The following is a 68,034-nucleotide window of genomic DNA, read 5'->3' on the forward strand; positions in this document are numbered from 1 at the left end:
CGCGGCTCCCCGCGGAGAAAGCAGCGGGGGCAACCCGAGGCGGCCCCGCTTGTCTGGGCGCCCTCCGCGCCCGGGGCGGGTGCGGCGCTGCGAGAGGCTGAACTGAGGTGTCCCACACCCACTAGATCCGTCGGGAGCTGCCTGGAATCCTGTCCGAGAAGTACAAGAAAAAGGCAAATTACATAACTCGGAGAAGGTTGCAAACGCTCCCTCAAAATCTATGTTCTTGGCCCCAGCTGGCTGTAAATTGTGTGAAAGCTGTGCTTTGACTACAGCATTTCTCTTACCAAACCACGGGGAGAATGGGTGCTCGCAGGGCTCCGGGATGGGCCGTGCTGTGGCGGTGGGCACAGCATTCCCCCATCCCCAGTGGGCTGTGCACCCCGAGGCTGCTCCTCTTCAATGCCCATCGCAGATCTGCTCATGTCCCAGTGCCCCCGGGCTTACAGTGCCTTCCTTCATAACTAACCATGCCAACAGTCACATCCAGCCACCTCAAACCCACAGCCAGAATAACTGAAGTGGCTTTTTGCGCCCCTCAAGTGCCTGTGTTGAACTTCAGAGTTCAGGGACTGTACTGAAATGGCACGTAGGCTCTTTTCTTTACCTCCTTTCCCGCTCTTAGCCCAGTCTGACCTACAGAAACTGTCACTGCAAAACCACATTGAAAGAAAAAGATCTTGTAAAGTTCAGTGGAAATACATCTCTCACATTTCAGTCAGCCTAGAGGAAAGCAAGCAGGGTCTATGCTGTTTGCAAGAGAATTGTTTTGTTGTGATTAGTGTGTAATGGCTGTATCAACACAGATGTCTTTCTGTTCAGCTCAGAGGAAATTACTTACCGAGCCTTTGTTTTCCCTTGAGGGATTTCCTCCAACTTACTTTGGCAGTGTGGCCATGTCTCCCATGCCTGTCACACTACTGCTGAGACCTGGGAGTCACAGGGCTGAATGCCTGGTGTGTGGGGCCTCTCTGTTTTAAATACACGGGCAGTCTCCTTGCGGCCACTTTATGATGACTAGTACCACCAGCCCATGTCACCACTGCCACTTCCCTCCACATCCACGCAGTTGTCGTAGCACACACTCAGGCTTCCATTCAGACACCCTTACCTACTGCCACTGACACGGTCAGTTTTGCAAACAGGCAACTGTTGCTTCACTTTTCAAGCGATGGCAGCTAAGTTTTCCTCACCCCCTCTGCTGCTGCTGTGGCACAGGGAAAGGGCAATAAAACCAAACAGTTGCTTAAAGGAGGAACTTGAAACAGCTTTGCCCTATATGGTGCCCTTTTTGAGCTCTAGAAAGAAGTGGCATCTAGCAGAGAACTAGATTATGTGTTATGCTGCACTGTGACTTAACCAGCAGCAGCTACATTACTCCTGAGGCTTCACTCCAGAGCTGCAGCAGAAGCAAAGGGACAGCAGGGCACATCTCTGTGGTTCAAAGCATGTGGCCATTGCCGTGCTGAAGTTGTTCTTCTTACAACTATTGATCAAGGGTTAACTACTTTGATGTTGATCAGCCAAGAGACAGAGCATTTGTGGTAGATGTGTGGAGCACAAACTTGCTTGCAAACTTTGTGGAGTTTGCAGTGCTCAGTTCCCTTCCCGTGTTTTTCTACCGCAATGGCTGACAAAGGACGTCATCAGGATGGTGGAATCAAAGCAACTACAGGATGCCACTGCTTCTCAGGATTTTGCTGTACTACTAAGGAAAGACTAGTGGTGAAGAGTCCTTGCGGCAAAGTCTCCAGGAGGAAATCTGACTTTGGGAAAGAGTGAGACTTATGAAATTTCAGGCTCACATAAAGTGCCAAAGAGAGAAAGACAAATACATAAGCTAGATGGCAACTTTAGTAGACCACATTTTCCAGCAGTTTTTCACTTTTGATGCTTCATCATCTCATGGTTCATGCCCATTTTCTCTTTGAAGCCAGTGTTGTTCTTTTGGGTGTGCTCTTGGGTTCAAAAAGCCACTCCGTAACATTTTTGGTCAGAGAGAGGCATGTCTACCAGTCCTTCAGTCACAGAGAGGCTCTTTTTCCTTTACATGCCTGTCAATTCCTCTTTGTCCCTTCATTTCTCAGAGGATTCTGCCAATTTAGTCACTGAGCATTTTCTTTGTTTATTTCTCTTCCCTCACTTGCTGTGGGCAGAGATAACACTCTTAAGAGGGAACCCTGTGAATGAGAGAAAAATTGCAGTCATTCTTCATTATCTGGTTTTCCTATCAGCAAATGTGTTGGTTTTCCTTTCTCCATAGCTTTGGCCCAGTTTTGAGAGATTTTGGGAGTGATAATTCCATTGTACCACTGAAAGTAACTAAACAGTGGAGTGTAATAGAGACCTACCATAAAATACTCTTTCTTGCAGTAAATATTGTTGTCTTGAAGGTGAAGGCCAGTTCAATGTCAGCCACTGGGTTGTGTTTTGTTGCAGTAAATGTGAGGATGTTTCCTAGCCGTGCCACAGTTTTGAGGAGACCTTGTGTCAAGAAGCAAAAGCACCATATCAACATAGCAACAGGTTTGGACACTGGTGCAGGGTACTATCAGCTATGTCATGTCTGTTATAGACAAATGCCACCCTAGGGAAAGGTGCTTGCCCAGTGGGGTTATGGAACAGATCATGTTGAGTGTGATCACAAGGCACATACAGGACAACCAGGGGATCAGGCCCAGCCAGCACAGGTTTAGGAAGGGCAGGTCCTGCCTGACCAACCTGATCTCCCATTTATGACCAGGTGACCCATCAGGTGGATGGGAAGGGCTGTGGATGTAGTCTGCCTGGACTTCAGCAAAGCCTTTGATACTGTCTCCCATGGCATCCTCCAGGAAAAGTAGGCAGCTGATGGCTTGGATGGGTGCACTCTTTGTCAAAAACTGTATGGACAGCTGGGCCCAGAGAGTGAATGGTGTCACATCCAGCTGGTGGCAGTCCTTAGTGGTGTTTGCCAGGGCTCAGTACTGGGCCCAGTCCTGTTCCATATCTTTATCAGTTATCTGGATGAGGGATTCAAGTGCACCCTCAGCAAATCATGGATTACACCAGGCTAGGTGGCAGTTGATCAGCTGGACGGCAGGAAGGCTCTGCAGAGGGATCTGGACAGGCTGGATCAATGGGCTAAGAACAGCAGTGTGAGGTTCAACAAGACCAAGTGGTGGGTGCAGCACCTTGGTCACAACAACAGTGACCCCTGCAGTGCTACAGGCTGGGGGAAGAGTGTCAGGAAAGCTGCCCAGCAGAAAAGGACCTGGGGGTGCTGGTCAGCAGCAGCTGAACATGAGCCACATGTGCCCAGGTGGCCAAGAATGTCAATGGCATCCTGGCCTGTGTAAGTGATAGTGTGGCCAGCAGGACCAGGGCAGTGATTGTCCCCTGTACTGGTGAGGCTGCATCTCAAATCCTGTGTCCAGTTCTGAGCCCCTCATGAGAAGGACATTGAGGTGCTGCAGCGAGTCCAGAGAAGGGCAATGGAGCTGGTGAAGGGTCTGGAGAACAAGTCCTATGAGGAGTGGCTGAGGGAGCTGGGGGTGTTTAGCCTGGAGAAAAGGAGGCTTGGGGTGGACCTTATTGCCCCCCACAACTCCCTGGAAGGAAGCAGTAGTTGGGTAGGGATTGATTTTTTCTCCCAGGTAACAAGTGGCAGGATGAGAGGACATAGCCTCAAGTTATGCCAGAAGAGGTTCAGGCTGGACATTAGGAGGAATTTTGTCAATGAAAGGGTGTCAGTTATTGGAATGGGCTGTCCATGTAGGAGGTGGAGTCATCATCCCTGGAGGTGCTCAAGAAATGACTGTTTGTGGCACCTGATGCCATGGTCTAGTCAACAAGGTGGTGACTGGTCAAAGATTGAACTTTATGATCTCAGAGGTGTTTTCCAACCTAAATGATTCTGTGATTCTTTGATTTACAAGATATTGTAGTCTCAACAGGAAGGTACAGTCAAAATACCAAGCAGTTTTGAAAGCACTCTAGAATACAGGGAATCTGGGGTTTTACCCACAGCTTTAGAATATTATAGCAATTTTCATTATAAACATTGCCCAGCACAACATGAAATATCTGTGCACAAGCTATGTGCACAAACAAAACATATAACCACGTAACAAAACATTTGTTTTGTTACGTTGTTATAATCTAGATTTATGGAACAGCAATTATCTATATGTATCACTTGTCCTTTCCTTGATCACCATCTCCTCTGAAAAGTCCCATCTAGGAACTTCCCTTTCTGGACTAGGAAGCCAGTGTTTCCAAGTGGGAGGATATAGCTTTTACTGCTGGGTGGCTGGGAAGGGCCAGGCCCTGACCTACCATGGTTATAACCTTCGCTGGTCTAGCTTGGATTAATCTTCTTGGGGATGCAGGGTGATTTCCACCATGGTAACTTTTTATCCTTTCAGTGTGAACTGTTGTCAGTTGATGCCAGATTTTCCTTTGGCATGCAGCTGTGTCACCCGACATTTTGGGATTTTCATATCCACAGTCTAGCAGGAGTCACAAATGAATGCTAACTCCATGTAGGAAAAAGAAACGGGGGAAATAGTTTATCAAACACTCAGGTTATTGATATGCCAGGAGTAAAACCCACAAGATTTTGCAAGGAACACTAATATAAGTTACTGATTTAACAAAAGGTAAAAGAAGTGTGTATCAGGCTAAATTAGCCTTCAAAAATCCATAGACCTCTCTAAAGCTACCAGACCTATAAACTTGCAAAGAGTTTGCAAGATTTCTTTAGTAAGTGGTGGGCCTGCTTGACCACAATGTTTGGTAAAATCATATAACCACACACATTTGTCAAACCTTTCTTTCCTCTTTCTCTATGCTATGGTGTACTGCTGCAGTGCAACTTGCCACAAACAAAGGAGTTAGTTATTAAAAACAGGGCCCTGTTCAGCACAGTGCAGCCTGATTTGAGTGGCGGCTTGATGTGCTAATGTAATAACATGACAGGAAAGTAACGTGAACATATAACATGGAAGAGAACATAAAGAGTCTTCATTTAGTTGCACATTTTACCTGGCATCCAGGGTCAGAACAGTAGTGCTAAGGAGTACACCGAAATTCTTTGCCAGTCCTGGTACAAAGAACAGCTGTCTAAAAAGACAAGGATGTGGATTAGTATGCTGAGATGTTCAGATCTGGTGATTGTCAGTTTGTGCTCTCCGAGTCTCTAGATACTTCTCAGAGGACCCCTAGGAAGTAACCAAGAAGGACCACAGTAGGATTCACTCTCTAAGGATCTTTAGATCTGAAAACTACTGCCCTGCCAGCTAACGTAGTCAGTGTGGACTGTCTGAAGCATGCAGCTACCAGGAGCTGTGGGCAAAGACTGTCTAGGTGACACTGCAGGGCAGCCTCAGACACTGTGATAACATCATATGTGGCTTAGCATATGCTGCTGCTAAGGAAACAGTAAGTCTGCTTGAAGAGCCAACTCAGATTTCAAAAGCAAGTTTAGCCTTTAGATATGGGTGGCAAAGCAAAATTTAACCAATTAATATGGGTGATCAGTGAACAGAATCTGAGCTCAGCAAAACTGGGATTTCACATCTGACTTTAGTGGCGTTACACCAAGTTTACAGGGAAAATGCTGAAAGGAAATGTTGTGTCAAGATGTGATCTGTTGAACTGGAATATATTATGGAAAAGTAGGTGTCAATGCATAATTTTAGCTTGTATATAAAGTATTATGTAAGACTGAGTAAGGTTAGAAAGCAAAGCAAAAATGCAAACAACTTTTCTCTCTCAAGAAACCTCCATTTCTGAGAGGGTTGTATTACTGTATATATAACCATGTTACACTGATTTAATTATAAGAAGCAGCTGAACCACATTGATTAGAAGGCTATCACGCAAAATCCCCAAGAGAAGGTCAGATTCTGATTGTGATATTATCATAGCTGTGTTCCTAGTTAAATTATTCTGAATTTACAGGTAGGTCAGACTATGGTTTTACTTATGGAGCTTTAGTGTATTTGGCATTCCCTAACACAATTCCAAAATAAAATATACCATGCATCCAGTTGACAATAAAAGTTCACTTCAACAAATAGAATCAGTAGTATGGCAGTAGCCTTCAGTCCAAGCATGACTCTAATTTCTGCCCTTATCAGGCTGGCATCCCAGTAATGACAATTCAGAGTAAATCCACTGTGATAATCTCATACATGACCTTACTACTATTTTAGAGTGAATTTGACATTCTACACTCCCTCTAAAACCCATTTTCCAGCCTTCATTGACAGACACTAATGTTACAAACTTTCAAAACAGTTGCAGCAAGTAACATTTGTTTTGTTATTAAAGAATTTGCAACTTCATGTTAGAAAGTTTTATTTAACTGATGATCACTTTTCAAGTTATATTTACTGATTAAATGAAGTAGGGACATAAAATATAATTTTTTTTCCTAATTCAACCCCTGTGAATGTGCATTGCTGTGAATAAAGCTGAGTGAAGATAAATGTTGCATCCTTCACAATGTCATGTCTACAGCTATGGTCTTGCTGAAAAAATTGCCTTCATTGTTCCTAAAAGGCGTTAATATTGAAGTATAGAAAGAGTTAGGGACCCTCAAGTGTCATAAAGAGGGAATTTCCACTTCATTGCTGTTTCCTTGCAACCTCCTGAAGGTACAGTCCAATATTCCAGCAATTTTTCAAGTCCAACATGGTCTGCAGATATGGTGTTTAACAGGTGTATGTGTATGTGCATGTATAAACACAGAGATAAACACACGGGCATGGTTGCTCACACACACACACTATTAGCAAATACACCTAAAGAAAGACAAGTTAAAACAACACAATATGGTTCATCACTTTGAAATATGGCAATATGAACAGACCATAACCCTAGTCTTCCCAAATCAACACTCCTCTCTGCTTCATTGGACATTGTCATAAATCCAATATTTTCAGAGAACTATTTAGCTATTTACTTATTTCTTTGGAAAAAAAACATTAATTGTCAAGAGCACTAAAAGCTTTGGGTTTTTTTTAATAATAATTAGATTCCTTGGACAAACCCTAATGTTTTTCTCAAAATTTTCTTGCCAAAATGCTTTTGAGAAAGGAAGAAGTCTTTAGGTCTCTTGCCTCGTGTGTTTCTTTGTTCTAATAGCCAGGCCTGCCACTAGCAGGAGATGCCTGTGCCATGACTGTGAGTGGGCTGACACATTGCTATCTACCCTCACATTTGGCTTGCAAACAATACCAGGAACTGAGCCCATAGAAAATATCTCACTCTCACCAGCCTGCCACATTGTTTGAGCTGGGAAATTGAGACAAACTGCTACATTCTCAGTTAAAAATAAGAGACCTTTGAATTTTCCCTGTACTCTGATCTTTCCACTAAGGGTTGACTTTTGTCATTTTGGCACATCTCCTGAGGTCTGAATAGAGCTTAGCTTTTATGTAGGGCTTTCTGTACTTAAAGAATTGTGCAGCAGTGGAACAGGTTCAGACCTGTTAACAGAGGAAGTGCAAAATATATTTTATTGAACCAGACACCAGCATCCTACTGTGCCCTAATGTGCAGCTTTGGTTGTGATGGGGGAAGATGTCTTAGCCCAAGACAGTTCCCTTCTCCTGGAGAAAGCCTAAATGTGGCTCATATTTAGCCCTAGAGCGCCACTGACTTCAGCCACACTTGGGCTGAATCTGTTCCATGTATTCTTTTGATTTTGCATCCTCCATCAATCCCTCATGACAAGTGACTCAGCCTTTCCACCAAGGAACAAAGGCATTTAGAAGGTTACAGCTCATTCCAAAGATTGTTTCAAGATGAAAATGATAAAATCAGTTAAACTGCATGTGTACAAAGTACAATACTGCAAGGAGCCAGGGATTTTTACAGAGAAGGATACATACAGAAGGTAACTTCTAATAAAATGTACATGTTCTGCTGTGCTTATTATTGTCAAGCCCTCAATAAACAGATTTTTATGATGGTAACTACATATTCAGCTATTATATCTCCTTTTTAATTTTGGGAGAGAAATATAATTGTTTAAAAGTATTAAAAATTTGATATTCTACCTGGCACCAAGGTAGAATATTTCTATTGCTATTTTACTTATCATATTCTAATACCTCAGCTTAACATTTTGATTGAAGTCAAATACATACACACACACAGAGAAATACATGTCAGTGAACACTTGCAACATGGTATGTGTACTGACACTCATAATTATTACATGCATTAACAAAACCCAACACTAAATCTTGTAATTTTGCAACTTACCTGAATTACAAAGGCACCCAAGGGATACTGATGCTACAAGTTTTTAATTCCCACTGATAATAGGAATAAATAGGGAGTATAAGATCAGGTTTTGGTTATAGTAAACCATCAATGCATGGCTTATTCATGTATTGTTTGCACTGGGAATGTTCAGACTGTGTAGAACTGCAACTTGAATGTGGAGGAAGCTGGAAAACCTGCTCATGGGGCACTGTTCTTTGACTTGCATAGTTCTTCCTCCCCAGTGTTTACCCTTGTTGCTGTCTAAAATCACATCTGGTTTCATCTGGGTGAGCCAAACAAGACACCTCCTGACCTATACTTAAGGTATCACTATTTCCTTGGCCATTTTAAGGTTCTGTCTCCTAAACTTCTCTGAGTGTATTTTAATGTTTCTTCACTGTGACATGTTCTGAGTAATCTCCATAAGGTCTCAGCTTAAACAGTTTCAAAAATATTTCGAGCCAGGCTTTTCTCTTCATTTTTATTCAGCAGCTCATAAACCTGTAGTTACTGAAGAAATTCCTCCTACTCTTTTAAGTACCTTGCCTTTGTTGCCTTAGACTTCTGTTAATTAAGACTTTGTTTTATGGCAGTTCAGTCCAGATATTTTATTTTGGTCACAAGTGTATTTCATTAATTAGTTCTTGTCTTTGGACATAACCATTAACAGAAATAATAAATGCACCAGTCCCTAATCCAGTTACATAAACCATCCACTATAGCCAGGGCAGTTTCCTTGAAGTACAGTAATTGCTGTTGCTCATTGGCTGGTTTCTTTCCTCTGATTTTCCTGCATCATCACACTGATTTCCATATAACACCATGTCAGTCACTTTACTGAAATCAATATGGATTTGCTTTATTGCAGTTGTCTAAAAACATTGTGTATTTTAGCAAATAAAAATACAAGTTGATCTGTCACAATCTATCTTTGGCAACTGTTTCCAATTTTTATCTGCTTTCATAGCTGTTTTTTTCACAAAAACGTTGAGTCTTTACAGACAACTGAAATCATCACAATGCACTTTGGTGCATCACTTTTTTTCCCTTAAATACTACTACTTCACTTTTTAGTCTTTTAATCATACGGCATTGTTTTCTGTTTCAGTAAAACCCTTACTGCTGGATTTATTATCTCTGCTACTGAGCCTCCTTGACAGGCAAGCTCTCTTCCCTTCATTTTCACCTCACACATAATTTCTTTCCACACCCATTCTCATGAACTTCTTTGGGTTTAGCTCTGTGCACTTCAGCATTATCATTACTCATGCTGAGCCAAATAATCAAGTAGTTTGGGGTGGGACCTTAATTATCTTTAATTGTAACCACATCCATGATTTATAAGGCATCCACTCCTTCTTTGTTGTTTATATGGCCAAGGTACCTTTTACTATTTGCTTAAATTTCTTTTGCAGCCTCTTCCTAAGCTTGACTTTTGACATTTTCACATGCCTTTTGTCTGGCAAGACATTTTTTCATTTTCTGTTCCTTGTAGACTCACTCTTTACATTATAAAGTTCAGGGTTTCCCAGTTAATTGTGAATGGAGCTATTTCCATATTTTTTTCCCTTTGGGATACACGCTGAAGATAATTTCTGGAGCGCTTGGGCTTAAAGGAATTCCAGTTGCCTTCCACAGTTATCTGACTGAGCCATTCTGGCTTCAAATCAGCTGAGTAGCACAAATATTTTTAAATTAATAATTCAGCTAGTTATATTCTGCAGAGCTTGACTTACCCTTGAGTAGTTCTATTAGGTGTACTAGAGAAAAACAAAGCACGTAAAAAAAACAGAAGTTGGAGCAAAACTGCTCCAAACTAAGATCTTAAAATCTAAACGGAATAATAACAGAAACAGAAGAAATACAAATACATTATACATGCAGGAGCATGAATAATGACACAGACCATTTTATCAGGCTGGTTTTTCTAATTTTTAGTAGTCTCTAAAATGTCTGTAAAGTAAAGCAAAACCAGAGGAAAATAAATAAGATTTGTGGTACTGTATACCTTAAAGGATGATCTTGCTGTTGTAGTCATTACTGAAATAGAAAAAAATCCCAGTCTGCTTGGTGAATGTTGTGATAATATTAGAAGGGAAGCAAATAATTCAGTAGGGAAATAATGGAATACATTTGTCCTGATTTTTTTTTACATCAAATTGTTTATCAAGATCCACCTGCAGTTGAGCAGCTGAATCTCTGTATCAAGCCTACGGACTTATGGTGAGTGACCTGTCATATCAAGACCAGACTACTTTCCTTTGACTTTGCTGAGAGCCACGATGAGAGGGCCATTTGTCTGCAAGCCCTTCCAAGGAGTCTCCTGCCCCCCTTCCTGGACAGCCTGCTCTTGTATTCCAGTGTGATTTATAAACAATATTTTCCCAATTTGCTTCTCATTTACAAACCCTATAATATTCTTGCAGTGGGAAATGTAATGATAGTCCTTCTTGTGGACTTCAGCAAAAAGGTATGCATTTAATTAGGCCCTGGAAAACATGCTTTGGGAAACAAATTAATTTTAATTTTCTTTTCGTTTCCCTGCAGGGTCTTTCCTTTCACTTGTCCTTGCTGATAGAGGGCACAGTGACTAACTCAGCTCCTCACTGAGGTTAGCTCATTTACTTGAGCAGCAGGGACCACAGAGGGAATGTTTTAGCCAGTCCTATGAATTATTTGTTATTTTACCCCTGCTGGGTAAAATCAGCCCTCATTTGATATATAAAAAAAATTACCATACAAGAATCGAAAAGAAAACGTCATGACACTGCATTAAATAATACAGGTCTTGAAGAAAAGAAGATCAGTAAGTGCTGGGACTGATTACGCCATAGGATTTCCTTCATGGCATCCTGCAAATACAGGGAACTCCTTCCACTGTGGAATGTGCAGGGTGTCCTCTCCAAGTGCTCCCAAAATGAGGGCAGGAAAATGTCAGTGCAGAGGCCAGGGCACACACACACACCTGTGCTACCTCCTCACTGCACAGGGACGGCAAGAGCCGTCCCACGAGAAACTCTCCGCACACATTTGTCCCCTCTCTGAGCCACCTCCTCAGGAGTGAGCCCTGGGCCACCAAAGCCATGACCGAGGTGTCTTGCCCTCAAGACCTCTGAGAGAGGGTGGCAGGAGTCCCGGGGCACCAGCTTCTCCCTGGGAACGCTCCGGTTACAGGCTCAGACTCAGGCACAACGTGGTGTCACTAGATGGCGATGGATACCTTCGATACTGTGCAAAATAGCCAAAAGCTTTCTCAAAAGAGAACAGGGAAGAGAAAAAAAGATCAGAAGTTGCATTATACAGTGATATGCCACATCTCAAATAACATATTCTCGTTTTCTCTCCAGACTCAAGTACCAACGTAGTATCTTAGGCTTCTTTGGTAATTCTTTTGTTTGCATACAGTATCTTGGTTACTTATGGTCACACATTTTCCTTTCTTGATTGCAAACCTCAATTACTTTTGTCAGCATTAGCATACTGTTTTCAGACAGAGGCAGAGCCTTGTTAAATACAAGCCATTAATAAATCGAGCATAAACGTAATTTAATTGCAAAGTTTTGTCTATGCAATGTGAATACCCTCTCTCTCTCCTATTCAATAACATTTTTTTCTGCAAATCTAAGCAAAAAGACATTTAAAACATACTACCTTTTCCCGCATGCAGCATTTCAAACTTTCAACACATTTGAAGGTTCCTGACTTTCCAAGTACTTTGCATTCTGAAGATTTGGTGCTTTATCACGCTAAAAAGTGCAGAGGGAAAACTGTTCTAAAAACTTCTTGAGTGCAATGAAGTCTTCTTCCTTCCAGCCTTGGCCTGTTAATAAAGCCATGTTGGGAGAGCAAATTTAGGAACTTTTCTTTGAATGACAGAACAGAAGATTGCTTCATATGGGTGGAGACATGTAAGGTTTCACTCACTGTTACCCAAGCGATTAAAATCACTGCACTCGCAACTGAACATCAATCATGAATCTTCTTGACAACAAAAAATCCTTTCCCAATGTTCTGAGTCACCACAATGTCAATTCAATTTCCATGTCACCACAGCATTTAAAGTGTGTTGAACTCAGCAGTTTTTTAAAGAGCAACTAAGCTATTTCCAAGTGATTGATAAACATGAAATACTGGTAGCTAATGCCATGACAAAACTGAATTCCTTTCCTTTCCTTTCCTTTCCTTTCCTTTCCTTTCCTTTCCTTTCCTTTCCTTTCCTTTCCTTTCCTTTCCTTTCCTTCCCTTCCCTTCCCTTCCCTTTCCTTTCCTTTCCTTTCCTTTCCTTTCCTTTCCTTTCCTTTCCTTTCCTTTCCTTTCCTTTCCTTTCCTTTCCTTTCCTTTCCTTTCCTTTCCTTTCCTTTCCTTTCCTTTCCTTTCCTTTCCTTTCCCTTCCCTTCCTTTCCCTTCCTTCCTTCCTTCCTTCCTTCCTTCCTTCCTTCCTTCCTTCCTTCTCTTTCTTCTCCTCAAATTATATTGTAAGCAGACTAAAAAATTCCAATCAATGCCTTAGCAAGTATCTTGTTCTGTCTAAATAATTTCAATTTGGCTAGGTTTAAGCTTGCTCAGCTAAATTTTGTTATGTGCCTTGTAACTTGATAAGGAGAACAACGTACTGATCATGGGTCTATCATCCACGATACTGTCAGCAGAAAACACTTTAAAAAAATTATTTATAAAGACTTTTGAAGTGTATTTATGCAGAGCTCACTGCTAAAGTTTTTAGGGGATGGGTACTGCAGATGTGTGCAGAGACACTGACTACATTCTTTAGTTTCCAAACTCCAATCTAAAGGGCTAAACATTGTTGGTGCTGTCTCACCACTGACGAGCCTGATGTACTCAGAGGTGTCTTTTATAAATAACTGAAGTTACAATGTCGGTTCTTTTTGTGGAACCAGAGTAACAGTTCTGACTTTAATTCTGAAAGGAACATATTATGACAGGAACATGCTTCTTCCACTCTGTATTCAATGTCTGCACGTGCTATATAGTGTAATGATAAACAATACTTTATATTTTGTCAAAGGTTTAGCTAAACACTGCCTAACACACACATGTGTGGGCCTGCTGAACACCTCCTTTTAGAAGTCTGGCAGGCAACAACCCTTCTGCAGGAGAATAAACAAAGCGGCTTAAAAATCAGTCCAATTTTCCAGATATCAAGTTAAATATTTACAACAAATGTTAACTTCCCACCATGCATCTGCCCATCTTCATGTACTATTCCCCATGAGGGACTGTCCTCCCAGGTGACAAGTGAAATCAAGGTTTCAAAGTCAGATTCTAACAGTTTTGACAGATATAAAGACAAAAATTCAGCAAATCACCACTGTGAGAAACTAACCATAGGGCTGTCCATGCTAGAGAGCTTAAAGATCAGCAAAACAAGGCTCCTGGTGGCCTTTTTCTAGGATCCACTTGTCAGAAGGATGTGTATTGAATTATTTGAGTGACATGAGAGCCTTGCTCAGAGTTCCTTTCCTTTGAGAGACTGCTCCTCATTTCCTCTCATCTCGTGAGTTTAGAACCTGCCCCAAGTCAGACAAGAGAAGCACCCATGCATGTCCTGAGATCTGGAAATAGTGCTGTGGAAAGGCTGCTTTTCCTCCCTCTCTGTGAAAAGGGAAAACACAGCGTGGGTGCAATCACAGCTGTTCACAAAAAACTCTGCAACAGATCCAATTTCACACACAGAGGAATTTCTCTTGCTCTTGTGACACAGTGGAAAGGTTTCATTTTTGTGGCATTACTATCAATTAATACTATTTCTGTATAATCACCCAGGGGCCTCTGCTTGGGTGTGGTCTCACATCTGGCCAGAGCAAGCCTGGAATATGAGGAACAAGAAGGTCATGGAAACCTATTATTGCCCTGGTATTTCATAGGAAGCTTATGGACCAAGCCCTGCTGCTCTTCAGTTCCCAGCACATGAGAAGGGCACTCACAGCACAGGAATGAATGAGAAAGCAGAATCATGGCTCTTGCTATTCATAGCACAGTCTATGGTGACTGTTAAGCAGTGACTCCCTTTGTTCATTTAATTTCTGCCCTTACTCTTTGTAATAATAGCAGATGATTCAGCAGTTCTGAAGCTTTTTTCTGGGACTTTTTTCTCACTTTCCTCTCCCTTTGTCCACACACACCTGCAGGGAGTGTATCTTGTGGGGAGAAAAAATTGCTACAGCTGCTGGCAGCAAAGTAATGGTGTCAGCAGGGGACAGAAGGTTGGAGTAGGAAATCTGGGGGACAGACAGACCATAAAATGAACTGGGGGAAGAGGAAGGGAGAAGGAAGAGGAAGCAGAGGAGAGGCAGGATGCAGGCAGTGCACTGACCACTAAAGAGCTCTCAGAGGTGCCCCATCACCTATCAGAGGAGGCCCCTAAACATGACAGAATCACCAGGAACAGCTGCAGTTTTGGCAGCAGCTCCCAGGAGCCTGGATCTCTCTGTGGTCCTGGTCCTCCTCTGCACTGCCTGTCTGCATCTCCTGGCAGAGCCCTTTGTCACAGCCCCACTTCACACTCTTGTCACACTCCCAGTTCCAGCCCCGAGTCCCATCCTGATCTCAGTAGTTGCACTATAGAAAGGATTAAACTCCTCCTGTTGCTACCACAAAAGCATGATTAATTCAAATGACTGAGGGTTTCTCATGTCACTGATGTTTGGCCTGAGGATAGTTATAGAAGAAGAAAGAAGTTATATTGCATGGTCCTGCTATAAATGCTCTGATTTGGAATAAAGTTCCCTGCATCGTTTAAGACCCACCAACTACTGAATCATCAGCAGTGTCACTCTAAGTATCAGAGTCATGGAAGAAGATCCTTAATGTAAAAAACCTTTCTATTATAGTTTTCTTGGCCTTTTGGTAGGACTGTAAATTCTGTTGATAAGTAACTGTTCTCACAGAATATATCTGATTTCCTTAAGGCACTTGACTTTGTACCACATCATACAGACGCAGAGAACGAGCTGGATTTACAAACTGATTTACAGACCAGTCTCTAAGGAATTATGATAGTCATTAATGTAGTGCCAGTGAGCAGAGTGCCAAAGGTCTCAGCTCATGGGCCAAAACCGTTTAGTAGTTCTATAGCTGTGAGAATTATACAAAATCTGTGGCAAAATCTGCTGCTGATAAGAAGTTTGCTTCATTTGCAGATAATGAAGACATTACCATAAGAGTAATTAAATTGCTTTGTTGAAAGATACCAGCCCTGATGTATTTTGATGCAGTTAAACACTTAAGGTGGTAATTGTTTTGGGAAAACAATGACATAAATTGCATGTATGGATCAAAGGCCTGGATTCTGGTGAGAAGCTAACAGTTAACAGTGCAAAACACCTCAGAATAAACCCTGAAATATTGCTATACATACAGGGAATGCAATCTTTGAATGTATATGGGGAGAGTGTTGTGTAAGGCAAGGAAGTGACCCAGTCCTGTAAGGATGCTGTAAACTCATGCCTGGCAGCCTCAACATGCCAACAGTCCATGCACCATACCTAACACAACCCAGATTGTGTGGCATTAAATGCCCCTAAACTTTGCAACTTCTCAGCACATCCCACAGGTCTGAGCACCTCCATCTTATTTTCCTTCTTCCCTTCTTGAGCCTGGTAAAAACTGCTCACAGCAGTGCCATCCACTGCAGACTCCAGCCATCCTCTCGCAGGCTTGCTGCAGTTCCTCCTCTCCCCAGCAAAAGCAGGCTCCAAAATGAAGGTGGTGAGTGGATGGCACTTGGGAAGAGGAAAAAATTGTGAAGGGGTGGCACTAAGGACACCGTCTCTCAGTGGTTCAGGGAAGGGGGACACAAAGCATCCCCACAACGCCAGCTGATGAAATTTGGAGACAATTCGTCACAAGACACAACACATCCCAAGAAACAGGACAGGAGGCAATGGGCAGAAAGTAATGCACAGGAAGTTCCACCTGACTATTAAGAACTTCCTTACTGCAACACATTGCCCAGTAAACACAATCCTGTGCCCTCTAGGATGACCCTGGCTTGAGCAGGGAGGTTGGACCAGATCAACAACTGTGGTCCCTTCCTACATCATCCATTCTGTGATTCTGTGACAAATCCCCAAGCACCACTAATTCCTTAAACCTAAAGGTGTAAGTTTTGCTATGGAAGGCAAAATCACCACAACCTTTAAAAGAACATGAATCTATTTATACAAAATGTAGACTCGAAGGCTGTTCAGTTCACACGTCCTTCATATACAGTAGGCCCAACACTTTCACCTAGGCCTTGGACCATGGGCAGCCTTGTATTCTCCAGAGGTTCTGAACGGTTTTGGAAGATATTCCGGGGCTTCCCATACAACTCCTGTCTGGGACCTGCGGTGCCCAAGACACGGGAGGCCAGGCCAGGCCAGGCCAGGCCAGGCCAGGCCAGGCCAGTGAAGAACGGCTGGGCCGGGCTGGGCCAGGCCAGGCCAGGCCAGGATGCTCCGTGCAGGTGAAGAAGGGCTGGGATGCAGCCTGGGCATGGGGCTGGATGGACCCTGAGAGCTGCAGGAGCAGGGATGAATTTCCCAGGCTGACTGTAGGGGTCATCAGCCCTCAGCTTTTACAAGCAGGGCCTGTCAGCTCCATCCTGCAGCCCTGGGGATGCTGCTGTCCCCACGGGCCACCCAGCACCCAGACAGACAGACAGAGGATAAACAAACCCGGGTTTGGCTGAAGGACACAAGCTCCAACCCAGGGCTTCCAGGCAGGAAGGGTTTCCCCCACAGCTGCATGGGGCAGGCTGGGGCAGCAGGAAAGCACCCAGCGCTTCTGCTCAGGGGACAGAAAGCAGCTCTGAGAGAAGGCAGTGGGGCAGGAGTGGGAGCAGAGCCTGTCTCTGGGGATGGGGACACTGTCTTGGGAGCTGGGAGGGGTGGATGGCCATGTGCCAGCCTTCCTCAGATGGGTCAGAATCGCTGAATCCCAGAATCACAGAATGCCAGAATCACAGAATCACTGATTCACTGAATCCCAGAGCCACAGAGTCACAGAATCACTGAATCACTGAATCCCAGAATCACACAATCCCAGAATCACTGATTCAGTGAATCCCAGAGTCACAGAATCACTGAATCTTAGAATCCCTGAATCCCAGAATCCCAGAATCCCAGAATCACAGAATCACTGAATCACTGAATCCCAGAATCACAGAGACGTACCGGAGCCTGCTGGGGAAGGGTGTTTCTCTTTCTGCACACGGCGGTGGAGCTCCCTGGAGGCCGCGGCTCTGCCCCGCTTGCTGCTCGGCCGCGGGGGGAGCGTTACTTGGGGGCACTCGGACACCGAGCGGGCTCCGGTGCTGCCGCAGAACGAGCCGTCAGTGTTTTCGGGAGTGCAGGCGATGGGGAGGCATTGAGAAACTTGTGGGAAATTGCTGGGTATTAGAATTGGCCCACAGGTACTGTTAGACTTCAGACATGCATCGAGCATCTTTAATGCCTCGATTTCTTTCAGCTGTAAAGGCGGCAAATGTAGCACTTTTTCATCTCATAAACGTGTTGCCCTTAGGCGTTCTAATGTATTGCTAATGATGTAGGATCACGGTTTCCCTTAGGTGGTTCCTCGTTATAAATGGACGGCTTACCCTGCTGCTCCAGCAGAAACAGCTGCATGTGGCTGTTTGCCTTGTCATTATTACACTTGAATGAGCTTCCACTGAGAATCAAGAAGACTTGGCTCTCTCCAAACATCACACTGGCTCCAGCTGTCGTTTTGAAGTTTCCTGTGACAGTTGTTGAGGGGCAGCCTCAGAGCTGCAGGAGGAATAGTGGGGAGAAGCACCGTGTCAGCACCATGTCAACAGAGAAATGCAAGGGAAGCGTGTACAGGGACAAAAAGTGCAAACTTTTGTTTAAACAGACATGCAAACTGTCTTGCAACAGAACTGATTGTGGGTCCATCTACAAAGGTCTCTGGAAGCAAACGTGCAGACAAATCTACAAAACAAACAAAACTGTCTTGCAGAGTTAGGAACGCCTTTAAAAATGCTGGAATGACTCCATGCATGAGCAATGTTTTAGTTGCTCAGGGAGGAGACAGTGTGTGTGCTTCCTTGGAGAAATCATTTGCCTGACATTCAGCCTGATCCCCTGGAGAAGTATGAGAGCATAAGTTTATTCTCATCCAACACTAAATTAACACAAGGCATCATTTCCCAGAAGATGAGTCTATGCAGGGCAGCTACTCTTATTTCTCACTGTATGCCTGGTAATCTACAAGGGCCTACAGCCCTTGATGGACATAGAATCTAGTAAATTTGCACAGCAAGTTTGGAGTGGCATGGCCAAATTTCTAAATGTCGTGAATTCTAGTGACAATAGATCTTACTGTTTTATACATTCATTCTAAATCAGGGGTAACACAATGAGTCTCTTAAGTGAAAGTGAATGTCCCGACAGAGTGTATGGTGACAGTGGTGGCATTAGTGCTGTGTTGTTGTTGACGTGGTTCTGGGCACTCACGGGGCAGCCGCATGGTTCGCTGAGCACTGCCCTTGCTGGTGTCAGGTGTTTGGCTGCCAGTTTCTGTGGCACCCTCATGTTGCTGTGCAAGTTCTGGTGCTCAAAAGACAGCAAAACTTACAGGCAGTCTTTTGCACATCTTCATTCCTTTACTAATATTTGGCAACTATAATGCTGAAGTGTTTTAGCTACTAATTTTCAATCTCAGGCATGAGACACTGACTGAGACACAAATGCATGAAACAAAAAAAGCAATTGTAAAAATTTACTAATTGTCACACATATCACAAAATATGGATATGTAGTTATTTTTTAAAGAGTGTTTTCCTGCTGTAGTTTAATATGCAATTAACCATAAACATAGTTAGGCTAGGTTGATGATTTTTTGTTCCAAAGTGTTTAATAAAAATGGAAATCAAGCTCCTGGAATTTCTAAAAACCTTCTAATTCAACCGTTGAGACACTAAATAGTCCAACCCCTTTTATGTTCATATGAAGGTAAGATGCCTTTGTATTTATGCATTTGATTCATGGAGGTTATTGCTCTTAATGAAGTTTGGAGTTTTCAGAGGGCTAGTGGAGCAATCTAAAAGAAACAAGCCTTTTTCTTTTAGGAGGGGTTGGTGTGAATAAGTGGGTTTCCATTAAACTGTTTCATAAAGATCCTGCTCCTAAGGCCTTGGTTATGCAAGGTCATTCATAATTTAATCAACTGAAAAGGTGAATGTGTTCAATGAAATTTAGGTCTCATGTGAACTCTTTGAGGTTCAAATGGATTGGATCACTACTGCTTAACCCAAAGTCCTGTTTAAAATATGGGATTATACACTGTCAAAATCAAATATCTCTTAGCAGAAGAGATAGAAACAAACTAAATTTAAATCCCTGTTTGTTCATAAAAAATTGATTCATCTTGCCTGTTTTGCTTGTCTACACATAGAAGTTAAGATTTGTCTTTACTTTTGATTTCAAAAGGACCTTGCTGTGGGCAATAATAGGTGTTAAAGGGTGCTGGTTATTGCAGTTCTTTTCTGTTTTGTGTAATACAGACATTTTCATACCCCATTATGAAATTGTCTGCAGTTTTGTCATGGCAGAATAAATATTTTTCTTAACTGTTAAAATTGTTTTACATTTAATGCTCACATGAGATTAGTGGCTGTGAATTTAAGACAGAACACCTGATACTGTGATTGAAATTGATACTAGAATGTGACATTTTTCTTTAAATCTACATTGTAGAGTTGATCAACTTATTTTTAGCTTTTAAAATGCATTTAGGTAAGTACAGAAGAGAAGTGTCAAGTGAAAAAGTAAGGAGAAGGTGCAACTATCAAGCAAGCAAAGGAACTTTAACACTAACACTGCTGTTTTAATAGCAGCATTAGCTATTAAAACATCCATACAGTATTAGTGAATTTTGTGATTGTTTATGTTTTTGCTTGATTGTTTTTTTTCTCTGTGGTTACTCGAATCCAGATTTGCTTCAAGTTTTAAACATTTTTGCATCAGACAATCTTCAAATTATGTGGTAAATGATTAAAAATATTTCAGTGAATTTAAATTGAGTTTGTCCACATGCTTCTGAAAGTTGTTTAATGTGCTGAAACTTTCTCCTGATAAGGTCCTGAAGGTTGCAGATGGGCACATCTGTACTTGCGCACTGTACTTAGCTCTGCACAGACCCATGGAGACTTTGCTTTAGGCCTGCTGATTATTTCCTCCAGTTATCAGCAACTTTCATAATCTACTCTATGGGTGTTCCTGTTTAGCTGTTATTGAACCAGATTGCATAAAATTTAATTTTTTTCAAGTTCAGTCTGAACGGGTCTTTTCTTACTTATTAATTGAAAAGACAATAGGGCAGAGGGGGTGACCAGAGTGGAGAAATCTTCAGAGAAGTGGTGTGCACCTCCTTGCCTGACTTGCTGGGTAAGGTTGGGTGTGGATGTGTTATCTGGATAACAGTGTGCAGGGTGGCTTGCCATGCTGCTTTTAAAAAGAGTTTATTGGGTCTTGAGTTTATTGCAGGATAAGTGTGCACACGTGGCCAATTACTGTAGATGAGTTACTGTGCTGTGAACCCACTGTAACTTCCTTTGTGGTAACTTGTTGCATGGTCTCCCAAACTAAGCTCTGTGAGAAGTTTTGTTTTAAATGTGAACAAAGCATGCAGTGCTTTTCTTCAAAATTTACTTGTAACATGTGCATAAGAGAGTATAGAGCTTGCTGTGTATCTATTTTGTACATGTAATTGCTCAGCAAACTTCAGAACAGTTGTGTCCTCTTTAGATGACAGTGCTATAAAAACCAGCCTAGCACCCATGCTTTCATATCAGCATAAAGTCTCCTTGGTAGGGTTAAAATAGCTGACAGTTGACTGACTTCATTTACAAACAAAAGGCAGTTATTGTGTATTTAAAATGGAATTATTGGTGGTTTTTTTACTAACTGAATAGCTAAAAGTAATGGTTTCAGTGTTTTTTAAGAGCTCAGACTGGTTGTGTATCCTGACTAGTTAAAATGGAAGGCACATACTTTTACTATTATACTCACTCTCGTTCAGCAGCTATTTCTAATTTGCACCTGTTGATAACAGTGCAAGTTTCCGTTCTGGCCATCCATTATGCTTAGTTGGCCAAGGGCCTGTTTGAGATACATGGTTGTCGTCTGTAATGATTCTTCTGTCTCATATTGCTGGATGTCCCTTGAGCACCAGCATTGTTTTGGAATCCTGGTTTGCCATAGTGAGCTGGTAAAGTATACTGTGACTATTTTAGGCTAGAGCTCCACCTGAATGAAACCCCATTGCTGAAATTGCATTGCAGCATTTCCTGTTTAACTGTTAAATTTTATTGTAGTAATGTGGTTTAGGCCCTTTGAAAGCAGGACAGATTCTGATCGATTTCTGTTCCGTGGTGTAAGTAAAAGAGAAATTGCTGCTTTTGATTTTGTGGCACATAAAAAGTCAATTTGATTTAAAGTTGTTGGATTCAGATAACATCTTCACAAACTAGGAAGATATTATGAAAAAAAGCATGTAGGAAAAGCAAGGGTTATGGAAGTAGTCAGTGTCATAATGAAAAACACCTGGTAACATTAAATAATACTCAATTTGATTATTGTCTTTGAGATATCCATATTTGTTGTGAAACAGATATTTGAGGACTGGAGGAAGAATCATGAGAAAGAACTATTTCAGTTTCTGACCTTTTTTGTGATAATTATAGCTTTTAAACATGCTTGATATTTAGATATAATGAAATCTTTGATACGGGTTTCCTTTACTGTCCTAATGATATTCCTGAAATTTACTACATAATCATGTCTTGTTTAGGCATGGTTCACATTTCTACTACTTGTAGTTGTTGGTAGAGCTCTCAGGTATAGTCATTAAACAGAATTTTATTTTGGAACACATTTATTAGGACACAGAATTTCTCAACTTTTTTCTCTTCAGTATAAATATGAACAATGCTATGTTTGAGCACATATACACTAACAAATTTCTTACGAAAAGCTTCTCAAATAGTGGACAGTTGTACAATTTGTGTGATAGTTCTAGAGAAGCTGCATAATGGTGGTTTTGATGGCCGATTTCCCATTTTACAAGATCCTTTTCCAACACAAACATGTTCTTCTGGATGAGGAAATGAATAATGGCAGTAATTTCCAGCAGCTAGCCAGGGCACAGCTAACTAGCTTTAATTGTTGGGCACAGAAAGATGGTTGTGTTCCAAATTGCACTTTGCAACCTCTTGGATATTCTTAATTCTACTTAAAAATTGCATTATGTAACTGAGATGTACGACTGTAATATGAAGGTTTAATGAGACTGTCAAAGCTTTTTTGTAGTATTCATATTCTAGAGTTTATATTCATAGCCTGGAGTTTGCTGTAGTTTGTGCAGTCTCTCAGAACCTAGAAGTATTCTGTGAAGTAGAGCTGAAAACCAATAATTGCAGGCTAAGCAATGTGTATCTTAGTCAGCCACAGCTGTGGTACAGGAATTTTGTGGGGTGGGGAGTAGGAAAAGAGATCTGTGGGCCACATAAGTGCAGGGATGTCACTTAATTTTTTGATTTTTCGTTCAACCAGAGATGCTTTTCAGATCTCTACCTGTCCATTCAAAATCTGTCTTAAATTTTAACGTGCTTAAGCCACTTCAGATAGGATTCCCTAAAACTTTTAAATTGTCTTAAAATAGCTTAGATTGACACTGTTGTGTTCTAAATTATCTGTTTCCAAGACTGTCCAGTATTACTGTCTCCTGATTTATGTTTTCATTAGCTTTTCACTGTGAAGTTTCTTTCTTGTATTTTAGGGGCATTTCTTATTGATTTATCCTTGGATTTCAGTTTTTTCTCCTTATCATGTCTTCAGGTTTTTAATCTTGATTTTGCATGCATCATGTTTTGTATGCTCCCATTTAATTTCCTTTATTGTAACTTCCAGTTTTTGCTTAAACCTAATGTAACTAAAATGAATGAGCTCTAACTTCAGATTCCTTCCACTTGCCATCTTCTTTTTAATTCAGATTTGTGACTTCATGTTCACCTGCATGTTTTTCCTCACTCTTATACTGAGCTGTGGAAGGATTTTCATACAAAAAGGCGCTTCCTTTTTTTCCCAGTGAGAATTTTAGCTTCTTGTTTCATGCCTGTGGCAACTAGCCTCTTGTATTTTAATGCACTGGGAGGTGTTCCTCATGTGAGGTAATCTGTACACAGATATTCCACTCCTGCTGCAGTGGTGTGTCTTCTTTCTTCAAAGCCTTTTCTGACTCATCTGTGTCCCAGTGCAACATGCTGCATCTTGCTCCATTTGGCTGACATCATATTTTCTTGTAGTCACAGCAGTCTTCCTGCAAAAGCTCTGTCCTTTTCTGTGCTGCATCTTCCTGGAACTAATCAGTAGAGCCCCTGGCTGCTTTCAGCCTCAGGTTGGTGCTGCTCTGGTGTGGTTGACTAGTGAGAGCCAAAGGAAGGAAATATTAATGGCTGCAGCAGAGTCATAGTGTCTGGTCTCCTTAGTGTTGTTTCAAAGTAGATCAAAGCTCCTGAGCTCCTCTTAATATACCATTTTGTTCTGCTTTACCTTATGTCACTGAGTTGCAGAGTCTTTACTCTGTTGAGGAGAGACTGGAGTATATGTTTCTGGTGTGTTAACATTTGTAGTATGGATGGCAACTGTAAGTTGTCAGCTTCTTAAATAATTTTTAACTTCCTGTTTTAAGAGAGTTGATTTACAGTGGTTAAAGATGTATGAAGTCACTCTGATAATCTGCTGTCTTGAAGTTGCTGTACTGCCAGTCAGTGCTGTTGTGTTGCTGTAGAATGCATTGACAGGTACAAATGGGATCCCTTCTGGAAGGTTCTTCAGCTAAAGAGGACCTATATCATTTGGATCAAACAGTTTGACCAAGAAGACCACTTAGCTGTGTGAAGTTACTTGTATGTGCTTCGTGTATCTGTTCTTTTTCTGATGTTGGGAAAAGAGGAAGAAGTAATACAGGTATCACTCTAATTCTTAGCCTTGCCCTTGGTCCTTTTGGTTTTTGTAAAATCCAAGTTAGGCAAAGCAAGTAGAATTAAGTCAATCTCAAGTCTTGAGATTGGCTGTTCTTTGTCAGGTGGAATATTAAGATCACTGCTTTATAGTGAGACTTGATAATTGCATGGTGTGCAAGAAACTGCCCTGAGAGAGCTGTTTTGTCACTGCATCAGTGTATGTGTGTGTGTTGGAGTTGCACGAAATATGTCTGTTGTCAAGTTCTGTCTTTCCTTGAAGCCCAAGTTATGAAACAAACGTTGATAAATGAGTTGGAAGAGGTGGGGGGAATATGCAATATATATTTGGTTAGAAAGGGAGGTGGAAAGAGGGAGGGAGCTGTGTGAGCCTGGACTGCTTCAGTAAATAAACTACTTGTGAAACAAATGGAATAATTGGGAATTCCTGAAAAGAATGTGTTGAAGCTTAAAATATCAGGTAGAGTTTTGATTAGACCAGTCCTCAAAGAGGACATGCACTTTAATTTCTTGACTTTTATACTGGCTGCTACTGTAAACTGAATGTGCATGAAACTTCTCAAACACAGCAAGGCATGCCAGCTATCCAGAGCACCAGGAGTGAGTCTGGCCTGTACTGGGCAAAAGCTGGCCTTGTTGCCTTTGACACTTCTTTGTATTTTCATAAACATACCTTAGGACAGAAAGGAGTACAGGTAAGTACTAAAAAGACAGTAAATTCAAAATGCTAGAGAGATAGTAAATGTTCAACATTACTTTTAATAGCATGGAGATGTCATAAAAATTATAGAAAGTGGTGTCATTGTTTACACAACTGTGAAAATTGAGTGACTCTTGTGCTTTTCAAGGATTTTCAGAGCTATAAATACATGAAGGGCTTTTAGCTTTTCTTTTGGGCTGAGTGCCCAGTTGTAGGCATTTCTACAAAAGCAGTTATGACAGACAGCATGATGTTGGCCAAAGCATAAACCCCTTGAACTACAGTAAGTGGCAGTGACTATTTGGATTGCTACAAACAGCTTCATTTTTATTTTAAAACCTGGCAGCTGATAAATATTTTCTTGCCTGGACCTTCAAGCATAGTTTGCTAATTTCAGTGTTAGAGGGAAGAGTGTTTTGGAGCTCGCTCTTAATAAAGATCAGTGTTTTGGGTGAGTGGTGGTTTTATAAACATAAGCTTTTGTAAGAAGTGAACTTAATGGTAGTAATTACAAAAAAATCTCTAAAAGCTTTTATAACACAAACAATTCAAGTTCTAGAATTACAGAGGAGAGATGAGATAATCTTGTAGAGAGAAAGTTGTGGGAAATAACTTCTGTGTTGCTAATGTCATTGGCATAAAGAGAACAACTTTTGCTGTGTGTTTTGTACAGAAGCATGTCTGATTAGACTGTCAGATGTTCCTAAGTGACGCTGTGTGGCATGCAATCATACTCACTTGGAATATGAAGTCTGTCATTACTCTAGAAGAAACACTTGTTTAGCTGATTCTACACATGCATAATCTCTAGTTAAGAGTTATGTCTTGCAATTCACTTTTGTCTTTTGCTGAACCACATTTCCAAGTTTGGTTCTAATTCAAAGTAAGGCTTAAAGTTCCCTGTTGTGAGTGTGTGATTGGTTATGACTTTTTCTTTGATCTGTTGAGGGAGGAGAAGTTTTCAGCTAAATTTCTAGAGGTCTTAAACTGGACTATTACTTTCTTCAGTCATGGAATGTTGATGTTAAAATAAATGAATGGAGATATGGACAGACAAAGGTTTCAGTATATCTGGCAAAACAATATGATCTTGTTGTTTCTCTCTACTCTCCTGTGTGCATTATCTCTTTTTCCTTGTTGCTAATGCTTGACTGTATACCTCCTTAGGACAGAGATAGTTTCTTTATTCCGTGTTCAAAGAGAATGAAAAGATCAGGTGCTAGGATAGAAATAATGAACAAAAATAAATTGTTTATTGTTCAAGGCTACTGAAACAGTAGTTGTGTTTTGTGTACTTTAGCACTGCTCCTTGGCTATTAAGATGCTTATTGCTTCCTTTGCTTAGGAAAACAAGAGTTCTTTATTGCATAGTGTTTTATTTCTTTCAGGTGAATCTGAAAAGATTAATCCTCATTTGTATGTTTATGTGACAGAGAAATGTCCATATATGTAATGTGTCTGAAGTCCTTGGTAGCCATATATTATCACTGTTATACTTTATCCAAAGTAGTTAATTTTAGGGTCAAATCTGTACTTTCTTTATCTTTTGGGGTTGTACTATAGTGTATATAGAGTATAAAAACAGAAATAGCATACTCTGTGGTATTCTGTTGCATGTCTGATCTTATGCTCATTTTGTCTGTCCTCATAATTATTTTTTTCCTCTCTTTTCCAGGTTATATACATCTCCAAAGAAGAAACAAAATCCACTGCAAAAAAGTGTCAGTCCATTAGTTTGGTGCAGACAGGTATTGGATTACCCAAGTCCTGATGTTGAATGTGCTAAGAAGTCACTGATCCACAAGCTAGAACAAACAATGTCGGGTGAGTTTCTGCACACTGAAACCACTGGGTTGTATGTATTTATTCTGAAACAGCATCAAAATTAGCTAATGGTTGTGGGATAAAACATCTATCAATTACTTGTGTCTAAAGCTTTCATTATGGTTTACAAAGTCATTAATTCTACTCATTTTACTCATATGAATGAAATGAAAGAAGGCATTAGATCATGAGTCATGATTTCAGAGTTTTGTAATACCTGCATAGTTTGGTCTGATGTTTTCAGGAAAAGCCAATGGTTTTAACTCAAAAAGTTTTCTCATCTTTTTTTTTAAATAGAAGCCTGTATAAAGATATCATAATTGTTAGGTGCTTGTCAGTATGTTAGCATGAAACTTGATTTTTTTGCTAGATTATCTATTTTACTTCATCTAAAGAAATGGAGGCTTATGTTTTTGAATACTTTGGGGAGATGATAATGATTTCTTCTCCTCACATCCCCAGTAACTTGAGATCTAGTTACAGTCAGATTTTTAAAAAATCTGTTTGAGTTTGATTCTTCCTTAATACTAATAAGTTGCTTATATTCAAAACTGGAGAGTGTTTGACCCTGTGAGAATGAAAGTCTACATTCTCCATCCTTCTATTACCAGACTTTTTTATGTCAAACCAGCAGCAAAATGCTGAAGGTCTGATTAGAATTCTCTGTCCATCTGGTTTCTTGCTTTGTTTTGTTTCTTTGTTGGAACCTATTTTTTTTAAATTATGCTAGAAAACTTACTTTCTTGTTATTAATATCTATTCTCCTCCTGTTGCATCTTTTTGTAGTCTGCTACTGCTACATGTTAAACTGTTATCTTCAGGAATTAGAAGAATAGTTGGACTTGAGCTAAGAGTGTATGAACACACAGTTCCAGGAGTGGTTCCAATAGTCACCTCCTTTCCATGGTTATGTGTAAACTTTGTGCTGAGTTTATTTGGCTGTGACTTCTTTCCTGTCCTTGTATTATTTTTTGGAGCAATTCAGTCTTTATTCTGGTTTGTACTAAAACTATTCTTAATAAAGTTTGAATCCATTCTTTATTCTTATGAAAATGATGGGCATAGTGGTGGAAGTGCCTTTAGTACGAGTCACCCTGAATATTTCCCTATTTCTTGCGCTTTTTTATGCTGCCTGGACAATTGTCTATTAAAAATTTACCTCAACAGTTAACATGATATATGACTTAGATACGGGCAAAGACTGAGATTGTGAACAACAAAAAGCACTCACATCACAGGGATTTATGAAGGATGATACAGGTTTGGGAATCTGAATACTACTGAGTATTTATGAATGGATGGCAGTTGATTGACATAATTCTGTTTGTGGTTTAACTTCTTTCAGAATTCAGTAGAAGTCTTCCGGAAGTACCACTAATTCTGCTACCCACAGGGTATCTTTAAAAATTCATAGCTGAAGCAGAATGGCAGGAAACTTCTCTCTGAAATGCATACATTTGAAAGTTTTAACATTCCAATGATGTGTTTTCCTTTTTTTTGTTTTCCCCTAGATCTGTGAATCTGCTTCTGGCAGTGATACTTGTAAGAATAACACAATTTGTAGTATTAATTGGTGGAAATACTAATGGAGCATATGCTGCTTGGAGCAGATTGCATGTAAAACTGAATTTTCAACAAAACAGAAAATTATCTTTCAGAGCAACCAGCCTCCTTTAAGAATAAGGGTAGCAGGGAGCTCCACTGGAGAAGACAAGTAGTGTTTCTTGTAACTTTGTGTGTATTTCCTATTCTAAACTTCAGGAGTGTCGTGTAACTTGCATTTTGCATAGTACTTGTAGCTCATGGGCCCATCACTTAACCTGTTACTAGCTGCTGGTTCAGTTCATAGATTCTGGTTCCAGTCTCCATGGATAAGGCTTTTCAATGTCTGTAACTTTCTTCCCTGAATCCTTGCTGGTGCTTCTTTTGCATTGACTCTTCTTACATTGTTAGTTCCTGTTGTTAGGTCTTTCTGATCTTAATATCTTTTTCCTCTTTTTCAGTCTCAAATGTTGTCTCGTACATGTTATTTTCTTCTTCCATCATATTTTTCATTCTATGACAATCAAGGAGGGAAGAATAGCATGGAGCTCTCAGCTGCTAGCAGTTACTGATGCACAATGCCTTGTCAGTATTCAGGTTTACCATTGCAGAGCAAGTCATGCTCAGTGTTGGAAATGTGTTCAGACTAGAGGGAACTTTAGGTATATTCTGCACTCAGATTTTCCGATTTTCTACAGCAAAAGAGAAATTCATTACCATTTCAGCAGAAACATAACTAAAAGGAATTAGATGCTGCATACTGTTTCTGTATTTTATAAAAGAAAATTTACGTTAAAATAAACTTGCTGGTTATCACCTCCCCCTTCTGGTGTTTTGAAAGCTAATGTGTAATCTTTTGTAAGCTAATGTTTAATATTAGGATCATTTTAATGCTAAAATGATTATCTGTCTTGCTAGTTTTGTCTGACACTCCTAATACAGACCATATCTCTATTTGTAAAAATAGCAATGTCTTCCTGAGTCACAAAAATCCTTGTTAGAAAACCTTTAGGAATTCTGGTCCAGAAAATGGATTTGAATCCAGATTTTTTTTTGTCTTGGAAAATGTACTGTGCTGATGAAGGTTCACATTAGCTACCATGAAAACTACTGTGTGTATCAAGTCTCACCACATACAAGGAGCAAACTTTTTACATGTAGCAAAATCCTGCTAAGTTTCATCCAAAAAAAAAAAACCTGTGTATGATCAAATACTTTGGATCATTATGGATGTATACAAAGAGCCTGTTTTGAAGACTACACAGTAGTAGAATTGTTTTCTAATGTGTGGTTAATATTTTAAAATACTTGTCTGTGTAATAAATACAAAAGAAAGAACTGTTGTGCAGATTTACATTTTAGGGATTTTTAATGACGTTTTTCGGCAAGAGATGAGAAGTAGATTTTTTTTTGTGTGTGTGTGTGTGAGAACAAAGATTCAATTGGAATAAATGCTTTGGGGTTCCTTTGTGAATGCTAGAAATTGATATCAAAGGCCTCATCATAATCATCCAGATCAGAGCGAGTTGTAATTACTGGCTTTGTTTACTGAGCTTTGTAATCAAATGGAGGTTTTCCCTTCTGACACTCAAAATAAACTGAAAATACCTCATGAATACTTGCTAGAATTTAGTGAAGTCACAACTTGCTGAAATTAATACATATTGTTTAACACTTGCAGTGAAAGCTGGAATATAAACCTTTCATCCTTCATCTTAAACTGTCTTTTCATTCTAACTAAAACACTGGTAATATTAACTGATTTAGAAAGGATCTTTACAGGAGATGTGATTTTAGGAATTTGCTGCAAAGTCAGCTTTAATTTCTGCTGCTTTTGCCTCTGTATTCTGCCATTGGCTAGGTTGGATGTTGTGTTTTTTGGGGGGCACTCTTAAAAACTGATTAAGTGATGCAATACAGTTAAAATCAGTTAAAATAATATATTTTTAAATTTAAATCTACTTTAGTAGGTCAGATAATAGTGCAGGCCCATCAATGTTTGCACTCGACAACTGAGGATGTAGTGACCAAGAGCAAAAGGGAGAAGCCAAAGTTTTGCTGGGCTTGGCTGCTGAAAGCAGCATTGCATGCAACTGTAATCTGTTTTGGCTTCTAATGTCAAAATAACAATGATTTTTAGTAAGGAAATTTGGGTTCCTTTCCTTTTTTTTTTTCTGTCCACTGCTATCAGTAGCCTAATTCTTACTGCACTCATTGAAGCCCCTTTTCACTAAGAGAAATGTCACACAATATTTTTTAATTGCTTACTTTCAGCAGCTGGGTGAACTGCAGCTAAATCTAATCTGGTTTTACATAACATCAAGTTGGCTTTTCTAGCTTTTTCATCTTAACATTTTGCAATTTAATTTGTCCTTATATACATTTCTGCATTAATATACTTCCAGCAGTGAAGGAACTGATTTGTAGCAAAAGCATCTAAATATCTTTTGGACCCCACTACCTCTGCAGCTGAAATTCCATTTTCTGTTACATTTAAAATGTAAACTTTTGAACAACATAGTCAAGTAACTAAACAAATAACATACCCAACAACCAGTGGAATTTCAGTATCATACTGCTCACCACTGTTAATGTTCACCAGTGTTTAAAATTAATCTGAAAATTCTTCAACATTGAAACATTTACAACAAATGGCAAAGTACCAAATTTAGATCTTATATTGCATATGAAGTTGAAGCCTATGGTCAAAAAATCCGAAGTTATTAAACAGAAGGTTAACAGCAGGAAATAGTCAATTTGCTTTAGTCTGGTAAGTTCATGGTACCTGCAAATCTATACAGAAGCGTTTGCCTTACTTAGTGGCTTTTGATTTTAGCATATGCTTAGGGAAATTTTGTAGGTGATACTGCTTAGTTGTGTGGTGCCAGTCTTGGGGTTGCTGTTGAGGTATTGTGTGATTCAGACAGGCCTGAGAGTTCTGAGAAGGTGACTTCATGGTGTGCTCTGGTTTGTATGTAGCTGTGTATGGAGTGTGTGTTAGTGTAACTGAGCTACTACTGCCTTCCTGCTTCCCAGCACCTACACTGGACATCTCCAGAGCTGATGTCTCAAAGACATCAGCTGTAGTGATCTTAGATCTGACTTCTGAAAGGAAAACACTTGTCGCTATCTTGTCTTGCCCTCTTCTGCCACTCCTTTCACATTATGGTTATATCTAGGGGTGAAGAAAGCAGTGGAAAAACTTTCTGGTGACTGAAGTTTTCTACTTGAATTGCATAGTAATTAAATCACACTGAAGACACAATATAGTATTGTATTTGTTTTTCATTGATTCATTCAGTATAATTCATCACTTTTCCACTTTTTCCTGAAGCCCTCAAAAGGCAGAGTTTGTACAGCAGCCCTTTCAGTGCGGTCAGTCACGCGAGCTCCTACAGTCCAAATACCGGCAGCCCCTACAGCAGTGGCTTCAACTCTCCCTCCTCAACACCAGTGAAATCTGCTTTGGTGAAACAGCTCATACCTCCTGGTACCTCAGGTAAGGCACTGTGTGTCTGGTCTTTTCCTTTCTTCCTCCTCTTCCTTCACAGATATTCTCAGATAGACAACATTTGCATCGAACTAGAGTAAGAAAGACTCCGGAACTTTCCAGCATTTTGTAGGATGTGTGCATCACACATTTTGAGCTTTTGAGGAAGGGATTTTTGCATACTCTCTGGCATGATAAACATGTAAAATGTTTTCTTTGGGTGTCTGTGACCCAAAAATTACTGATGTATGTGATTAGCAGTTAGACCAAAACACCTGAGTTCATTCTGTGGAGCTCCAAGTGGCTTCTGGAACTGACCCTGTAATTGACAGGAGTGTAATTTCCATGGTAGGTGTTCAAAGGTTAGGGGTTGGTAGTTGTGAAGTCTTTTCAAGTATCCTATTACTAACTGAAACATTTGGTATGCAGTGTATCCATCAATACCTCTGAGATGTGAACAATATAATGTAAGGAAGAAGCATAGTCTCCAGTTAAGCATTCCATGAGCCTTTGTAGCCATCAGTGTAAACATTAACTTCTGGCAATGTTTTCTACTTTTATTCTGCTCTGTAGACACTTTCTTTGCATGAAAAAAATTGTTGCCTGGAACGTATCTCTACTCTGAAGTCAGACTGTTGGCTTATTGAATATAATTTAAGTTAGCTTACAGGAAAGATGAAAAAACATTGCATTGACAATCCAGCTGTCACTAGTTCACTGGACTTTTACAGAAGCCTGCACTGCATGAGAGCCATTACCCAGTTTTTTGGTTTAATCTTGATATCTCTGCTCTGCACTGTGTGCTACAATGACAAGTCTGCCTGAGGTACAGAGGTGTAACAGGCAATGGGAAGGCAGAAGGCAGTGAACAGGGAGAGTTTCTTCTTGTTATAGTTTCCATGTTACAGTTTAGCAAAGGTGTGTATGTGGAACAGGTAGTATTTTCAGATAAAATCTATTTTAAGCATTCGAAACTGAATCAATATTCATTGGATCAGCAAAAACGTTATTGTTAAGAAAGATCCAGTCAAACTTACATCTTACAAGGTATATACAGAGGTGAGAATGAAAGCACAGATGGAACCAGGTATGCAATTGCTTTTTATGTAGAGCCGTGCAAACTTCATAGCAGTTGTAACATGCTATGATAGACCAAATTATTTGCCACTAGTCTGTTTTGAGACTATTGCAATGATTTTATAAAGTTGTCCATTTTTAGAAGGTAGTGGTTAAGACCTGCTTTTGTAAGTTACATTTTCAGCCTAGGTTTGCAATAAAATAATCAAATGTGTCAAATGGTTTGTCAGATCAATGTCTCAGTAGCAATTTCTTCAGACTGGTGGTTTTTACTAGGAAAAGAAATGCAGCTTGCCTTTTTTAAATTTTTTTTTTTAGTAACAACAATTCCTATTACTTTATTTTCCTTCCATAGGTCATCTTAAAATTTCAGGAGATAGAAATCCTCCACTAAGTCCACAGTCTTCTCTGGACAGTGAATTAAGTGCATCGGAGATGGATGAAGACTCTATTGGGTCTAATTACAAGTTAAATGATGTTACAGATGTGCAAATTTTAGCACGAATGCAGGAAGAAAGTAAGTGGGGTTTTTTTCCTGAAATCAAATAGAGCTGTTGAGTTTGGTTTTTTTTAATAACTGCAGTGGTAGTTGTTTAGTAAGCATAGAAAAGCAGTATAACTTCTACTATGGATGTACAAATGTAGTTTTTCCAAGAAAGTTGGTTAAGGACTTCAGCCTCCAGGCTAAGGAAAGGAATTTGCTATGCAGAAGTTTTCTTTAGAAACAATGGACAAGACAATGCTGGAGAGTATGAATTTGTAAGGTACAGTATTTGCTGAAAGGATGATTGTTAGAATGGACTACTGCCTGCCACCATTCTTAGGAGATTGGTGCCTTCCTGATGTAATCCAGTCATGTTCACATCAATGCTTAAATCATAATTTAAATCACCGAAATTTAAAGTCAATATGGCAGAGAATTATTAAGAAAAGTGCCTATATAGATGTCTGTCTTTAATTACAGCTTTAGTTGAGACTTTTTGTCCCTCTGAATTTGCAGTGGTAATAATTTCACTTGTCTAACTAGGTGGTCTCCAGACTACTGTGTATCCTTATCAGTGAAAAAAATCAAAACCAGATGCCTAATATATGTATTTTTTAATAAATTATAGACATGTATTACTCTAATGTATGTCACACACAAATATACACAAAATTATAATTTAGAAAAGTATGAGATAAAGACAAGATAAATGTTGTTTAGAAATACTAGTTGTTCAGAATTTTCTTGCTTTATGCCAGTGGATTGGTTTGCATATCCCCAGGGGTGTGGGCACCACACTTCAGAGACCACTGATCTATCACCTCCAGTTTCTCTAGGAGTAGCTTATTGTGTTACTTTTTTTGTTAGATTCAATAACACATTGCAAGAGACATTTCATTGTGGCTGCTGTAATTGTTGTAGGATGTTACTTGATACCAAAATTATGATGTAGCCTGTGTTACTAGTTGCAGCCTGGGAGAGGAGATGAACAAGTACATGCACAACACACCTATACTGCTGATTGCTTTCCTAGGAAAAGGAATGAGCTCACCTAAGTCAAGTCATTATTAGCTGGTAGATAACTTTTTGGTACTAATTGGGATTATTTAATGCCTCCAATAACAGGAGTTAAGGTGAGCCAAATCTGAGTTTGAGAACTGTGCAGATATCTGTGTGCACAGTCTCTAGTTGGAACCATTTGTGGGCTGGAGCAAGTAAACAACGCTGTTGTTGTTGCCAGGCCTGCGGCAAGAGTACGCAGCCACGGCGTCTCGGCGTAGTTCTGGCTCCTCCTGCAATTCCACGCGGCGAGGCACATTCAGCGACCAAGAGCTTGATGCACAGAGCTTAGAAGATGAGGAGGACGGCACACATCACACAGTGCACCCTGCTGTCAGCAGGTTCTCGCCATCACCTCGCAGTTCTCCCTGGCCTTCACCAAAACAATCCCCAAGAAATTCGCCTCGCTCCCGATCACCTGCTCGAAGCATAGAGTACAGCAGAGTGTCACCGCAGCCTATGATCAGCCGTTTACAGCAGCCTCGTCTTTCCCTTCAAGGCCATCCTACAGACTTGCAGACTAGTAATGTCAAAAGTGAAGGTAAAAAACTGTTTGAAGTTCATTACATGAGTAGTTGTGTAGTTTCTCTAAAGGAGTTTTGTCAGTGTGTAGTCCTAAAATTATGTGCCTGTGTAACATTGTGGTTTGATCTCTGGATTGCTGAAGAAAACGCAGAGCAAGCAAAGCTTAAGTTCTGCTGGGGCACACTTAAAGTCAGATGAGTTGATAGGCTTATACTTGTTTTAGATGTTATCCAGTCAATGAGGATAATTGAGTTTCATAGTGACCAAGGTCTATATTTGGCAGGCAAATGCACTAAAATAAAGCAGGGAAACTCATTTACTAGTAGAGTTAGGCCTTGCAGATGACAGAACAAAATGCAGAGGAAAGTAACTGTGGTCAGATAAGAGTAACATGGCGATTTATGCATGCCTCTAGCCTGTGAGGCAGCTGAATGCTTTCTTCTGGTTGCACAGGACTCTGAAACTTTTCAATCATGAACATAGTCTTAAAAATATTAGTACTTAACTCATGCATTTGTTGGATATTTTAGATATCTCAAAGCTGTGAAAACTGCTGCGTAGTAAATAAACTTTGGAGTAAATTCAATGCAGTTATAGTATATTGGCATAGAACAAAATAATATAATCCTTGAATGTACTTTTTCCTAGTAGCAATCTAGCAGAAACTCCTTTTGCTAGGATGAAATTTTGCTAGCAAATTCCCATTTCAACAAACGTAGTTTTTATCCAGCGAGTAAGATTTTAAATTTAGAAAGAATATACATTTAGATATTAAGAATTGCCCTTACTAGTAATAGTGGTTTGGGGAAATTTTAGGTATCTAGGAAAATGTGCAACACAAAAGCTAATCAATTATATTGTAACTTAATCAAGAATTCCTTTTCCATTCATTTCTTAAAATGAAAGTCTTGATGTGTGCTAGATGAGCTGCAGTAAAAATATCCTAAGAGAGGAATGGTACCAAAAGCTAGTATCCCACATACCAGAGGGATCAAAATAGTGTGTGATCATGTGTTTCTGAAACACTTCCAAGGAGTTATCTTGCAGTGTTTTTTGTGCAGTTGAGTGTTGCTTGGATATTCAGAGTTGATACACCAGCAGCCAAAAAAAGTTGTTCAGGTTTTCTCTTAATATTATTTGTCTAGAATGGTTGGAGGGAAATTTGACAGGGTTCAACGATGTACCAAGTGCAGTACAAAGGAATGCAAACTGTTAAGTGAAGAAAGTACACTTATTGGAATATTCAGCCAATGAAGACTTAGTTTTGTTTTCACCTTTAGTGCTTGTGCATTGTAACCTACTTCTTCCCTGCATCCCTCTGCAGAATCAGGTTGGCCACTCATCCTGTCAAGGCTTCTTCAGTCTTCTGTCCAAAGTATGTCATCAACCCAGCTTGGCATGGGTTGGAGATACACAGAATGTCATTAGACTTGAGAAGTACTTAATGGCATATTTTACTTTCTGTGAACAGTGGTACAAATATTAGAAAGCCCCTGACGTATCAGCATTAGTTGAGTAGATAAGTGAAGTCATATGTGAAAGATGAAGCATAACTGGACACTTCAATATTTTTGAATGCTGTGTATGAAGAGATCCTTACCAACTGGGAGTCTGTTGTTTGTTGTATAACGGACTGATGTGGGACAAGGCAATCTCAAAAATTTACTCAAACATCTATGTTGGTTTTACTCTTCAGGCAAGCATTTTGTTATAAATAACCTTCTAGGTAAATAATTTGAAAACTGTGCAAAACTGCAAACTAGGTTTGTCTGTTCAGCTTTGATAATAGTACAATAAAATCCAGAGAATCACAGTCCAGATATGTTTCAATTTCAAAACACAATACGCTTGACTTTTTTCACCATAGGTGAGAAATAGACATTCTTACTCTTTAGATACATAAATATTTTGTATGTGATAGATTTGAGAAGAAGTGATGTAACAAAATACACTTTTAAATTGTAGTTTTATATGGCTAATATTTTGTGTCATTTACCTTTGGGGTTCAACTACGGGTTCACAACCTGACCTTTGTCCAGCATCAGACTACACGTTGTATCTTTGTATTATTTCATGCAGAAAAGCTAAGGCGTAGTCTTCCAAACTTGTCCAGGACATCCAACATCCAAGCAGAGTCTGTGAAAAACAGCAGAAGTGACTCAAACTTCCAAGTGCCAAATGGAGGAATACCTCGCATTCAACCTCAAGCCTCAGCCAGTAAGTACCTTTAGTACTACTTCAGTGTGAATTTCAGAGTTAAGTGATGGTATTCAGCTGTCTTTGCCCAGTCTCAGGGCAAAGCAAAACATTGCATGCCATACTGGAGTTGCTAATCTTGATTTATAATCAGACTTTTGTGAATCTGTTTTTATGGTACTCAAAATAGTCAAAGTCTGCTTTCTTATTAAGGTGTCATTCATAGTTTCCCTAGTTTCCCAAAAGTATATGTAGAAGGAATATGAAAAATTAGAAATACAGTATTTGGGCATGTCTGAAACTGTTTTCTTTCTAGGCTCTGTAAAAACACCTAGATGATTGCTTTTTTTAACTAGTGAAACATGACCTGAAAGTGTTAATTTCAGTTTAGCCCTTTAAGTTAACCCATGTCTGCAGTTCTGCAGTTTCTTTCCTTCGTCTTTTTTTTTTTTTTTTTTTGGCACGTCGATTATATATCCAGTTGGCAATTTTATTTAGAAGTGTTAATTACTTCCTAAAAAAGGTTTGGATGAACCTGTGTCTCATAAAACATATTAGCCCATTGCTGGACTCCCATTGCGTTCCTAGTTTCTCCAAAAGTTTACTGCTGATATGAAAATGCTGCTATTCTCACAAATCTCTTCAAAATGGTGACCTTAAAGAAGCCAAAGCAAATGAAAATTAAATATTCAGTGTTTCTTTATATGTCAATATTGCCAGTTCCTGTTGTTTAAATGTTTCCTGACCATTTCTTTTAAAACAAGTTTCTGAATTTAATAACCTTGTGTGACATTTTCAAGGAAAGAACACATTATGAATATTTTTATGTGTAGAGCTTTGAACTGTAAAAATTATGTGATAAAGGTTCATCAGTAATCTAAATATTTGGCAGGAAATGTAAAAATAATGTTTGTGAATTTAACTAGAGGTATTTTACCTACAGAACAGTGAAGCCATAGTGGCATACCTAGTTGGTTGTCTTAAAACTTTCAAAACAATGTGTTGAAGCTACCAAGTACAGTTAAATACAGAATAAGGAATAGAGACCAAGCCAAAGACTCCAAGGTTTCTGTCTTTGTACAGATTCAGAGCAGATGTAAGGATTGTGTGGACAGTCAGTCCCAGGTGTGTGATACTGTAGTAGACAGGACTTAGTGTGACTTTACTATTGTTCATATAAATTACTCCAGCATCCTTCCACCTTGGCCCTCTTCTTCCATCTTTGGCAGACACACAGAAGGTGGGATTTCAAGCTGAAAGGACGTTTGTGTAGTTCAAATGCACAACTGTTACCTGTTAGGCAGCCTTATTGAAGTATAAAGCACTCAGAGGAGTTGGGCAGCAGTGCTGAAATAGCTGTGCTATTTCAGTGATGGGAAGAATTATCAAAATGAGCTCAAAGAAAATGAACAGAAAATATTTTTAGTAAAAATCTCTACAGATTTTATTTGGTGCTTTAGAATTTAGTGAACTGGGAAGGGAAGAGCATAGAGAGCAACTTAGCTAGAAGGCTATTTCCAGAATTAAAAGTATATTCATAGTTAAACTTTCTGGAAAGATCAGACAACAGAAGACTCAGTATTCAATATTTAGTCAATTACTTCATTGCAGGAACCAAAGTAGTCTGATTGTGTTTATATTTCTTTTTTTCAACTTGTGGATGCATTAAGAATTACTAGGTAAATTTGCTTTTCTTTCATAGACAATTTCCCCAAATGTGAACCACTCTAGACCAACTTACATTTAAATGTAAGTTAAATATCATTAATAAAGGCCAGATTTCTAGCTTTTACAGTTTCCCTGCTCTTACAGATGTTTGTCAGAGTCTTGCTATTGACAATCGTAAAACGGTTTGTGTGTGAAGTCGATGAGTAAGTATCTTTGCTTAGTCTGGATTAAAAAATTTTCTGCAAAACTGTACATTGTATAAAGATTTCCAGAATTGTGTCCTTTTTATTGTATACTTTTTGTTTTATTGGTTTTATATTTTGTCACTTTGCACAAAGCACTGTTAAATTGCAGCAAATTTTTGTTTTCCCTTGGCAATAATTTCTGGGTCTTGGGATTTGAAGCTTCCTCATACAGCTGCTAGTTTTGCATGAGCTTACCTTTGCGAGGATGCTGGCTTGCCACCCAGGTCACTACTTTGCTCCTTGTCAAAGATTTGTGGTTCATAATTTACTTGCACATTTGCTGTGGCTGCAATACTGAACTTGCTATGGTTGCTGGCATTCAAAAAATGAGCTAGGAATCCAGTAAGTTTCTGAAATGACAATTCCTCTAAGAGTTTTATAGTCAAATTGTATTTGCTTGCTTACAGAAGAGAGGGAAGACACATGTGATGTGTTTAGAGGTACAACTGTAAACATGAAAACACAGGCATTTTAACTTTTAGCTGGAGTGTGGTGAACAATCCAAATTGGTTTTGAAGAGAGACTGAATTAAATAGCAATTGTAACAATTTGATTGTTCATTTACAACTGATTCTCTGTGCCATTCTGCAGAAAGTACTTTTTTTAAAATATGAAAGCTAGTAAATAATTCACCTTAAACCACTAGAAGATGTGGTACTATGTGTGTTCCCCAAGGAATAGGTATTGTCTAAAGTGTTAGTGATAGGAAATCTGTGTTTGGGTCCTATACCACATAGATTGTACAAAGCTCTAGAAATTGTAGGGTGACTTCCATGTAAGAGCTACCTGCATTTGAATGCTGTGTGATGCTTTTGTACTTAGTGGCACTATGAGCGCATGGGTGTTTTTAAGAAGAGCTAAATACAAAACTTTCTCGAGCCGTAGATTCAAACTGTCAGTAAAGTGACTGGTCTGCTTGCTAAGATCCAACTGTTTGGCATGTTCGGAGTAAAAGGAGGAAGAGTAAGTTTTGAAGAGACCAAGTAGTCCAGTTCGTTGATCAGAAGTAAATGTAACTACACGTGTTCAGCACACAGCAGCTGTGACAGGGAATGTCACAGTCACAGCACACAGAGCACTTCAAGAGCAGCAAGTGGTGTGGATAAACATGCACTGGGCGCTTATCTCAAACTGCATGTTTGCTCAGCATTGCTCAGATTGTACTGCCTAAGCTCTGTTCAGTGTTTCAGTGCACAGAAATGTTTTGCTATTGAGTGTCTATTTCCTAGAGTCTCCATTGAGAAGGAAGGAATTTGATATATGCATATTTAAAATCCTTTCCATATCATCCCATCTCTCTGACTTGCAAGAAGTGTGAATAATGATGGGGGAATAAAGTGCCATGTGCAGTAGCATATTGAAATCTGAGTGGATTAGGACAAAACAAATTCAAAATATGAAGAAAGAAGCTTTTCTTCATTTTGTGTGGTATAACAAAAACAGTGATTCTGTAGAAAACAATAAAGTGGAATACTTGAGGACTGAGGCAGTCTGGCTAGTGGTCTGCCTCAGTAAATTTCTAGGAATTGTGCTCATATTTAGAGACCATACTGTACTTAATTGGCCGTTCACATGTATGCTTTAAAAAAAGTTTGTAGGAAGACCATGTGCCAGTTGAGTAAGAGTTACACATTGCCACAGGCTATTTCGCATTAGATTCTAGTTGGTAGAAGGAATAAGGTTTTTATTAGTAGTAGACACAGGCAGAATTTGACTGTTTATGAACAATCTAATTCCTTTTTGCTGTTTGTTGAACATGATGGTTTTAGTTAGTTATTAGGACTAAATTTAATAGCCTGCTTAGTCATAATTTCAGCATGATGTTAAAACATCTGATGAATTTTTTATAGTTCATAAAATACTGTGTATTTTGCACTGACTGAAGCATTGGAAAAGTGATAGTAATCATTATATGCTATCAAACAAAAGGATTAACTAATATTAGGATGCAAATTGTTCCCCCCCACCTTCTTTATAGCGATATTCAGTAATTGGTGATGGGATTATTCCTTACTCAGGGTCAGGATCTTTTTGCACAGCTGTTCCCCCATCTTTCTTCCTTCTCACTATGGAAATAAGCCTTGCTAGTGCAATCAGTTTTATGCTGCTATAAAACTTCATACACTGAGATAAGCAGAGATGTTTATTCATACATTATCATTTATGAAGTCTCTGTGTAGTCAAAGCTTTATTTTATTGACTACTTTCCTCCTTCTCCCCCCTAAATGTGCTGCGATGGAAATAGGCTGAGTCAGTGCATTCCTTCTGGCAATAAGTAATTCTCTGCTTGCCAAGATTCTGCAGCTCTCGGAACATTGGCTTCTCTCTTGGTAACTGGTAGGTAGTGAGGTCATTCCAAGGCAGCACCAGCCCTTGAATGTTACTAGACAAAAGGCAGGACGAGGGAGAAAAGGAGCAATAAAAACCAATTTCCATCATGCTGGGTACATGCTGGCAGTTGACAAGTCTTAGTGTTAAGTCTTCCTTTTAAGCTTAAGTCCTCTTGCATACCTTTTGAAGAGGAGAGAAAAAAGACATCTCTCAAGAAGGCTTAAGTCTCCATAACTGAAGAATACAATTTGTTTATATGATGATCATATTAGACAAAGATTTATGCTTTTGTATAGTATTAGAATATTTTTTGAAAACACTTCTAAAATTAAAAATTTAGACTTGCTAGGTCAAATACAACAGTTTAATTTTCATCTATATCTAATCTTGCTCTCATATTGCTGTAGCATGTTTGCTAGGTGGCTTGTTCTCCCTTTGGTGTTTTAATTTTTGTTTTGCATTTCTGGGCTTTTTGCCCGGCAAGAAGCTTTACTCTTACCAAATCTGCGCATTTTGCACTGCAAAATTTCTGACACTCTCCTCTGCAACTCTTTGCCATTAAGAGCAAGCACCATTCACAAAACTCCATCACTTCCAGAGTCATAACAGCTTTTTGAGTGTTTTACTCACACTGTTTCTTGACGCTTCACAAGTGGATACAATTCTGAAATTCCCAGTAAATTTAGTTTTCTTATCTTCTTAGACAAATATAACACTTCTTGTCTTTCAGCAGCTCTGCAAAGGCAGAAAAATTTGCCTCGTGCTGTCTTCAAAACCAAACAGTTTCTTCAAACTCCATCTACAAAAGGAGGTAATTAACTTATAACCTCTTATCAAGCTCCAGCAAATCTCAGATAATGGTTCGCCTGCATTAAATCTCACATGTTCTAGATTAATAAACTTGCTCTTGCAATTTACTGTAGAGATTAACCAAGTGGTCCTTGCTGTATGAAAGTTAACTTCTTGGTTTAAATATTGAAAATAAACTCTGTGTTATATAGGAGATTGAATTTTGAGATAAAAATCCAAGGAACAGTGACTTTCTAACATTAATCAGGAAATAGGGATTAGAAAAGTAGACTCCTAAATATATATTCACTAGGGCTGCATTTGTATAGGAATTTTTTAAATGGCAAAACAGTTTTTAAAACAGAAGTTGTAAAAACACTCATACAGTCCTTTGTGCTGGGAACAAAAGCTAACAATTTTATCTTTGAGAAGATGAGTGTAGACTATCGACTTATTGTGCATGTACTTGTGCTTTCTCGTTTCCTCACAAAACCAGAAGGTTAATCCCAACACAGATGAATTAAGGTTTTTTTGACTCAAGGAATTAGAGACTCTTGTATATAGTATTCCAGTTTGCTAATGGTTGAACTTGACTTTTTTTTTTTTTAATACAATGAAATATCGAGTCTCTAATACAATTAGACAGTTTTATCTGATTTTTAATCAGCTCTGGCAGCCTTGTATGTGACACTGCCTCAGTTTCACAGTTAAGGTAAACAATGATTCTGGTTTTAACCATAGTTGGTCTGTTGTCTATTACAATCAAGAAGATCTCATTTTAAAAATCATATTACACTTGAGACTAGTTCATAAGCTTGTAGATGCTAGAATCCTTTGAGTGTTGTGAGAGTCACTGGTGCAGACATGAGGGACTGAGGGACTGACAGAATGTATGTGTTTCTCTTGGGGCTTTAAGATGCCAACTCCTTAGAGTCATCTTCATGCCATGCAGAAAGTTTTAGCAGAGTATGAGGCCTGTGAAACAATTCACATGTCTTAAGAGGAAGTCTTTTAACAGTTTTCATACTTCGTACCAGACAAAGTTCTCACAATATTCTGCTTTGCCTAAGACCACCATCGCTGTTCCTCTGCAGAGCTTTCTTTGCTTTCTTTCCAGTTGGCCATGCCCTCCTCTGGCTGTCTGGAACACTTATTAGGTCAATGGCCTAGTCTGAGCCTGTGGGAATGTACAGAAAATCAGCTTTTCTTTGAGTTTATATTATTTGTAAAAATTTATTAAACCTTAGAGAATGAGGAACAGAGCACATTGCGCTGCCAGTTATATATTCCGGTTTATGGCTGTTGTCATTCCTTACTGCAAATGAGGACCCTTTCAGTTACTTGCTTTGTCTTTTTCAGTTATTTGCTATTTTATAGTCCTTAATGTGTTGGTTTTCTTTCTTCTGATCTGAGATCCTCATGAGTATAGAAGTATTTAACGGTAATGAAGCAGAGAAATGAACAGCTGAGCAACAACTGATTTTACCTTCTTTAAATACTGTTCATTACATAGCTTGACACCTTTCACACACATGTTGGCTTTTTTTTACCACTTTGTGGTAACATCTCCCCAGCACCTTCTCTTCTCCAGGCTGAAGATCTCCACCTCTCTCCAGATTGAGGAGAGATACTTATCCATGCTCTGTACCTGCTCCAACAGGTCCACATCTTTATTGTACTGAGATGACAGATCAGTTTATTGATTCTGATAGTTATACCTCATCTATTCTTTCATATTGGGGTGATTCATCTCATCATAATGGTTGTGGTTTAACAACTGCATTAGAATTTAATCTGTTTTCAAGTTGGTGTGCAGCAGCTGGCCTTGGAGTGCAAGCCAAATAAGTTTGCAGCTTCAGAGCACCCTACTTTGCCACATGGAGATCTCGTGCTCCCTGCCCACAATCCAGGACAGAATCCAGAGAGGGTAGGACATCTAAATATCATAACTGCACCATGCCTTTTAATTTTCCTTTTTTCTATTTTTTTTCTTTTTTTTTTTTTTTTGGCTGCCAGATGTTTTAATTGTAGCTGTTTCTAGTTTACTTTATAAGGAGACTGAGTTGTGTAAAGTTATTAAGCACTACACTTACATGTTTACATGTTTTTGTTAAACATGGATCAGCTAAATACTAGACATGGTTACACAGTTACCAAATAGTCTGTGAGGCAGTACCTCAGTCCTTGTGATCGTGTCTTACAGATAGGCCAAACTGACTATAATGAATATCCAAAACTGCTCTGAGACCAAATTCTTTATCTGTAGAACAGAACTATTAGGCAGTTTGCCAGACTGCATCATGTGGGCTGCTCTGGAAGACAATTCATTCCTTTATGCACAAGAATGAATATAGCTCTCAGTAATGTCTGCAATGCTGTGCTGACAGGAAATGTTTTATGAACTGACTGCTCAAGTTTGCAGCATGGTAAAATATGGCCTGCAGAAGGTTAAAGAGGATGGAGAAGACTAATTTACTGGATCCTTACTTCTGCTGTGAATGCTAGAATCTTACTTCTATTGCAACTTTTTGTTGCTTGTATTCTTTACCTAAAAACCTTTTCCCTGTTGTGCCTGTAAGAGGCCCGAAGCTGTATTCAGTTTTTATACATTGGCATTGCTCTATTGGTAGCTGCTAACATGGTGCTGTGTTTGTGTTCCAAGCATTGTAATGAGAGTTCAGTGATAAAAGCTCCCAGTATTGACACTGTAGAGTCACTTGGAAATTCTGCAGATTTGATTGCATCGATGTTAACAGGCGAGGTTATGTTTTAAAAACTTACATATAATCTATCTTAGTCCTAGGAGCACTTGGATGCTCTCCTTGTCCAGTCATTCTGTTGGTAATGCTTTCCTTAATCCATACTCTGGCTTGATGCCAGCTTTTATTTTAAGGTTTTTTACTTAATCTCCCTGCTACTTAGCAACTGTCATGTGGTTTTGACCTCTCTGTCACCTTTTCCTGACAGCTTTTCCCATGAGTGGCTTCATGCTGTGTTTGATATTGCTGTCAGGGGAAAGGCCCCCTTGGGTAATCCAGAAAGGAATCAAATCCAATTCACATCTGTAATGAGCTACATATTAATCTTCCTAGACATCCCCTATAAGAAACAGCTTCAGAATACAATCTCAAAATTACCAGTTCTTCTGTACCCCATTTGGGATGCTACATTCCTGCATTACCTGTCTCCTTTCTCACTCCTCGTGTTCTTACTGGATCTACCTTGAAAATTACAATAAAAGCTGTGTTAAGGACCAGCTTCTTTATGCACAACATCTGTCAAAAACAATGCAACTTTGTTCTCAGTATAAAACAATTATTTAGTAGAGGAAAGTTAATGCAGATTTACTAAATGTAAACATGCTTTTGTCACGTGATTGATTTGATCATCCTGCGTTGACTCTTACTGACTCACCCTAATCACTTTGAAAAGCTGGTGAAATTTCATTCCATTGCTAAGATTATGGATTAATTTAAGAATTCTGTTCAGTGATAAATTATGCATAATTTGTAAATATTCCTCATACTTGTGAAGAATTATGCTTAAGGTTTTGCATTCTCAAAGGACTGTCGAATATTCTGTCTTACTAACCTATCCCAGAAAGGACTGATAACAAAACCTTGCATACTAACTCAGGTACAAAGCACTAGAAAACAGGTATTAGTTGTACTGATCATTTAGGTGATGTTTGTAAGAAGAGGAAGGCTATAAATTGTTAAGAGTTGTCTGGTTTAAGTTTCATAGCAGCACCTTAACCTCTTTGGTGTTGGGGGTTGGCTGATGTCATCCTTAATCCAAACTACAGCCTTATACCAGTTACTAGGAAGAAAATTAACTCTGTCCCAGCTGAAATCTTTTTTTTTTTCCATCTGCCAGAAAATGTGGATGTAACTGTATCTAGATGAGTTCTAACTCAGTGGTTAAAAAGAACAGCATAAAAGAAATGCCAAGATGCTCTGCGCTCAAAATTTCATCACTGAAGACTAATACAGACTTTGTTTAAAGCCTGTGTCACACTAGAATACTGTATTCTTCAGCATGTTCTTTCACAGATGGGAATTAAGTTCACATGTTTCTGAACCAGTTAAATTTCTTCTTAAGCCTTCTTCTCTATTTCTTTTGACTTAACTGATACAACAGTTATAGCCTGATTACGATCACTTACCAATCCAAATAAATATTTGTAGTCAGAAAAGAGAGCATTAGAGTTATGATATCAAAAACACATGACAAAGAGGACATCTGAATTCCTGTTTCTCATTGCTGCTTGATTGGCTGTATTCCATTATACATTCCATATTGTTTGTACAATCACATAAAGTAATTTCCAGCTGTTCATTTTAGTAGTATTGTTACACAAGCTGAAAGTAACTTCTGTATTTTGCAGTACCTTCTTCAAGTAAATTCCGCTCGCCCGCGGCACCGTCTCCCTTGGCCCTCCGCCAGCCGGTGAAAGCGTTCAGCACCCACGGGCCAGGCTCGGCTGCCTCTCCAGAAGCCGCTCAGCTGACGCACAGCAGTTCTTCACCAGGGCCTCTCGCAGCCCAGAGCTCAGGCTTGCCCAGCCCTGCCAGCAGTATTAACAGTACTACTCTTACCAGACCAGCAGGGATGAGGAGTGGCTTGCCCAGACCCAGTGCCCCTTCCACAGGGGGCATCCCAGTGCCTCGTAGCAAACTTGCACAGCCTGTTCGCAGGTGAGTCTCTGACAGGCAGTCTGAGGTTGAAGTTTTCAAAATTAATTTTGTTCACTGTGTATTTGGACTGCTTCTTCTTGCAATAGTTATTTTGATCTTAAGGTTTTCAGAACAGAAATGGAGACCTCCATGTGTATTTCCAAAACAGTTTTGAATCCAAACTGAGAGATAAAGGTTCTTTAATGAGAGAGTGAAAGTGAAATCGGTAATGGAAGATACTGAACTAAGTAAATAAAATCTTAGTCTGAGAAGGCAGCAAGAATTTGTCTGCATGTGGTTAAAAAGTTACCAAAATACAGCTGGCAAGAGAAAATTCACTTTTGTGAGTGACACATTCTGAAGTCAGAACTGCTTGCCTCTGTAACTTAAGGAACAGTACCATGGTGAGAGTAGTTTCTCTCCGTGGGCAACTGGAAACTTCCAGAAGGAAGATGCACCAAGACATCTATAGCATTGGCTAAACTTAATGTGAAAATCACTGCATTTAACCCACAGGATGAAACAGAATTGTTAGCTTAAACATAACTGTGCTAACACCCAGGTATAGAAGTTGCTTGATGTATCTTTTTGAAAACTACTGCAAGAGAGACTGAGTATTAACTGTAAATGTCAGTTTTCACTGAAGGTAGAAGATGACATAAGGAAGCAGTCATCCATGAGAAATATTAAGAATCTCTTTAAACAGAAGGGAAAAACAGTCTCTAGTACTGTAAAAAAGACAAAATGGTGGTAAATAGCACAGTGGAAAAGTTCTGCTCTGCAGTGAGTGCTAGGCAGGAGAATGACAAGTGACTGTCACAGCACTGACTTCTTGGCTAAAGCCTGCACTGGTCAGCAGTACAGAACTCTGTGTAATAAAAAACAATTGTTTTGCCAGGAGTTTGCTAATAGGGATGTGTGGTTGTCCAAATCACAGCTTACAGAAAAGTGTTTCACTTACAAAACTTTTTTTAAAACTGACTTTATAAAAATATATTTTTTTTAAGTTTGCATGTATAGGGCAAAGGGAAATAGACCCAGCTTGCACCAGAGGAGGTTTAGGTTGGGTATCAGAGGAGATCTCTTCACCAGAAAGGTTGTCAAACATTGGAACAGGCTGGCCAAGGAAGTGGTGAAGTCATCATCCCTGGAGATACCTAAAAGATGTGTAGATGTGGCAGTTTGAGACATGGTCTTGTGGTGGCCTTGGCAGTGCTGAGTTAATGGTTGGACTTGATGATCTTACAGGTCCTTTCCAGCCTAAACAATTCCATGGTTCTATAATGCAAACTCTGTACACAGTGCAATAATCAAGTTTCTATGAGTGTCAGATTTTGATGTAAGCAAAATGCAATATTCTAAACAAGGATTTGCTTGTTTATATACATCACTGAAAAAATGGCCCATTTTAGGTGGAAGCAGATTAAGTTTGCATTTTCACAGAGTATAATCGCAATAAGTTTTCTGTCTGTTTATTTATTTAGCCTTTTTCCTGGCTTGGTAGTTGCCAAGATACAACACATGAAACCTAAAACTGAAAATACTCTAGAGATTATCTTAAGTAAACCGTATTGCAGAGAAATAAATGAATGAAGTGTATATATTTCAGTTATTTATAAAATGTTTAAATTCTTATGTATTGTAGATAGAGATTTGAACAGTTATATATGAAACTGAAAAACGTCTCATTTCATTTTAGATCATTACCCACTCCCAAGACATATGGCAACGTGAAAGATGAGAGTTGGAAAGATGGCTGCTACTGATCTGCACAGCTTAATGCAGAGTTCCAATGCTCATGGATACTTCCTCACCAGGCAAAAAGACAGCTTGATTAAACAAACTGTTCAGATGTGACTCTTGGAATTTGTAAAAATTCCAAACCTCTCTGTCTCTAATTAGCACAAACTGGCAGAGATTATTATAAAGCAGCACTTTAATGACATCTAACATCAGATGTTTGGTGGTCATACAATCACTTCTACATTAAATTGCTATCAGTTCTGGGGGCTTTTTTATTGCTTGCTAAAAATGTTATCAATATGAGCATTTATGAGAGTGGCCAATGTCGGGGCAAAAATGAATGAATGCCAAAGAAATGCCCATCTTGAAAAACAGCAAGGATAACTATCAACACACATCATCCAAAACTTCATATTCAGCCCGCTTTAACTCAGCAGAAAGATTGGTGAATATGTACTATTGAAACAAGGCTACATGAATCAGAGCTCACGTTCTGATTGCAGACTGCTACAGTGCTAGGGAGATGTTGCTTTTAGCAATTGTATGAGTTACCAACTGGGGCTGGATCTGTCCTTCAGTACTGCAGGAAGAATCAGCAGCTACTGTGGAGGATTGGGCAGGACAGGGAGTTGTAGCCATGACTTCTGTTGCATTAAAAGGTTTGAATGTAGCAGACACACACAATGCAATAGTATAGATTGCATCTTTCTATGTTGATTTATTGGCTTTACCTACTCCTACGCTTGATTGCCAAAAGGGCTTAGTATCAGTTGTACAATCTTTCTAACTTTAAATTCCTGTCTCAGGAAAGATGGCCTTCATTATTGTAGCCACATTTTTAACACATGGCTTGCTATTTGAGGAAAAATTTTTATAGCAGGTTTCCTTGCAAAAAAAAGGGCAAGTGATAATTTTGATTTATTCTAATACCATACCACTATACATGCAGCCTGCAGCAACTGTAAATGCTGATAGTTAAGGAGAAGGAAACACAACTATGCACTTGTAACATACAAATTTTAAGGAAATGAGTTGACTCTTGATGCCAAATGATATTCATTTAGGTGATGTTCCATGGTATGAGGGAGTTTTCTGTATCCTATTTTTTTACTTTCATCCATTTCTTAAATTGGTTTATTTTAAATTGTAAATATTTTTACAAAAGATATTGCCCATGTAAGTGTGTTTAAATATGTACTTTGCCTTACATATGTGTATCTTACATTACTGGTAACAGAGTATGAAACCTGCTATGTCTGTTTACAAGCTATTAAACTCCTCTGGTGGCTCTGACTTACTCTAATACATTTTGCTCAGAACAACTGATATATTTAGCATTGAACCATTGTTTCCTGTTTTGGAAGACATCATACAAAAATCTGTACCTAAAGTTGTATTGAGTGGGACTAGTTAAGTGGAAGGGATTTTGTTTGAAGGTTTTTCAATATTTTGGATGTACAGTTGATGAAGTAAGAGAATGTGAATCCTTTGTGCAATGATTGACAAACACTACAAGTCAGATTGGACGGTAGGTAGCCTTCAACCCCATTAGTAACTGAGTTTGGGACTGCTGGTGTATTTTGCTCCCACCACTAAGAGGATAACTAATCCTGAAATTCTAGCACTTGAATTTTAGGCCAACATTAACATATTCCTGGATGAAAAGCCATTCAATACTACTTGACTTGGAAGAAACCAAATAGGAAGGAGTGGAGACTAACTTGCAACTTAAACTACTCAAGCAAGCTCTGGGTTGATGGGTGATTTCACACACCAGACCATGATCTGTGCTGACCTCAAAGTCAGGGTGTCAAATATACTGTAATTGTCAGATTGCAGCAGAAACCACCTTTTCACCAGTACAGAGCAGTGCATACCACTAATGCAGCCTTGAGTCACCTGCAGGTACAGGGAATGGATGTATCTCACAGCACTGTTCAGCAGAAAACAGGACTAGATCAAATGTGCATATTCTCAGTAAAGCCTGAATTTTAATATTTCAGCATTGTACAAATCAGTGCTGCAGTCTTCACTGAAGAAAGGGGAATTTAACTTGATGGATTTGATCAAACTTCACTTGACTTACAAATTTTGAAAGTCAGTTTAGGTGACAATATTGGGGGTTTTACCATGGCTGCATCAAACTTGTGTACGTTTCCTTAAGTTAAGTAATTCATTGCTTGGGTAAATTCAGCTTGAGTTTTTTAGGGATTTTTTTCTCTGCTATTCTCCCCAAAATACAGCAAATGACTTCCTGAGAAGACAGACTGTTTGCTAGAAAGCCTTTGTGCATTACCAGTTCATTGATATCAGGAAATCATGGGGGGCTCTGTGTTTAGAGATTTACTGCAGAATTGTGGAAATATGGATTTGATAAAATAGTGCCTATGATTTACTTAACTTATGTTTGATATAGTAGTAAGGGTTTTATGAATGTGGATTACTTTTTGTGCCAATAGCTTGGAATTGATGTATGTGTGTAGGCAGAAGGATTTATTCTGCTCCCAAAGTTATTTAATTTTTTTTTGTGTTTGAATGTTTTTGTAAGTGTTAAAAGTGTAAAAAAATATATAAAATATTCTTACCACAAAATACTTCCTGGATCATTATTTTTACAACAAAGTGTTTTTAAAATCTTTTAGAAATTTAGAGGGGTTTTTTTTGTCTTGTTTGTTGGGTTGTTTTTCAGGAACTGTATTCTCTTTTTTAGAGGTTACCAGTATTAATTTCTGCCTACTGTAGTTCATGAACTGAGTACAACACTGTATTTGGGTAAAGTCTGTGATTTCATTGACAGACAGAGGTGGACTCATGCCTCTGTTCCAGAAGGACCCTGCATAGTTCAGACACACATGAAAAACTGTATTATAAATTTTCATCCAGAGAGATTTGTACAAGCCTGCCTTTCCATTTTTCAGGACTTCAGACCACCACATGAAAAAAAATTTTACTTTTGAAAATTCTGGAATTTAGCAGAAAATTGACCCATGTAAAAGTGTACCTACTAAGCCCTCTTGGAACAGATAAGTACACATTTTATCTACCTTCTACATGAATGCCTCCATCTTTGGCTCACATACGAGCAAGAAGTTAGTTTTGAACTTGGTATTTTTCTGTAATCTGCATTTTGTTATAAAGCAATGGATTCAATAGTAATGTGAATGCCATCTTTGTCTTGGTATTAATAAGGGCAGGTTTAATTCTATTTGGTAGCCACTTAAATTTAACAGAATTAAAGCTATAAAACTTCTAACTAATCCTTTATCCCAGCATAGTCCCCTATTTTGTAATTCAGCCAGTAGGTCAAATGTTTCCCCCCTAGTTAACTGATGTATTTATGGAGAACTGGCTTCAGACCTGCTACTTCTAAAAGGTATTGTCACTTTTTAGTCTGCAGTCAAGTACCGTTTGCCCCACTCCTTCAGGAAAGTAGAGCAGTGTCAAAATCTGGTAATTAATAGCCTTTTGCCCTTCTCTTTTAGTTGGTTTCTGTAACAAACTCTTCTATATTAAACTGTTGTTTATAACTAGTATCATTACAGTATTGCAAGACTGAGGATTAGAAATAGTATTTTTCTCAGTTCTCATTCTGAGAGAAGGTGTGACAGCTCCTTTGGGTCCTCTTACATTTCATGTGTGTTCCCCTCTGGCAGCCTGATTGCAGCGGTGAAGGAAAAAGAATATAAGCATATGAAGAGGCAGAAGGCTGAAAATGCTGATGCTGCTGGTCTTGAGATGGCTGCAGAGTGCACAATTCAATAATTTAAAACTTACCTTTTTTATTTCTCAAAAGTATTTGCATTAGAACAGGTATGGGACATGACCATGTCAGCAGTATTGTCTGCAGTTCTCCCTCTTTTGATTGGAACAGAAGAAACTTTGGATTTAATGTTTATTTTTTAACTAAAACAGGCAACGTGTGAGGTTGCTTTGATTGAAGAAACAAACCAAAAGGCCCATATGCTCCTGACTTGCATTTATGCCATGTGCAGTCTGAGTCTGACACCTACAGGCAGCCTGTCTGTACTCACTGTACACTTCAGGAAGGTGACGCTGGCATTCAGCTGCTCTCGGGAGCACCCGCATTTTACACACAACTGCCCAGTGAAGAAGATGTTTTTGGCTCTAAGAGTTAAAGGAGCAAATCCCACCTGACTCAGTCTCCACAAGATTTTTTACAACTGTTTTCAGCTATGATACCACACAGAGTTGTCCTGTGTGTCATTGTCCTCTTTGCACTAAATGATAAATTCTGCTGGGACCACGTTAAGCACTTAGAAGGACACAAAGTACAACTGTAGTGATTAAGCTGATTTGTAGCTCTTCAGCATTTATTTAAAAAATTTAAAGGAATAGGTAGCAAATATTAATTCTTACCAGCAAAGTAATTTTTTAACTTGGTGCATCATCCACCTGTTATGAACTGAATTTTAAAAAAACTACTAGATTTGAAAACTGGAATGCCTGAGATCTCTATGCAGTGTGGCACTCTCAGCGGACAAAAGTATACTGTATCTTTCATCAGACTAAACAAAGGAAGATACTTGTAATCTGAGCTTCCATCATCAGCAGCATAAGCAAAGAATCACATTAAATCATCCTCAGAGAATCCTCTGAAATCATCAAATTCCAACCAGCCAAGTGCCGTGTCCAATCTTTCCTTCAACACCTTCAGGGATGGTGACTCCACCACCTCCCTGGGCAGTGCATTCCAATGTCTAATCACCCTTTCTGTGTAGAAAATTCCATGTCCAAACACAATCTCCCCTTGAGGCCATGTCCTCTTGTCACTGACTGAGAGAAGAGGCCAATCCCCACCTGACTGCAACCTCCTCTCAGGCAGTTGTAGACACGGATGAGGTCCCTCCTGAGCCTCCTTTTCTCCATGCTAAACACCCCAGCTCCCTCAGCTGCTCCTTGTGCTAAAACTAGAACACAACAACTTGAACTTGTGCTCCAGACTCTTCACTAGCTTTGTTGTCCTGAAAGCAACAAGAATAATGTAAATCCATTTTCCTTTGAAAATAGCTTTAGTAACTTAAACAGTAAATACAGTAAAATAATAGTTTTAATAACTAACAACAGTAAAGTTTAAAAGCCAGTGGCATGTGATGCCTTCTCCCCCAGCATGTTCTCCCCCTCCTTGCTGTTTTTAGTTTATCCCTAAAAGCTTGCTTCCCTTGGCACTACAGTATGGGAGACTCAAGCCAATACACCTTTTGGAGGGAGTGGGATCTGCCTTACTGAGAAGGTGACTTTGTGGTTCCCAGTGCGACTCAGCTGCTGGTTATCATGCACAACACACAGAATACAGACTATATATAATTTTCCATTCTCTTTGCCATTATTTTCTTGGGACTTGGAAAATTGCAATCTTTCACAGCCCTGCTATGACAGGCTAATTAAAAACCTCATTAGTGCAAACAGCTTGGACTAATGTCAGACAAATTACTGGTCCCCCACCCAACATATGACCTCCAGAAGCCTCATACCAGCTACCTCCACTCTCCTCCAGTAGCAAGGCTAGTGGAGGTAGCTGGTATGAGGCTATGATTTTTTTCATGGAAACTCCACATAGTAACAGAAGGTGAATAAAGACACTTCTGTTGTGCATTGTTCCCCACCTCTGCCCTGCCCAAGAGAAAAATGTGCTTTTTAAATGTGGGAGTAGGTCATCAGACTTGACTTGGGACTCTGTGTGGCCTTGGCTGCTTAAAGCCACAAATGTGATCAGGAAATAGCTGGGGTGTGATGGAAGAGTGGTCAGGGTACAGGACCAGCATGCTGGGCTTTCCCCAGTCTCCTGCTCTTCCCAGGCCCCTGCCTTGGGCACTGACACATAGCTGCTGGGTTGGACAGGGGGCCCTGCTCTAACACCAGCATCACTGCACTGTAACCCCCAGCAGTCTCCTCCATTTCTCTTCTTCTCTAGGGTGTTTCCCTTCAGACATTATCAGCAAACAAAACCCACAACCCATTACAAAGCTTAGTTGTCCCACTGATCCTTGCCTGCCTTTCACTCAGCAGGGTTAACACTGCTGTGCAAATTGTACAGCTGCTGCTGGTCTCTGTGCTGCACACGAGTGCCAAAATGCTGCCAGGAGAAAGTCACGCTGGACCAAGCTCTGGGTTACAGCGAGTTTGGTTTCTGTTCAGAGCAGAGGAAAAGGCCAAATGTGCTGCTGGCTTACTGATCCCAATACATGCCAAATTAAAGGCAGAGTAAGTGTTCTTGTTCAAAGCTGTTTGTCTTAATGATGAGCAGCAGGACAGAGTATTGTGCCACCATAATTTTATCTTTGTCACTCTCCTCCTTTAAAAATAAAAACTTCATTGAAGCACTTGCTACCATTTTGAGTCTCCTCTCAAAAGAAAAAGAAAAGAGAAGGAGATCAGGCATAGCCTCTCCTTTTCATGCTCTGCCTCAGCTCCTGTCCTAGCCTTGTATTTCTGAGCTCCACAGTGATCCATTTACCCCTACATTTATTCACCCAACTACTGAGCCCAGGGCAGGCTTATATTGTTTCTGTTCATCTGTTCCCCACCAGGCTAATGCAGACACAGAAAACCACTGTTAATGCTGCTTCAAGTGACCTGGCTTCAAAGGAGTCATGAAAACCTCGTCCTGATTCTCATCCCTTTAAAACCATGCCTGCATGTCAGAGACAGCAGTGTGATACCACCACCATCACACAGCCTCAGGAAAGAGCCCGGAGCATCCCCCTCCACGCGGGGCCAGCCTTGCTGGCAGAACCGGCAGCTCCTGAGCCACAGGCTGCCCCTGCCTGCAAACGCAGCGCCTGCAGCAGGGTCACGGCACCGCCCAAAACTCCCCCGAGGGTGCGGCTGCACTGCCATAGCAGCCACTGAGAGCACCCAGCACGGCTGCTGCCTGGCCAGCACTGCTGCTTCAGTGCACACGGACCTCCTGAATGCCTGTGGGCTCAAGGAAATAATTCATAATGGTGCAAGAGTGGGCTATAGAAGACCCTCAGCTAGTTCCCTGCTCTGCCATACACTCCCAAGGATGCTCATTTATTTTCTTGAGGCTCAGTCCATCATCACTGAAATGACTCCCAGGCTTCCTGTCTCACGTGCTGGGAGCGAGGGGCCGGTGGCTGCTCTTTAGAAGAAGGGACAGCCAGTCAGTTCATATCTGGTCTGATACAGCAGGGTAAGTTAAGAACAGAAATTTGGTTGACCTCAGTTTATGAGCTCAAATGTCAGAGAGCAGATAATTCCTATTGTAAATGTCAGAGTCAAGGGATTTTTATTTTCCCTTTAAAAGAATATCAACAAAGATTTAGTGACTATTGACGCTGCCATTCACACAGGATCACCGTGAATGGCAGGGCCCACATACACAAATGTGACAGTGGTCACAAGGGTTCTTGAAGGAGGCAAGAGACGAGAATGTTGACCCCATGTTCAGAAGGCTTGATTTACTATTTTATGATATATATATTACATTATAACTATACTAAAAAGAAAAGAAGGAAAGGTTTCCTCAGAAGGCTAAGCTAAGAATAGAATAGGAAAGAATGATAACAAAAGCAGCTCTCTCAGACTCTGTCCGAGATAGCTTAGCCCTTGATTGGCCATTAGTTATAAACATCCAAGATGAGCCAATCACAGACGGACCTGTTGCATTCCACAGCAGCAGATAACCATTGTTGATATCTTGTTGCTGAAACTTCTCAGCTCCAGCAGGAAAAATCCTAAGAAAAGATTTTCACAAAGAGATGTCTGCCACACACAAACATACTGGAGGAATATTAAAGGGACTTGCTTAAAATCATGGATCTGGTAAAGCACCCAAGCCCAGCTCAGCCTTCCTCAGCAATAAAGCAGCTTTTGGCAACACAAGGCTCTGATAAAGTCTGGCAAATTCAGGCTACCTTTGCCAGAGCAGAACAGAGGGATTTGATATACAGTGGACTTCTCACCTTTACAATTTATCCCCATGTGAAAATTTGCCCAGGGGACTGAAATACAATTCTCTGCATGTCCCTGCATCCAGCCACCAGTGCCAGCTCACCTGCCCAGTGATCCACTGTCAGTGGAAGAAACGGAAAACTCCATTTACCGTTGCAGCATACACCACCGCACACGTCGCAGTTGAGATGGCCATGATACACAGAGCACATCATACAATGTCAGAAGGCTTTAACCCATACACAGCAACTCCAAACCACAGCAGAAGGCTTCAAGTGTCTGCCCATACAGAGTAACACCATCCCACTTCAGAAGGCTGCAAGCATGTGCTCTTATTCTTTAGCCCAGCCTTTTATCCCCCCCATGTTCACACATTGCACTGTGTTCCCTCTGTTCCCTTTGGTGGTTGGTCAGTGCACCTGGGCACTCCATGGCTCACTGCTGTCAATGCTGCTCACCTGCTCCTCACAGCTGCACCCACTGGGGATGAGGCTCAGCCCAGCCCCACTCCCAATTACTACAAACTCTGTTCCTACAATTTAAAAAGCCACTTCACAACTTACTGCTCAAAACTTGCTACAGTGTAGTAGGCTCTACTGATTTGTACCCTATTCCCCCACCTTCACAAAGGTACAACATCAGTTTAAGACTCCTTTCCCTGGCCCAAGTGCCTCAATGGCAGAACTGAAGTTCAAAAATAGGTGTTTCTTGTTAAGGAGCTCCAACCATGTACCCTATTCAGGGCCTTGACTCAGACCATCTCCCCTGCTCCCTGCCCAGGCCATTTCTCTGTGCTGCCCGCCACACTGAAGTCTCTCAGCTGTTTTCATTAGCAAATTCTATCTGTGTGCTCTCACTTTCTGCATCCTTCTCACTGTCAAGATAATTAAATAGCATTAATTACCCAAACAAGTAATTGAAATCTGCCTACCAGAAACTCTCTTTCAAAATTTGAAATGTAACCTACCACTGGTAGGTTACATTTATAACCCCTATCTGCACTCTTTTTAGCCCTTCTATTTTCCTGTATTTTTTGCCTTTTATTACTATTAACTATTGCAGGGTTTTCTTCTTGCTCTCTGCTTCCTACCCAGGACTCTTCAGACACTAGAGGGTGATCTTGCCTTCACTGTGCTTTTTCATCCCAGGTTTGGTCTAGTTCAGCTTCAATTCAACACATTGTCCTGAGCTTTCACTGAATTGTCCATAAGGTCCTGAATGTAATTAACAGCTGCATGTATGCCAGGAAAGCCCTAGTCTGAGGGAGGATGAAGCCACACACAGCAGGCCATAAAAAACACCTCTTGAGGAGTCTGAAACACCCCCATTAGAAATTTTTACTCAGTGTCACGTGGACTTAAAGCTCCTTAAATTGTTTAGTATTTCAGAAATACTTTCCTACTGGTCTGGGTTTTTCCAGCTAAATGTGTGGTGACACAGCAACACCTCAAGATTGTGGGATGCACAAAGGCTTGTATTGAGCTACTCAGAGATTGCATGCATTACACAAGACATACACCCTTCCTCTTTTTGCTGTGGCAGTTAGCACAGCACTCAAGTAGAGCCAACCCCCAGAGCAGCCTCTGAACAACCCAAGTGCATTGCTGAGCCACCAATTCCCACTAGCATGGCTGTGAAATCCTGGATGGGTTGGGGAGTCTGAGTTGCACCAGGACTGCTTCTGCTTTGGGACAACAGCAGTGACTGCAAACTGATGCTGTTACTACTCTGCAACGGGGAGCATGGGTCAGTCTCCTTTTCTGCAGAGCTTGGCTTCTCAGGGCTTCCAGATTTTGGCATCTGATCCAAGAAATCTCCCGGGAAGAGCTCAGCTGTCACATGCTTTTTTGCACAAGCAACAGTGAAATTTGCACTCATATATTAGTGCTTCCCTGCCTGGCTGGCCAACGGCTCTTACTGTTTGCTATCCCTCAAAATTAAATTTTTGGTTACTTAAGGTCTTTCTAAAATCTCCTTCTGAGTTCTCAGATAATATCTTTCATTATCTAATGAAGGCTGAGATCACTGCCAAAAATGTCTTGAATGTCAAAAGGCCTGGGATGCTAATGCTGAGTGCCAGCATGCTGCAGGGAGAGGGAGCAGCCACGAGCTGTGAGACAGCCTCTCCACCTGAAAAGAAAATATGCTTGGACACCTTTCCTTTGCTACTGAATCAAAGGGTTTAAAGAAGCCCTTACAATAAATTGCTGCTTGCTGGAGGAGCCCAGCAGCCATCCTCCCTGCAGAGTCTCTCTGGGAGCAGGATTCATGCGTCTCTAGAGACTGGAGGTGATTGCTCACTGCTTATGGCAGGTCCTAGGCAGGGTCTCAGGAATACCACTCAAAACACTTCCAGAAGCTACAAGTGAAAATTGATTCTGTAGATGTTTGGCAGTGGTAGAGAAACAGAATTGTTTTGTCCTGAAGGATCACACTGTACATGCTGCCTCCTCAGGAGTATGGTACCTGTTGGAGCTTAGTGCATTTGTTGCCAGTGTGCAGCTTTGCCACTATGTCCAGCATGATCTCATGCAAATTAATCACTCCCATGTATAAATTCTCCCTCTGTACATAACCATGGTAATGTAATGACCCTGCATCTTTGCACTTGATAATAAACTCTCTGGGGACAGGGAAGGTCCCTTGACTAGCTGGCTTTGCGTTACCACCTCGCATTTGAGATCTGGATTTGTTTAGACTTTTTGGTGTTAGCTTGAAGCAACTTGTTTTGCAAGGATGAGTTTCTGGATTTCCATGGGAAGTGGTGACTCTGTCATCTCCTGCCCATCCCCAGCTTCTATCCTACACAGGTCTCCCTTGCCTGGAGAGGTTTGGGCCAGGTTTGTTTGAGTGGACTTTCCCTCATGGGCCTGGGGTTACTGCATGATACCACTCACAGCTGGGTGCAAACACTGAGAACTGACACCTTACAGATGTCTGTGGGCACCTACTCCTTTGGTTCCAGTCAGCTTTGATTCCAGCAGCAAGAATCTCCTACTGAAACTTCCTCAGCATTTAGATTACCCATGTACATTATATGTTTCAAATATTTTATTTAGAAATTATATGCTTTAAACAGTGTGTATGAAATAAATGTTATATGTTTATTTATATTATTTTAGTAACTGATATATTTTAATATCCTAAAATTAATTTAATAATATAGCTAATATTTTGCTTTCTTATAATGGACTGAGCAGAAGAAAGGAGCTCTTATGGTGGCCCTTTTGTGTATGTTCATTCCAATCTTTTGTCTTTCTTTCTTTCACCCTGAAGCAAGGGGCTGACCGCTTTTTATTCCTTCCGCTGACTATCCAATCTGGAACAGCTCTGTCTGAGGCTCGTTCTCTGGCAGGCAGGATGCAAGATGCTGCCAGCTTAATAAAATTTGCAAGCAGTTCAGGACACAGACTTCATTTCTGGGCTGTGAACCGCACCTGACGTCTCCAGCTTGGGCAGAAGCCTGCGATCCCGAAGGTGCTGCCAGCAGCTCCTGCCGCAGTTACGCCCCAGGGAGACGCGAGGTTCTATTGGTACCAGCAGGTGTCACCACGCAGGTAAAGGGCATTAAAGGGCACATTAAAGGGCACAAGGTACCAGGCAGCCAGATAAGCAGGGCCAGGAGGAGCCTGTGCCACCCCAAAGCCAAGGCAGCAGCTGCAGCTCGCGCTGCCACAGAGATGCTCGCCTGGCCTTTCCCGGGAGATCACTGCTGCCTGCCCGGACCATCCGGCCTTCAGCACCACGGCTTTTATTGGCCCCAGCAGTATCTAATCCCAATCTCTTTTACAGCAGCTTAAACCCACTGTGTTTCTGAGGAGTTGTGAGCTTATAAAGAGAGATTACTCTCAGCTAGTGGTAGAATGGACACCCCAGGCAGGAACAAACATTCCCATGGCTTCATACCCAGCATTTCTGTTTAGGCACCACAGAAAGGAAATAAAAGATCTTGTTGATCAAGACATTCATGCTTTCATCTCTCTGGAAAATCAACAAACATACAAAGCCCAAAGTACCTCTGCCTCAGCTGCAGTGACATACAGGCTCTACTGATACTGTGGTTTATTCAAAAATGTTCTGCTTCACCATGGTTTTAAAAGTGCACATAACACTGTGTCAAGGCTATTTTCATAGGATTAATATACAACATTAGCTAAGACAAGTATTAAGAGATGTCTATTATGTTTGTGATTTATTTCTCCCCATTTCCCTAACATTTTTTTTCTAGACAGCTCAAGAGTTAATTTAGGTAATGGTGCACCTATTTTGAATGGCTTCCTTATTTGCTGATCAGCATTACTGATACTCATTTTTAATATCTGGTAAAAATTTGGCAGCAGGACAAGAAGCATTTTTATTCTATGGCCATGCTAGCACAAAACAGCTTTAGTCTGCATCCAGGCACCTTTGATGGCATGATACAAATGGTTGGTAACTGAGTGCAAAGATAATTTTTGTGTGTAACCTGAGATACAGAATATTAATGCTATGAATTCTTACCATTCCCACGGGGCTTGCCATTAAGATTCCTTTTAATACGGAGAAAGCTTTGGCAGGTGAGTGATGTAATTTTTCTTTTGGGTGTCTTTCTTCAATTCAATGAATACTCTATGACACAACTGCTGCTATAGGTGGCATTAAATGTATTTATTTATACATTTTTGACAACTAAATTAATCTGTGGGACAATATCTTGGTGTCATTTACTCTGATCTGGGCTTTTATGCAAGACCCAAATTGTAGGTTGTATAGGCACAAAACCACATCTGTGTGATCTACCACCACATTACCTCTCTTGATTTATGCCCCTAAGCCCAGGTTCAAACATAGAAAATTAAAAGGAGGTGATGGATGCCAAGTAAACCCAGCTGGACCTGGACATGCAACTGCACATCCATTCTGAAGTCCCACCATTTACTAGGCTGTGCACATCCCATCATCACTGTGTTCTCCAGCCTTGATGTCCACAGCCATCAGGGTCCCACACACCACAGTGGGGTCCCCCACACCATCAGGGAAGGTGCTGAGCAGGCTGTTTGTGACTCTCTTGGAGAGGTCAGTCAGAGCTCTGACATCCAAGACATGCCTTTTTCTGAACACCTGCCTGTAAGAGCCTGTGCCTGCAGTGCAAAATACCACTGAATTTTAAATCTGAATCCAGTGCTTTCAGAGTCATCCTCATCGCACCTCCTTGTCCCTATCTGATGGGGCAGGATGATAATTTTGGCTCTTCTGGACCAACGCATGCATTAGTCATCAGGTCATTTATTACGACTTTTCATTTTAATTCTGATAATACTCCAACTCCAGAAAAAGATCAAATGACAACAAAAGGGAATAGTGAATGAGGCAGAATCCTTTCTTATCTGAATCTGGGTAACGGTACCTCACACAAAGGCATTTACTTGCTTAAAGAAAAACTTGCTGCTAGTAATTTTTTTACAGTTCTAAGGATACAGCTGCCTAAACAACTCACTGTCAGCAGTCAATTTACAAAACTATCCTTCAATGATTCCCTGATTTCATCTCTTTTCATGGATCAGAAGACCTTTTCTAATGGGATGGCTGGCAAAAGGCCTCTTGATTTACAAGGCAGATCACACAGCCTTATACACTTAGTTCAAATTATGAAGTGCTGGAACACTGCGACCTGAGGCATCATGCACTTACTTGTTGATTAATGGTTTAAGACATCTTAAAAATAAATGTGGGAGAACACCAAGTGCAACAGGAGGATTTTAATAATTTCTGCCATTTATTGCTAACCCAAAACTTCAGTGAAAGGCTCTGTTCCCATATGGTCAGAGACTGAATGTATAGGAGGGACACAAAGGAGATTTGCCCAGCCATGTAACAAGGCTTATGTTTGCTTCCCTTCCACACCACTTCAATTTAATAAAATCTCAGAGGCTCTAAGTTGCTTGGTAGAGGGCACTGCTCGCAAGGCAGGCATAAATACAGAGCAGGACTGGACTGAAACAGGCATCATTAGAAAGAGGAACCCATGACAAAAGGGGGACAGCACTCCCATGAACAGAGAAACGACAAAGACAGCAGAGGAGAGGAGAGTCAGACACAGCACAGCAGAGGAGGGTGCCTGGATGCCTTTGCCACCTCAGCCAGGAGAAGGCAAGGATGATTTGATGGGCTCTCAGCTCTAAGAGGAGACAACAGGGACACAGGAATGACTGCTGCTGAAGAGGAGAGGAAGGGACATTTATCTAATTTTCTGCACCCTGAAATTCAGACCCTGGGACTGGTTGAGGATGCTGGCCATGGACTAAAAGATGCTGATTTATCAAGCAAGATTGAGCAGCAGCACCTTGCTAAGGACAGGACAGAGGAGACTTGAAGATAAACAAGCCCAGGATGAGACGTAACAGTGCTGCAATGGGGCCAGGTGTCATGTTGAACAGTAGCAGAAAAGCCTGGGAGGCAGAAAAGGCAGATCTATCCTAGTGCTTCTGCACTACAGACATCTGCAGGAGCAATGAATTAGCAGGAAACCCATGACTCTTGTGTTTTCTCCACCTACAGGGTACAACTGCACTCTGCCTCTGTGTGACACACAAGCAGCCTGGGGCAGGAGCAACTTTCATCAATCAGCATATCCTCACCAAAGCAGTTTCTGCCTGTGTCTGGCTGGGGAGGTTTCTTGGGAAAAACTTGAATTGCACAGATCTCAGTGCTTCATCTTATTTCCAAAATGTGTTTTCTCACCTGTTTAGTGACCAGACAACATAACAACAACATAACAACATCCCAAACAACATAAAATTTTAAAAAAGGATAAAGTCACTCATCTGCTAAGATCTGACAGTTGCTTGCTCCGTGAGGGTGGGCTATGGGTGGGAGTGACAAAAGGTGCCAAGTCCCCTGTGTGCTGCCACTCTTGAGAGACAGAGTGGGGACAGGTCCTAGTTCAGCTAAGGAGTGGGTGACGCATCCTTCCTAGCACAAAGATAACCATGGAAGAACAAGCAAAAGCACAAATATCTCTGCACAATTAGGCTCCAATTCCTAATTCTCCTAAGCCACAAAAATAAGTGCTCTGGATCTACATTATAAATAAAGATCAAGCTTATGCATTTCATGGAGTTTACCACAAAATTACCCTAATCTGCATGTAGGGGATCACAGAAGACATGATAAAGAAATATTTTAATTCAAGGAAACAGCAAAGACTTTTCTTTTTCCCATGGTAAAAGATTATTGCCCTATTAAGTCTTTAATTTTATTTCTATCCATAGCCTAGGTGCATAGCAAGTAATGAAGGGATTGTACATCCCCTGGAAATCAGAAACTGCTCCTGCTAGGTCTCAGCTGAACATCACTTTCTGTTGGTGTGTGCGTGCACGGCCGGTTTGCAAGTTTCTGTTTTATTGTTCAATGTCCAAGAATTCTGTACAATTCAAGTTTATTCCCTGATTCAAGTTTATTTTATATTAGGTTTAATGTACCTAATATGGCGCCTGTCCCGAGCTCCCGCCCCCATTTTTTCCTAAGCCACCCCTGTCAATCTTTTAGTTGCTTGGTAACTCCCGCCCTTTTGTTACTAGTTTTATGTCATTCTGTAAACCCCTCCTTGGTTTCTGTAGTTACCCCCTGACCCCTCCTATGTTGTCAAGACAACCCCCCTGCCCGTCACCCTCTGCCCACTCCCCTAGCCCCAGAATCTTCCATCTGGGGCCGAGGGTGATTGGGCAATCCCTTAAGTCTCCACCCAAGCTCTACTTTAATTGCTTGTCATGCTCTATCATTTATGTTGTGTAGTTCTGTTATTGGTGGGGGGGCGGGTTTATTCCCCCCTCCCCCGGCCCCTCTTTATAAGTTGCTTCAGTCCCCGCCCCTCTGGGCAAATCCCTGCAGCTTCCCTAGGACTCTGTACGGTTCATCCTTCCCTCTAATACATCCCCCGCTGCTGGAACCTGCCTGCCTCTCGACCATCCTTTCGCGGCCTCCTTTTGCTGGAGCTTGGATTTGTCTCGCTTCGGACCAGGTCGGGGCATTCTCCTCTTTTTGCCGGGGAGGGCCCGAACCACTCCGACAGCTGCTGGTGTGCCTGTGGAGCCAGCCGGACACTTTCAAGGCACTTCCACAACTCTCACTGCAGTATTTTGTCCCAGCATCTTCAGTAGCACCACTGCCTTAAGGTGCTGACTGAAAGCTTTCCATCCTCCCGGACTATCCTTCAGAGGCCTCTCCTCCTCTGCAAACACCCAGCACAGCTCCACAAATCAGCTGGTACGGACAGCAGAGAGGCAGAGCATGACTTACGGGAGGGTGACGCCACTTCCCACAGACCCAGGCACAGCGCGCGGGAGCCAGGGCGGGAGGAGCTGAAATGGGTATCAAGCTGAAATGGGAAGAGTGGGAAAAGAGAGAGTGACCACCCTTTGCTTTCTTACCCAGCCCCACTGGCTGTTTTTATGGAGTGCTCATAACTACAGCATGCACACAACATGTTTGGGATTTAGGCTTTCAAGACCCTGGTTTATCCTTAAGTCACTTGGGATTTGCAAACCAACCCTTGTTGCTTGAGACTCTAGAGCCTGCAGAGCGACAGGCACACACCAAACCTCCTCTTGCTGCCCCAAATTCAGCTCAGTGGATAACACCCACCGTGACTTCCCTTGGGGGTCACCAAGAGGATGCATAAACACAATGATTGCAATTTTGCAGTAGTCCTGAGCTATGCAAGATGCTTTTAATCTCTCTCAGGAGAAGCAAGTGATTGAAACATCACGCAGTGTGCTGAAGCAGTTACTGAGTAAACATGCAAGGTTGCTTTGCTCATTCCTTACAGTACTATTAGAATTCCTTACATATTTATCCTCTATTTTTCACCTCTGATTCTAGTTGAACAAAGGGAAGGCACAAAAATCCTGTTACAAAGGAGCAAACAAAATTCCTTGGTTTTGAGAGACTTCTCCCTCTCCAGACTGGCTTATAGCACAAGTGCTCTTCTGTGGAAATCAACCCTCTTCTAAGATTATTGTAAGGCAATATTTTAATAAAAGTTAAAAACTACGACAAGTTCATATTTCAGTGGTCCTTTCCTTCCCTCTTCTTTGTTCTTGCTAACTCTTACCCATTTTTCAACAGAAGGACTAACAATAATTGAGAATGATGTATGATCAGGTTTACTTGTCAAGTCTTTTTATACTGAAATATTCAATTTGTGGCTTCCAGTAATAGCAGGGTAGGGAGTATCCTTTCTCCTGCCCTCCCCTAAAGAAAGCAGAAAGGAATTATCCATGGATGTAGATATATTGAGGTGTTCACTATGTGTGAGCTGGCTGCCTCACAGCCAGATCCTGCAAAACTACTCAGCATCACTCCAGACTCCAGACTGTGCCTTCATTATGACATATCAGAAAAGCCTGCAGCAAGTTAGAGACAAGAACCATGCTCAGCAGCAGGTACAACATTTTTTTAATTCTGAATGCTCCATGTGAAAATATGCCAGGTGCCCACTTGGAGTGGAGGCGCTTTGTGGATGGACAATTTGCAAAACTGATTGGCTGGGTGCAGACTTGGCTTTCCCTGAAGGCAGCTTCACTGCTTATTTTTAAACCAAGAGTTCAACTTTAATTTTAGCTGATAAATTATAAAAAAAATCTCAAGAGGTCTTGATTTGTTGCAATGCATTCATGACATTTTCCCACTATAGTTCAGTGTCCCTTGAAACTGAAGTTTATGCTGACTGGGTGGGCTCTGAAAGAGCTTGCATCTGCTTCCAGGAACTCCTCCTGTAACTGTCTGCACCATAGGTGCCACACATTATGATATAAAAATATCTTCCTGTGGCCAGCCCTGCTGCAGTGGGGAGTTTGGGGAGTGGCAGTCAGAGATAAAGCAGGAGGGCTGCTCAATAAGCAGCCCTCTTGTGCTCACACAGTGGATCCATTCTGGGCCTGCCCACAGTGATCCCTGGTCAGCTACACCACAGGGAACACCCGGGCATTTCTTACAAACCAGGAGGGGTATGATAAGCAAATGACCTGCATGTTGCAAAGCAAAGAATTGGCTACATGACAGATGGAATAAGATATAACAGGGGTAAGACTTTATGGACTACAATAAATACACTGCAAGCACTCTTCTGTGTATGCAAACCAGAAAATTAAATCCAGAGGATGCTGTTGGCTCAAAAAGCCAACCAGATCCTGAGCTCTCCTCCTCTGGAGGCCAAAAATATGAATGAACTAAAGTAATGTGGATCCTATTTGGTTGTTCAGCTCTGATGACTCATCTTCCCTGAGATCTCATCTGAGCTCTTCTTAGGCTAATGGCAAGGAAACAAACACAGGCAGAACAGTATTGAACTTGGCATCATTTTGGCAAAGTTGCTTTTCCAGGATTTTGTCACCAGGTACTACTTGCACTTCTTGTATCACCCATGCCCCAAGAAACAACCAAAGGTTTAATAAGCAAATCGTCCATTTTTCTTTCAAGCCACCAATAATTTCTACTTGAGTCCCAGGACAACCTAAAATTTTACCCAAACTTGTTCTTTGATGGAGCTTAAGGCAAGCAGCCAGTCAGGGCAGCTCCCACAGGCTGTCTCCTTACGTCCAGTGTGCTCTCCTTCAGCTGTGACCTGAAATGCTCTATGCAGAAATAGAGCCACACACAAAGTACAGAAGCCAAGGGGCAGCCCCTGGGGATGCTCTGTCCTGAATCAGCTACCCTCACCCAGGAGTGGTAATGTGAAGTGGTGGCTGTGACCCCTCTAAACCCCGTGGGCGAATGAGGGAAGGAGTTACATTCCTAAGACAAGGCCAATAGTAGTGCCAAGAGTGAGAGTCACCACGTATCTCCTGCCTTGGGAAGCTGCCCTCCTCTCTCAGGAGCTCCTGCCCTTGTGAGTCTATTTGGACATTCTATACAGCACTTTAGTTCTGAAGGAACAGAGTGACACACAATTATTAAATGAAAAGCAAATGTTGTAAGCACAATTTAATGGCTGAAAACAGTTTAATCGCCCTTGGATGTGATTTCTGGGTGAAGGATTATGTGTCTTACCCTGGTTTGAATATTTGTGTGCCTCTGAGCTTGCCTGCTTCCTTCATGTGTACTAACTACCCTTTAAAAGGTATCACCTCTCCTGACAAGTTTCTGGGTCCCCACCAGCAGAAAGTGGTGCATTCTCGACTTCGTAAAAGGGCTTTCCATCCTTCCTCACACATTCCAAAACCTTCATATCAATGGCAACTTACCTGGAGAGGGAACGAGCTTGGCAATCCCTCGGCAGAGGGGTCTAGTGCTGCCCACCCCCATCGCATGACATTGCGACGCTAACTGACCTTTTTGTAATGCCGACACCAAAGTAAATCCTGTGATACCTCAGGTCCTCCGCTGGAAGGCTCGGGCCCTGCTGCCTCCAGAAGTGGCTGCCGGGGGTCTCACCGGAGCGGGGAATGCGGCCGCGAGCCCGTTGTCGCCTGCGCTTCCCTCCGCCGTGCCCGGGCGGCGCTGGCGG

At 40.7% G+C, this 68,034-nt stretch overlaps 1 protein-coding gene across 1 annotated transcript; it reads left to right on the plus strand.

Moving 5' to 3' along the window:
* The first annotated feature begins 1,626 nt into the window (after positions 1-1,626).
* Positions 1,627-51,208, plus strand: SLAIN2 (SLAIN motif family member 2). The gene is made up of 9 exons (XM_031055664.1): positions 1,627-1,778; positions 26,641-26,789; positions 31,666-31,830; positions 33,254-33,415; positions 34,623-34,982; positions 37,046-37,183; positions 42,140-42,217; positions 46,583-46,892; positions 48,571-51,208. The coding sequence occupies exons 1-9, from the start codon at positions 1,627-1,629 to the stop codon at positions 48,635-48,637; spliced, it is 1,581 nt and encodes a 526-aa protein (XP_030911524.1). The 3' UTR covers positions 48,638-51,208.
* The last annotated feature ends 16,826 nt before the right edge of the window (positions 51,209-68,034 follow it).

This window comes from Geospiza fortis, unplaced genomic scaffold, assembly GCF_000277835.1.
Source record: "Geospiza fortis unplaced genomic scaffold, GeoFor_1.0 scaffold40, whole genome shotgun sequence".
Classification (NCBI taxonomy): Eukaryota; Metazoa; Chordata; class Aves; order Passeriformes; family Thraupidae; genus Geospiza; species Geospiza fortis.

Coding starts and splice junctions, on each gene's coding strand:
- SLAIN2 (XM_031055664.1), top strand. CDS start 1,627: ATGGCTGACAAAGGACGTCATCAGGATGGTGGAATCAAAGCAACTACA. Junction 26,790..31,665: donor GCTAGAACAAACAATGTCGG/GTGAGTTTCTGC, acceptor TTTTTCCTGAAG/CCCTCAAAAGGCAGAGTTTG. Junction 46,893..48,570: donor CTTGCACAGCCTGTTCGCAG/GTGAGTCTCTGA, acceptor ATTTCATTTTAG/ATCATTACCCACTCCCAAGA.